The sequence below is a fragment of the Diadema setosum genome, chromosome 8 (assembly GCF_964275005.1).
Source record: "Diadema setosum chromosome 8, eeDiaSeto1, whole genome shotgun sequence".
NCBI classification, from domain to species: Eukaryota; Metazoa; Echinodermata; class Echinoidea; order Diadematoida; family Diadematidae; genus Diadema; species Diadema setosum.
The window spans coordinates 19,390,648-19,458,495 of NC_092692.1; the positions used below are offsets into that span (position 1 = coordinate 19,390,648).

At 39.0% G+C, this 67,848-nt stretch overlaps 2 protein-coding genes across 2 annotated transcripts in view; both read right to left on the reverse strand.

Annotated features, from left to right (window-relative positions):
• Positions 1–13,380, reverse strand: part of LOC140232032 (uncharacterized) — a 17,997-nt gene extending 4,617 nt beyond the window's left edge. Inside the window, exons 1-11 of the mRNA XM_072312183.1 lie at positions 13,127–13,380; positions 11,932–12,154; positions 11,072–11,161; positions 9,698–9,769; positions 9,172–9,230; positions 8,080–8,132; positions 6,980–7,122; positions 6,516–6,602; positions 5,702–5,773; positions 1,470–1,531; positions 707–830 (exon numbers count right to left, since the gene is read on the reverse strand). Coding sequence (XP_072168284.1) covers positions 707–830; positions 1,470–1,531; positions 5,702–5,773; positions 6,516–6,602; positions 6,980–7,122; positions 8,080–8,132; positions 9,172–9,230; positions 9,698–9,769; positions 11,072–11,161; positions 11,932–12,154; positions 13,127–13,380 — 1,239 coding nt within the window. The remainder of the gene's footprint in view (positions 1–706; positions 831–1,469; positions 1,532–5,701; positions 5,774–6,515; positions 6,603–6,979; positions 7,123–8,079; positions 8,133–9,171; positions 9,231–9,697; positions 9,770–11,071; positions 11,162–11,931; positions 12,155–13,126) is intronic.
• Positions 13,381–26,697: 13,317 nt separating this feature from the next.
• Positions 26,698–58,256, reverse strand: LOC140231487 (uncharacterized). The gene is made up of 5 exons (XM_072311618.1): positions 57,736–58,256; positions 30,761–33,551; positions 29,901–29,994; positions 28,610–28,659; positions 26,698–28,119 (listed from the first exon to the last, which is right to left on the reverse strand). Exons 2-5 carry the CDS (start codon positions 33,521–33,523, stop codon positions 28,087–28,089), a joined length of 2,940 nt encoding a protein of 979 aa, XP_072167719.1. The 5' UTR covers positions 33,524–33,551; positions 57,736–58,256; the 3' UTR covers positions 26,698–28,086.
• Positions 58,257–67,848: the final 9,592 nt, after the last annotated feature.

A 67,848-nucleotide genomic window follows, 5' to 3' on the forward strand; every position in this document is an offset into this window, starting at 1 on the left:
GTTAAATCAACACTTGGTAGAGTATGTAGATAATAATTGATTATTCATTCGGAGTATATCACGTCGTTTCATTAAACGAATTTTGGGAAAAAAGAATATAACAGAGGGGATTTGAATAAATTGATTTTTAAAATTAAATATTTTTGGTTATTATAATAACAGAAAAGCAGGAGACCGCGATCATAAGCAGCAGCTTGACATGGATCGAGGCCTCGGGGTAAAATTCGAGATTTAAAATCGATTTACATATCTGTATATCTTTCTCTTGTACAATCTAATTATCAGATGGAATAAATGTCTGCAAGTTTTGTCTGCTTATCTCACTTCATTTTCTTGTATTTCATTTAATTTATTTTATTCAGTTCTTCAGTTCTTCCTTTTCTATTTAGGAAATGGGATGAATACTGTACAAATCACATGCACTGGTTAAATATTAGAAACTTTTGCCTTGATCCTGGCAGGAAATCTGAATCATGCAAATGCAGATGACCTAAAGTTGGAATGAACAGTATTTTCTGGTGTTATCAGTTGCAAGTTTCCACTCATTCTTTCTCATCACAGCAAATTTCTGTGTGAGAGGTTCATCCACTACCACTGGAACCTACATATTGGTATTGATAGGGCCCACATTTCATTGGTACCAGAAAATTTACATGAATTTAACATTATCTCATCATTGTGACAATCTGTCCACTGATTTTCTCACCACTGTTCTCCACTTTGTGATCTTGTTGCCAGCTGCATTCAAGACTTCCAATTCTGGAAACTGGTCAGGGAAGGAACTCAGATCTGTGATCTTGTTGTGAGAGACATCGAGAGTCTGAAGCGATCTGCCAAAGAAATGATTACAAGTAATGATAGCATTAATGACAATGACAGTAACCAGCAGCAGAAGTAGTAGTAGTAGAAGTAGTAGTAGTAGTAGTAGTAGTAGTAGTAGTAGTAGTAGTAGTAGTAGAAGTTGTACTTAGCAGTAGTAGTAGTTGCAGTAGGAGTAGTAGTTGTAGTAGAAGTAGCAGTACAAGCGTGATGATAAAAACACATAATACAATATGAATTGCAATAATAGCAAAACCAGTTAGTGCAATCTCATTTAAACAATAATTATAACTCTAATTATTGATGTGGTTTTGGTTTTAAGTAGGGCTTTGTGAAGAACGTTACATCACATGTACAAGATTTCAAAAACTCAGCAAAATGTTGGATCATGGTATTCCATAAACAAATACAATATACCTTCAAGGCTGCATTGGTAATATAAACAATAGATGGGATATCCTAAATAAGATAGGTGCAACTAAACGCTTTAACTTATATAACAAACAAAGGCTCTTGGTTGTTATTTTTTTTTTTCTTTGTAAATTTTTCTACATTTCTTTTTAACCCACAGTAAAAAAACCCATGTTGAAAAGTACAAACAACTGTACAAAGTCAATGCAAAGACTTTAATAAAAACATCAAATACAGACCTTAATCTTTCCACTGCTTTCATTTGATCTGATGTCAGCTGGTTGTGTGATATCCTCAGAGCCTGAAATTAGTTATAAAGATAGGAACAGAAAATACACCTTGTATTAGAGTGCCACAAAAGACCCAAGTAATGGGATAGGTAAAATAATAATCACTTTTTTCTTTTCTTTTTTTTTTTTCAAATTGAAGTATAACATATCCTATAACATAGGGTGCATGTACATGATGATCAGTAAACACAACTGGTCAATGATCAAAGCAGGAAAACATTTTTTTTTTCTTTTTCTTTTTAAAGTGAGTGCCTAACTTCCCACTTTTAGAAGCTATGAATAGAGGTGGGCTATAGAGGGTCAATTTTTGGTCACATTTTCAGAACATGCTCATCACACCTTAGTTTGATGACTTTGTGCCTACTGACACCATTTTTGAAAAAAAGAACGAACAAAATGCGAAATCCAGGGTGCCCCGGCCAAAATCGTAAAAATCCAAGATGGCCGCCGTTTTGGCTTAAAAAAGATATTTTTTGCTATAACTCGGCTATTTTTTGGTCAATTGTGATGGTTTTGGTGTCTAACCCCATGTTTTAGGGGTCAAGGAAGTGGATTATATTAATAATTTTAGTGTAAAACCAGATCTTCCACATGATACTAACCTTTTTCCCATATTTAAGGTTAGATTTTCCTTGTCCTTTACCCCTACCCCAACCGCCATTTTTTGCACTTTTTTCTGTATTTTTTCAAGTCGTGTTGACTACCATACTCTTAATATCAAGTTCTAGCTATCAATCTGGTGTTTTCTACCAATAATACAGCAAGAAATATACAAATAACGTACGTTATACGTGTATGTGTCATGCAGGTACCGGTATGTGGCTGGTGCATTCAGGATGCATGGTCACTGTGAAGCCAGTGGCTAAACTTTATGGTATCTGCTTTATTAACATTTGGTCTTTAGACATGTAGTCATACACTGTATTGTACAGTTCTACTGTAACTTTCAGTCACAGAGAGTGAGATGATGACTCTACCATTATGATGCTATAGATGTGAGGAACATACATTGTACATAACATTTGTTTGTCATAGAACTGGTTGGATAATCACTCAAATGCTATCAAATTTCCCATGAAACGTGAGGACTCTTGCTTTATAAAAGTACAGCAATATACCATGCATGGTAGGGAAAAGCAGCCATGAGAAATAAGGGACCAAGTGGTGATGGAGAAACACAAAAACTAGGCTAAAAGATGAAAAAATGACTGAGTTATGGTAAAAAATGTGTTTTCTAGGCAAGACGGCAGATACAATGTACATCATCCAGTCAAGTACCTTTGTGCAGGACAATTGGCATATATATAGAAGGCTTATTCAAGTCATTTTACAAAATTGTACACCTACTGTAGAATTGTACACTTTGGCTATTGTTAAAGTCTAGTGACCAAATGTCAATGGGCACCATAAAGCAGATACAGTATTAGCACTGGCTGCACAGTTACCATGGATCCTGAATGTACCAGCCACATACCGGTATCTGCATGACACATACACATATAACGTAAGTTATTTGTATATTTCTTGTTTTATCGTTGGTAGAAAATACCAGATCGATAGCTAGAACTTGTTATTAAGAGTATGGTAGATAACATGACTTTAAAAAAATACAGAAAAAAGTGCAAAAATGGCGGGTGGGGTAGGGGTTAAAGGACAAGGAAAATTTAACCCTAAATATGGGAAAAAGCTTAGTATCATGTGGAAGATCTGGTTTTACACTAAAATCATCATTATATTCCATTTCCTTGACCCCTACAACATGGGGTTAGACACCAAAACTATCACAATTGACCAAAAAATAGCCGAGTTATAGTCAAAAATGTCTTTTTAAAGCCGAAACGGCGGCCATCTTGGATTTTTAACGATTTCGGCCGGGGCACCCTGGATTTCGCATTTTTTTCATTCTTTTTTTCAAAAATGGTGTCAGTAGGCACAAAGTCATCAAACTAAGGTGTGATGAGCATGTTCTGAAAATGTCACCCTCTATAGCCCACCTCTACTATGAAGTGTTTTGTTCTGTATTTCAAACATATAAAAGAAATAAGGTGTTCTCAGCAAGGCTGTACATTTTGAAATTTACATCTATACAGGAACTAGAAATGTCGCTATGGCGACTGATGCCTCCGCCATAATGCATGATTCTCCCAATAGGCGTATAGTACAATGTCTTCACAATGTGTGATCCATGACAGTTTCACATAACTGGCAAAATATTGAAATGACAGGTTTGTTAGAAATGTCTTGAACTGGGTTTGCTATAATTTTCTAAGAGTGCAGGTACACATATTTGGGGAATTTTGGGGAAGTTTATGCATTGAGTAATTTCCAAGGTACGAAGAAAGAGTGTGATGACGGTACAAAATAATTTTTTTTTTTTTTTTTTGGGGGGGGGGGGGGAGGGTGCATTGAAACCTGGCCTTTGACCCTTAACCTTTGACCTTTGCCCTTCTGGCTGGAAATTTCCCGGAGAATCTCCATTAGGTAATGCATGTATTAAGTTTTGAAACTAATAATGCAAGCATTGCATATACTAGTATATGAGGGAAATTTTGAGGAGTTGACCTTGACCTTTGACCCCTGACTATTGACCCATGACCCCTAAATTCCCTAGATAATCCCTGCCAGACAGTACATGCATATGTACCAAGTTCCACGAAGATACATTGAACCATTTGCGAGAAAAGTAATATTGCAACATTTTCACCTAACCTTTGACCTTTTGACCTTTGACCTTATGACATGAAACTTTACGCAGTAGTACATGTCCACACCAAGTTTCAAGAAAATACCTTCGGGCACTGCATAGATATGGGGGAAATTGCAACATTTGTAGCATTTGACCTTGACCTTTTGACCTCTGACCTCTTGCCAATGTCACTAAAATCTACTCAACTAATTGTCCCATCATACATCATCCTTGGACAAAGTTTGGTGAAAGCTGCTTCATCCAGTTTTGAGTTATCACATAAACAGATAAATTTTAGGATTTGACCTTGATCTTTGACCTTTGACCTCTGCCCGATTTCACTGAAACACTAAAAAAGTAATTGTCCCATCATACATCATCCTCCAACAAAGTTTGGTGAAATTTGCTCCATCCAGTCTTGAGTTATCGCGTAAACGGATACAATTTCATGATTTTACCTTGACCTTTGACCTGGCACGATTTCACCCAAAATCTAATCAAATAATTGCCCCATCATACTTCATACTTGTACCTAGTTTGGTAAAATTCCAGTAAATATTACTCAAGTTATCGCGTAAACAAAAGCGGACGGACGGACAACCCGAAAACATAATGCCTCCGGCACCACTTCGTGGCGAAGGCATAAAAATTGTGAATACAGGATAAAAAAATTGATACATGTAACAGCTTTACAGGATTTTTTAACACACCACCAAAAATCCTTCCAAATGATGAGAGGGTATTATCTTTCTTCAATCATTTTCTTTCTTGGTGTGAAAGTTCAGTGACTCGTTAAGTTCTGCAGGTTCTTGAATTGACAAGAAAAGTCTTTGACTTTGATTGTGTGATTGACACACACACACTGGAACACTTTGTTCAGCAACTGGCACAGATGACTGAAAACTAATTGTCAATGAAAGGAGATTACCCATAGGGTAATCTGACTAATCCCTGTTGTGACACCATGGCCTTTCTCTTTATTAAGACCACAGCACTGTGCTACACCTGAGTGAACTTCCTGAAACCTCAGGACGAGATCAAGTTTGGATGGATGACTGAATGCTGATGTAAAAGGTAGGTAAGTTAAGCTATAGACTGCCTCAGCATGTCAACCTGTGAATGTCCGTATCTGACAGGATTTCAAATTGACCAAAACTGTCACAAAAATAGTGATTCACACAATAGTGTCCCACTTTACATTCTACTCTGCAAGATGTATCTTTTCCACAATCAATCCCCCATCCAAAAAAAAAAAAAAAAAAAAAAGAAGAAGAAGAAGAAGAAGGAGAAGAAAAGTCAAACAACAGTATAAAGTTGGACATCTACAACAGCAACAACAACAACCAATAAGCATGTTCCAGCAAGAAATACAGTATGACAGTATGAAACCTACGTTCTGTAGAAACACTATGGGCCAGTCAAAGGTACAGTTATACAGAATACAAGCATCATGTGTCCTGTAAAACAGACAAGCTCTAGGCACAAGGCTACTTACTGTGAGGTTGTGAAGGCTTTTTAGTCCACTGATGTCAGTAATCTTGTTGTTTGACACGTCTAGCTCTTGTAACTACGTAAATGCAGAGAGGGATAAAAGGTACAACACATGCACTCATTTTATCTTACATGAGAATAGTCAAGTGTTCAACTACCTCCACCTTCGTGCCACAATGAAATATTTCCAAAAGCCTAATTTCAGAGTAGATATTATTATTAAACTCTTGACTTAACAATGGTGTTTCTATACTAAACTTGATATTAATCATGTTATTGTGTAGTGATTTCCATTATGAGAATTTATAACCAAGGCTGACATTTAACAGGGATTATAAACAAGAAAGATAAATAAATACCTGGCTTTTTATTTCAGTATCAGGGATAAGCATGATCATGGTCATGTTGCTTACAGGGAATGTCCTCTCTTACAGTTTATAACTTCCAAACCAGGGAATAAACAAATAGACAAATTATGTCAGAGATACTTTGTGCCAAAGCAAACAGTTCAAGGCAAAGTAGTGGCAAGAAGTCATTTTTCCCCCCATTATGAAATATCTACTTTATGTCATGATTAGAGACGCATCATCCATATATCTCCTGTCACCAACATGAGCCACACAGTGTGAAATCTACAGCATACCATACATTTTGATCTCGTCATTTATCAGAAGCATGATAAAGCTACTCAGTATATACTTAAAACATCTCAAAATGTTTCATGTATCGTATAGCAGTTCAAGGGAGGCTACGTGGTCACGAGACATTCACTGACAAAAGAAAAACAAAAATAAGCATGGCATGGAGCAGGGGCTCACCTTTCTACACCTTTTGAGATCACTGATGACTCTGAGACAGTTGTGGGTTGCATGAAGCTCTTCCAGTGAGGACAGGGCATTGAAAGCCTGAGCAACAATAACAACAAAATAATACAATCAATGAATTGAATCATAGACTATCCACTTCATCCAAAACAAAACAAAACAAAACAAAACAAAAAATGACTCATGAGCATTTGATTCAAACTTAGATGCTTATGCTGTTATCTAAATGAAATTAACTTTACTCTCTGAACACACATGATGTATTCTGCTGGCAAAAATTATTCATTATCACTCCAAATATGCCTTCTGTAACAACAAAACTCAAGAGAAAGGGGTAAGGAGGAAGGATCTGAGTGCTGAATCCAATCAATAACACGCAACATGGTTATTTCTTGATGAAGTCTTGACTGCAACTACAGCTCATAATGAAAAGGTATCCTGGACCCACGGCTACTCACAGACAGACTGTCCAGCCGGTTGCTGCTAACATCCAGGTAGGTAAGCTGAGAGCAGGCAGCCAGCTCCCTGGCCTCCACCTTCCCGAGACAGTTGCTGTCCAGCCGCAGCATCTTGAGCTTTCGTGAGAGGGCCAGACCTTTACCTGTCGCCATGGTAACAACAGGTCATTGGATATAAAGAGATGAAAAGATCGGAGTTGAGTCTTGAAAAGAAAACTGATAAAAAACAACTCGCCTCAATACACTTCTAAATTCAAATTTCTTTGTGTTCCGACAGTTGTTGATACCATATCCATACAAGTTAAAATGGTTGATATAGCACGAAGTTTCTCCAGTCCTAACATTATTTGTGCACTTAAGATTACCAGTGACAACACTAGGGGCTTAACAAAGACACACAAAATACACTATCTATTTGTCATATAAGATATTATGCAAATAACACCAGCAACTACATTAAAGGCATAATTTACCATTTGCAGATGAAATAAAAACCCAGCACTGGTGCTTTAAAATAGTTCCAAAATGTGAGTTTGGGATAGAAACAATCACTGTAAAAATTTGAATCCATATAATCAATGTTAAGTATTGTTAAATAGACAAAATGTGAGCAATAGTTATAATAAAAACGTTGCCAGACTAAACCGTCTACAGTTATGGTTTAATGAGAAAAATACTGATATCTTCTTATATTTTAGGCTTTATTGCGAAAATTTTATGTGGGAGGATGTTTTTTGATACAACAGACCAACACATATATTGCATCAAATGTGATATCATCTAATGTGATATCTCATATGACATCACGAGCCTTAGTAGTCTCCTCATCCAGCGGTTCCAACACAAAAATTTAAAAAATTCATAACTTTTGCATCGATTGTCCAATTTTCCTCAAACTTTCACTGATGTGTTCTACTAATATTGCTGCATTCTCTCAATCCTTATGTCTATGAAGGTGAACTTGTCCTTTAATCAGGAATGAGCATGTTTTGATGTATAGTTACTGAAGCAGTAAAAATGCATATCATCCTTTAAGAGAGAATATAACCAAGGCTTTTTTTTTATAGTATAGACACAAGTTGCAAGTAAGTCACCCATACCTATGGTTCGGATTTTGTTGTGCTGAAGTTGAAGCGAACACAGCTCTTGTAACCTGAAAAAGAAAAGCACATTTAAAGGTAGGGGATACCTTTTACAGACCTCCCAAAATGCAGCAAAACATTAAATATGAACCTCAGGGGACTTGTTTAGGCCACTACTGAGAAATTTGGAAGTCAACAGTTATCTACAATTTGAATAATGCACAAAACTCAACTACCCAGTAGTTCTGTGTGTCAGCCACACTTACGCCTTTTTGTTGCAGTCTTCTGTATTTTTTTTTATCTATAAACACAAATCTAAAAGTATAAGAGCTGATGTAATAGCATAATAGAGTGTGTGGCAAGAATGTATATAGAAATGTTTGTAAGTTTTGATGAACTTTCTTCACAAAATATACATGATTGACACACATGCAGTGCATGGGTCTGCAAAGGTAGCCTAGCAATGTGCTGGAATTTACGGTGAGCCCCGTAAAAAATTCAAATCAAAATCTAACGATCAATAAAAATATACTAAATGTTACCTTCCACTTTCAGTACTTTATGGGAGTTTCTAAAATGATACTCTCTTCAACATACCACTGTATTTATACAACTCTTCATTTAAGGCATGCAAATGGGATTCCCTACCTTTAAAGTAAAGATTGGTTTTGCCCATAATGTCACAAATAACTTTACAGCCCATGCAAGTTTATGATTTGAATCAAACAATATTTAGAGAGAAACCAAATCCCTTGAGCAATATTCTATCCACTCTGGAATCTGTAAAGGAATGAGAACTAAGTAACATAAAAAAAAAGTCACCTAACACAAACTTCAGCAGATCTTGTATGTTTAGATCCACTGCAAGAAGAATAAATGAGTGAATGAAAGTAGAAATTAAAAGTACACCAATCCTCACTAACAGCAGTATCCACTATTTTCCCCCAGATTTTATGGATGTGCATAAACATAGTGTCTTTCATATGTTTTGAGAGAATCTGTCTAGAAAATTAGAATATTAGAGCAAATATCAATGAGACTGAAAATCCAACTATTTCAATTTCTGTCTATTCAAACAAACAATCAATTACAAGCCATGAAAATATTCACCTCTCAAGGTTTGTGATAGCTGTAATTCGGTTATCATACAACTTCAGGTCACGGAGATCCTGCATTGTAAAAGAACAACAACAAATAAATACAGGTAAAATGACAATGAAAAATATTACAATCAGAATCATAAGATAAGGGCAACAAATCAATCATTAGATACACAGAGCTCTGTAAATGAATATGTAAGGAGAAGAAAGGTAAATGTGCTAGTAGAGAGGATTTATTCTTCAAAATCTCCAATAGTCTTTAATTGGCTGAATGTCTTAGAATTATTCAGGACAATTTCAATTTTAGCCCAATCTGAACTATAACTGATATGCAAGCAACACAATGTTTATAAGGGCAACATTATTCAAGCCCTGCTACACAACTTTCCTTTTATTCAAAAGTGAGTGCAGATGGCCCATGCAAGTGGACATGTCTGTACAACAAGCATTCTGTCGGGTTTTATGTAAGTGCATGCATACAATGTATGTGTATAAGATTTTGACTAATTAAAAACAACACTTGATCTGGTAGTTACTTTGTTGTTGGACAGATTCTCAATGTTCCTGATGCAATTGCAAGACAGGTCCAGCACCCTCAAATTGATGAACTGAACAAAAAGAAGACAAAATAACATTGCAATTATAATGTAAATACTTGTATAATTAGTACAATTATTACCACATCAGGGAGCATGACTTACACATGCACACACACACATGCACTATTCCCATTTACCAGGCTGCTCCCTGGGTGCAAGTGGGAACCACAGAAATTTTACCCTCATTGCTTAGCATTCCAGCTGTAAGGATTTTTGTTTTGTTTTAGCAAAGTAAATACATCTGTTGACTTATTCATGGCAATTAACATATGATGGCTGAGACCATGCAATCATGTCGACATAGGTGACTTGTTGACTTTATAGCTGTCAACTGAAGCAAAAAATTTTATGGACAATTTCATGTGATCGCATTGACCTATGGCTTATAAAAATAATATAAGTCAACTACCACAAGGATGACTTACAATTGTATGTGGAGTTACCGTACATGGATTTATCATAGCGACCAGATTAATGTATCAGTTACAAAAATTATTGTTATTACTGTTTACTTTAAAGAAACCCTATAATGTTTTGGCTTAAAAAAGCTCTTGTTTACATGACAACATTAAAGGGAAGGTAAACCCAAAGAGCAATGTGGATTGAGTGAAAGCAGTAATACTAGTAGAACACATCAGTGAAAGTTTGAGGAAAATCGGGCAATCGATGCAAAAGTTATGAATTTTTAAAGTTTTGGTGTTGCAACTGCTGGGTAAGGAGACTACTAGAGGTTATGACGTATGAGTGGACTACAATATAAAGAAAATGAAAAGGGAATTCAATAAAGATTCATTTTTCATGAAAATTACACATTCCATCAGCTTGATACTGACATATGTTAGGGATAGCACTTATTCCCCTGCTTTCTGAAAGCGGTTAGTCAAGAACTCTTTCATTTTGCTAGAAAAGTGAATTTTTGTGGAATTCCTTTTATATTTTCTTTATATTGTGGTCCTCTCATACGTCATAACCTCTAGTAGTCTCCTCATCCAGCGGTTCCAACACCAAAACTTTAAAAATTCATAACTTTTGCATCGATTGTCCGATTTTCCTCAAACTTTCACTGATGTGTTCTACTAATGTTACTGCTTTTACTCAATCCACATTGCTCTTTGGGTTTGTGTTCCCTTTAAGAATCAAATCAAAGTGACACTACACAGATTTTACTGTAAACCTTGCGGTACTTCAATAATGTATAAAATGCTGATGACCCTGCATCAATGGTGTCAAAACTGATTGAAGCACTGACTTTCAAAACACATTTCCTTTGCATAATATCTGAAGCAAGTAGTATGTCATGCCTATACTTACCACATCTAAATTGTTGATTGTTCCAATGCTGGCAGCATGGAGGTCGATCTCATACACCTTGGTAACATCGCTTTCATGGGATGCTTCAAGCTAAGATTGTAAATATCATACCAATGTATATACAAATGTATTACAAAACAAGACAGAAATGCACTATGGCATGTAATCAAACTGCCTTGATATCAGGACATCACTACCATCTAAAAGTACTACTAGAGAACTGCAAGAAAGAATGAAACCACAAATTTGTATACTATATGAAACTAGCAAATTAATATTCTCTTGATAAAACAGTTCTAAACAATTTTAGAAAATGTTTGCCACAAGCATACAAAAGTGTTTCTGTTGAATCAGCCACCTGCAATAAATAAACACTCTTAGTTGTGGCAGTGTTTACAACCATGATATTTGTACCACTGATTTGTGTGATAAGACAATGCTTCAAGGTATGCAGAGCCTACTATATTGAAGTTCTATGATACTTGCTTGATGACATTTTAAAGCCTTCACTACATTAAAATCTTACAGAAATCCTACAGGACTTTGACAAGTAATAACATTTCGAGACTTTTTCCAGAGACACAAATCTAGGAAAGCTTTAATTTTGAAAGTGAAGCTGTATTCTTCTATATCTTGTTCTTATCATGGGATTTGACATTCAAATCACCCAATTCAAAATTACATTGTATGTTTTTAACAAGAGCAATTGATATTCTATTTCTACACCACAGTAGAACATACAATTACCAGCTTAAGTTTAATTAATTCATTTTAGAAAATGGAATGCATGAATCAAATTTCCATTGCTTTCCTGTCAAAAAATTAAATGACCTGCTAGGTGCTACACCTCTCCAACTCACCAATTCACGAGCATTAATTCTGCCAGTTGCTTGGCGGTATCCCACATTATACTCCGCTTCTTTTCGTTCTCCTCTATCCTCTGTCTCAATATTAATGAAATTGATTTCATTGTCACTGGCTTGTGACTTTTGTCGTCTACTGTTTTGAGCAGACGTGACGTGCGATACTCCATTTGAGGGCGACCTTTTCTGCGGAGCCATGGGTGAAAGTCGGCGTGTGGCACTGTAATTTGATGAGAAGGAGGTAAACATCATACAGGTTATCTTTAAGCCATGGCATCCTGAGCAGTTACTGTATCACAGTATTCACTTATCCTTGCAGACATAATTATTTGAGAAATATTAAAGCAAGCCGCCCGTAATCTTACAATAACGGCTTCAAAATTCGACTGCTGGCTATATGTACAAGTGTAGAAACCTATGCCCCTGTGTACGCGTGCAGTTGAATTTAGGCACGGGAGGTCGAACCTTGGTGCAGGGTTTTTTTTTTTTTTTTTATCTAACTTCAGACCACCGTATTTCAATCCATCTTCCTCACTTCATCAGTGCAATGATATGATAGATTCTACATCATCAGCAGAAGAGATCATATGTTCAAACTCAGTATCTCCGAGAGTTCAATGAAAGATTTTTTTTCTGAACCTTTGGCGTTACCATAATTAAATCTAGGCTAGCCCTCACCCAGGAGCGCTCCTTGTAGTGTTGGGGCTGGTCGCAGTTAATCTAACCCTTGGCCTTGCCTTGCTGTGCACTGCCCCGGTCCAGCGCAAGTGGCCATCATCACCAAGTCGTTTACTCATCATCTGCTCATGAGTCATCTCATACATTGTCATTCTTGTTATACAGTTTACTCACATCAATAAACAGTCAACTAGTCTATAGTGCATACTGTGCATGCATAATTACGCAAAATGCATTGTTACATACAAACTCCGAGGTTTTAGACTAGAGATTCTAGTCAAGATTCTCGTAAATAGGACCTATAAATCTACACTACAGTTGGCATGGTTGGATCTATCAACAATATGAATATGTGGGACTAAAGGGAGCATACAAAACATAGTAATTGACGGGTCCAGCCAGGACATGAATTGGAAATACAAGCATAACCAAAAGCTGTCCAGAAAGAATACAGCAAAAACATATATATTTTAGACCAGCCCTAGTCTATACCAGATGTGATTAATCTACTAACCTGCTATTTTGGTTCACTTGGCGTCTCGTTTTAGGTGAGTTTTCGCTCTTTCTTCTTGCTTGGAAACCGTCAACAATCCCGTTTCTCACCATCTTCGCGCTGGATGCACTTGCTGATTGCAAAGAAGAATTTTCATGATCGCCTGTATTTTTTAGCCTCGTAGACGTAGAAAGCGCGGATGGAGAGTATTTCCTCCTCGACACACTTCCTGCTGTATTTCTCACGCTTGAATTCTGGCGAGAATATGCACTCATGGTGACAGAAAATGAGGTCGAACGTCGAAAAACAAATTCTCACAATCACAATACTTCCATGACATGACCACGCAGAGCCACGGTGCGGTAAATTTCTGCCGAGGTCTCACTTTTCTAAAATAAAATGCGACGGCTAAAGTGATTAACGCCCTCTCCGTCTAAAGATCGACATTAGCTCACAAGTGGGGTTTCAGCTCTCAGTCCCATTCGCTTACTTTCGAAGAGGTGATTTACGATGATTGCGAACCTCTCCATTAAAAAGTCTTCGGTTTGCAACTGACGCATTTTGTATGTACGCACTCTTGAGCCTCTTGAGGAGTCATTTATTATTGTGTTCCTTTTGATATGTGAGTATCCGTTTCCGATTTTTTGCTTGATTACACTACAAAAGTAGTAACATTTTTACCGGTGTTTCTGGTTTCTAACTAACAACACTGTAACAGTTAACGTTAGGTCTATCAATCATCGGCCGTACAGCATGGCATGGATGGCATGGCCCAGAGAGACCAAGGAAGACACACATGCACAAACAAAGTTTCTCAACCAAATTTCTTTAACTTGCGATAAATCATCATACATTGATTATAAGATGCATTTGGTTGAAAGATATGTCATTATTAGTCAAGTAGATGCCTATCATCAGTTTCAGATAGTGCAGGGCAGGCCAGGCCAGGCAGCATACTATCGTGAAGAGTGGGCCATTTTGAGCAACAGACTGAGACATGAAATTCAATATTGATTTGGTTCAAATTTGTGTGAGTGATTGGAAATTAGCATGATAAGTGCTGTTGGAGGGAGCAAGTAAGGGGGAGGGTGTGGGATTGTTTTAAGTGACTCCCATGGCAAGTATGGTAGGTGTTCAACCCACCGACCGGGTCCATAACGACCGACCGCGCATTATAATGGCATTGCGCGTACAGAAAGAAAATGTACGCATGGGACTACGCGCAACGGTGTTCGATTCTTCACTGGGCTACGCTACCGAGTAAAATGTGGCGAAAACAACTAAGTATTCCCTCTAAATTACCGAAATTTAGCAAAATCGAATAAATCGTGTAACTACATATAACTAGGCCTACCTTTGCTGACTCGTTGTTAGATGTAGAGTATCCTTCCATAATAAATTTGATGATTTTGACCGCAAAATTGTCACCGCCGCTTGTACGATCGTGCACAGACGTTACACATACACATGACATAAACATTTTTTCGCCCACTACGACCGTACGAGTTGATGCAGAAACGAGAAATGAATGTGAAAAAACAAACCGACTCATCTAATTTATTTCAATTACGATGAAAAGTTTCCTAATGAAAATCAAGTCAAATTCATCAAACAGTCCTTCAAAAGTAATATCGAAGGATTCAAAATATATTCAAATATTATTGGGGAAAAAATGACGGCTAGAAAAAAACAGCGGCCTGTCGAAAAAACGCATTTAAGTGCCCTTTATACGTATTGTCAGGGTGGTCGGTTGAAATGAGCAGGGCAACTGAGTGCGGAAAAAATGACACCTCACGCGTTCGAAGCCGCCATCTAATAACACGTACCTCGGATCGCATTTTCAGTGCGCGCTTGTGAATCCGGATTATTTTCTCCACACGTTAGTAAAATTTCAGGCAAATTGTGAGATTTTTCATGTTTCTATTGATAGCAAAACGTTAGGTGTCCGGTATTATGAACACCCAACCATACCGGTACAATCTGCACTGGGGACCGTTTCATCATGTTCATAAAACTTGTTATCAGTGACAACTGCCACATTTCGATGACAAATTTGCTCTCGGCCAATTGCAATCAGATGCAAGGATTTCAGTAGCTTGTCACATCTATGACAACTTGTCACTGATAAGAAGTTTTATGAAACGGGGCCCTGGTGCATGTGGAATATAAAATTTTTCTCTGGAAAAAAAAAAAAATTGTCCCAAAATGTGACAATTTTGATGGTAGGAAATCCATGATTTTTTTTTTCTTTTTTTAAGGTGTGAGAAAATGATTGTCGGGTACCGTATTTGAGCATGAGAAAGATACCTAAGACTTTGTATGCAAAGTCACTCGATATGTAAAACTGTAGGGCCCTACCAGTATAATTTATGGTACTACATTGTATTTTGATGATGAGGAATTCACTCAAAGGTCACTTGCTTGGGGACACACATTTAGGACTCGTGTACATAAGTTGTATGTTCTTCAAAAGAAAGTTGTCATAACAAATTTAAACTAAAGATCACCTAGTACTCCTTTGTTTTTGCATCTACATATTTTACCGTTTGATGAAATGGTTTCTCTTCAATGCTTAATATTTGTGTTTAAATGTCGATCTCTTCAATATTACATTTTTGTCTGATGTGTTTGTGGAAAATTCTTCCATCCATCGTTATAATACTCGCTAGAGTAACCTCAGCCATATCATGCAAGAACAAAAACTACCTTTAATTCATTCAGAATAGTGGAATAAATTGCCCCGTAACATAATTAATTCCACTACACTGTCTCGATTCAAAATTTTGTGTAAAAGACACCTTTTCGACAGATTGAAATTAGGTACATGAATGTAGAAAATGAGACGAGGTAGCCATGTGTGAAGTGTGCATGCATGTGTGTGTGTGTATGTGTGTGTTGTGTTGTGTATGGGGGAGATGGTATACATGTACTTGTCTGCATTTATTATGTTGTATAATTTGTACATATCGTCTGTTGAGAATGAGAAGGGCGTTAAGTTGTCTCGAACACTATGGCCCGAATTCACGAAGGTGGTACAAACGAAACCGTGGTTTAAACCATGGACAAAAACCATGGAGCGCCAAGTGTCGCACGGAATATTTCGTTACAAAATTGGTCATTTCGTCAACAAAATGACCGTTTCGTTAACAAAATTATCATTTCGTGGACGAAATGTTCATTTAGTTACAAAATGGTGTCATTTCGTTACAAAATAATCATTTCATCGACGAAATGACCAATTTCGTAACGAAATATTCCATGCGACACTTGGCGCTCCATGGTTTTTATGCCTCCGCCACGAAGTGGTGCCGGAGGCATTATGTTTTCGGGTTGTCCGTCCGTCCGTCTTTCCGTCCGTCCGTCCGTCCGTCCGTCCGTCCGTCCTTCCGTCCGTCCGTCCGTCTGTCCGTCCGTCCGTCCTTCCGTCCGTCTGTAATGAATTTTGTGGACAAGGTAACTATCAAAACCTGTTGAGGTATCCTAATGAAACTTGGCATGTATGTGTATTAGGGGATGAAGTTGTGCCTATCAACTTTTGGGTGCACATGCTCAAGGTCAAAGGTCAAAAGGTCAAGGTCAAATACATAAAATTTCACTATTTCCACCATATCTATTGAAAGCCTGAAGATATTTTCTTGAAACTTAGTGTATACATGTATTACCCAATTAAGATTCTCTGGTGAAAGTTTGGGTCATGAGGTCAAAGGTCAAAGGTCAAAAGGTCAGGGTCAAATACATAAAATTTCACTATTTCCACCATATCTATTGAATGCCTGAAGATATTTTCTTGAAACTTAGTGTATACATGTATTACCCAATTAAGATTCTCTGGTGAAAGTTTGGGTCATGAGGTCAAAGGTCAAAAGGTCAAGTAAAAATATTAAAACTTCTTTTTTTTCTCCATACCTTGGAAAATTGTTCAAGGTATCTTCATGGAACATAGTATATACATATACTGACTGGAAGTGATTATCTAGAGAATGTAGGGTTCATGGGGTCAAAGGTCAAGTGCAACACTTCAAAATTTTACTATTTCCCTCCTATCATGCAATGCCAGCAGGGTTATTTTTTTTTTTTTTTTTTTTTACACTTGGTGTATGCATACATGTGTAACCTAATCGAAATTCTCTGGAAAGTTTTTTTTTTTCTTCTTTTTTTGCCTCAAAGGTCAAAAGGTCAAAGATCAAGTGAAAGTGCTGAACTAACTTTTTCCTCCATATCTCGGAAGTGGCTCAAGTTATCTTGAAACTTAGTACATATTATGCATGTTCTACCTGAAAGTGATTATCTTATGAATTTTAAGGTCAAGGGCCAGATGAAAATGGTAACAATTTACTATTCAATTCAGAAATTGCACTTTTTCTCCACACCTGTACCTTGAAAATTACTCAATGCCTAAATGTATGAATGGGTCAAAGTCGAGTTGAAGTCCTTAAATCCCTAGATACATGCTCTCCTATTCATCCAATTAAACCTAGGTCAAGGAAGGTGAACATTCAACACATTTGTGACAAACTTGTCATTTCAATATTTTGCCAATTTTGTGAAAATATAATCACACATTGTCCACATGTACTATCTAGACCTATTGGGAAAATCATGCATTATGGCGGAGGCATACCAGTCGCCAAAGCGACATTTCTAGTTGTCCATGGTTTAAACCATGGTATCATTTGTACCACCTTCGTGAATTCGGGCCTATGGGTTTAGTGACAACTTAACGCCCTTCTTATTCTCACCGACGATATGTTATACTCCATGTAAATATGTTACACCTTGCCATATACTGTAGTGTATTGTGTAAAGGGGCCCCGACCACAAGCTGTGCTTCACTGGGGTCCCAAACCTATCATTCTGAATTTTTGCAGTTATGTCTTGTACTTTTGTTATGTTTGATTTGGTTTGAATAAACTGAACTGAACTGAACTTCTCATGATCTTATGTGTTGATATAATTTGTTGAAATGCCAAAGAGCAAGCATTTTACCAATGCTGCTTACATCCTCTCTCTCTCTCTCTTTCTCATTTATTATTCTCAGTCCATCCTCAAAAGCATGGATGACCAGCTATCATCTTCATCCGCATCATCTTCATCCTCATCGCTAAGTCTTGAGGAGCCAGGTTTACTCTACTATGGAATTCTAATCCCGCTGACCATTCCCGTTTTTGCGTTTTTTGTCCTCGTCAATTGGCTTGGCCTCAAATTCTTTCAGCACAACTAGAAGTATGGCACTGTATCAGCAGGACCGTCTAGTTTAACTGCAGCACACCGTCTACGCAGCCAAAATGTCGACAATGGGACTGGGGGAGGATCTACTGGCAGCCTCATATTATCCCTTTGGGCTAATATTCCTATGACAACAGACTGAAAGATCATCAGTTTGAAGCGATGACATTTGTTTGCAACTCCATTTTTTATGCCTCCGCCACGAAGTAGTGCCGGAGGCATTATGTTTTCGGGTTGTCCGTCCGTCCGTCCGTCCTTCCGTCCGTCCGTAATGAATTTTGTGGACAAGGTAACTATCAAAACCTGTTGAGGTATCCTAATGAAACTTGGCATGTATGTGTATTAGGGGGTGAAGTTGTGCCTATCAACTTTCGGGTGCACATGCTCAAGGTCAAAGGGTCAAGGTCAAATACATAAAATTTCACTTTTTCCACCATATCTATTGAATGCCTGAAGATATTTTCTTGAAACTTAGTGTATACATGTATTACCCAATTAAGATTCTCTGGTGAAAGTTTGCGTCATGAGGTCAAAGGTCAAAGGTCAAAAGGTCAGGGTCAAATACATGAAATTTCACTATTTTCACCATATCTATTGAATGCCTGAAGATATTTTCTTGAAACTTAGCGTATACATGTATTACCCAATTAAGATTCTCTGGTGAAAGTTTGGGTCATGAGGTCAAAGGTCAAAGGTCAAAAGGTCAAGTAGAAATATCAAAACTTCTTTTTTTTCTCCGTGCCTTGGAAAATTGTTCAAGGTATCTTCATGGAACATAGTATATACATGTACTGACTGGAAGTGATTATCTAGAGAATGTAGGGTTCATGGGTCAAAGGTCAAGTGCAACACTTCAAAATTTTACTATTTCCCTCATATTTATGCAATGCCAGCAGAGTTATTATTTTTTTACACTTGGTGTATGCATGTGTAACCTAATAGAAATTCTCTGGAAAGTTTTTTTTTCTTCTTCTTTTTTTGCCTCAAAGGTCAAAAGGTCAAAGATCAAGTGAAAGTGCTGAACTAACTTTTTCCTCCAGATCTCGAAGTGGCTCAAGTTATCTTGAAACTTAGTACATATTATGCATGTTTTACCTGAAAGTGATTATCTTATGAATTTTAGGGTCAAGGGCCAGATGAAAATGGTAACAATTTACTATTCAATTCAGAAATTGCACTTTTTCTCCACACCTGTACCTTGAAAATTACTCAATGCCTAAATGTATGAATGGGTCAAAGTCAAGTTAAAGTCCTTAAATCCCTAGATACATGCTCTCCTATTCATCCAATTAAACCTAGGTCAAGGAAGGTGAACATTCAACACATTTGTGACAAACTTGTCATTTCAATATTTTGCCAATTTTGTGAAAATGTAATCACACATTGTCCACATGTACTATCTAGACCTATTGGGAAAATCATGCATTATGGCGGAGGCATACCAGTCGCCAAAGCGACATTTCTAGTTTTCTTTTATTCTGTTAGTGATTTGCCAGAAAAGAAGGAGAAAATGGAATAAGTGTTTTGCTGACAAAAGCGATGGTGGTGGTTGATCTGCCAAGCTTTACATCTTAAACGTGTAGCAAGGAACTGTATGCACTGTGTAAACAGAAACTGACTTTGAAATGTAATTTATGTAGCTTATCTCGAGGCATGCCATTGCAGCTGATTATACCGCAGTCCCGACTGGTGGAGTATGAACCCTGAATGGATATTTTTGAACTTGGTAACATGAAGCAGTTCTTTAACTTGGATCCAGGCTTAAGCTTATTCCCTTTGTATTTTTCACACTACAGACAAGGGATCCAAAGAACCTTCAAAGAAATTCAGCATTCTTATGTCTAAAAATTGAATCGTTTAAAGGGGTTATTATATGCTGTTGAGCCCTAAGCATGTACAGTCAACCTCACCCAAGTCTAATCTATTTGGACTGAAGAAAAAATCTTTGACTTAGAGAGAAAATTTGATGTATGGGGAATTAAAATCAATAAAATATACATGTGTATATAAAGAAGAGGACTTAAAGGAGACCTCCGGATGATTTTCAGATTTTTACATTTGAATAACTATAAATTAGTTATACTGAGGACAGAGTTTCAGAATTTGTGATGATTGGGATGAAGAATAAGAATATTTTCAAAATTTAGAACAAATTGCAATGAACAAGGATGATGACATGGCAGAGTCACCAAAAGAATGCATGAGTTGGGGCTCAAGGAAGCGGAACAAAAGAAGAAGGCATGCATAGATTATACACAGGTGAACTCGCAAGCAAGCGGTATTGTAATGGAATTACACTGCTACATTTCTGAAATATGTGAACCTCCTATGTCATCATCCTTGTTCAGTGTAATTTGTTTGAGGTTTTTCAAAGTACTGTTTCTCTGCTCAAGAACCAAAATGAATTCCAGAGATTTATGCATGGAGTTGTCGATTTTTGTACTACATGATGTGAAATTATGAAAATCGTCTGGAATGTCCCTTTAAAAGGACTTTCGACTTGTGTGGGGTCAACTTGAGCAAGGTTGACTGTACATAGCTCAGTGGTAACACATGCAGATTTTTGCCTGTTATGACCATCACTGAGAGTACATTGAAGAAATTTGTTTTGAAAGAAAAAAAAATGGCATAAGTAGAAACTGCCAGTTAGGAAAATGTCTTCTAGACAAAAGAACCCTGATACAAATTACAGCAGTATGTGTGCATGGTAGCAGTCATTTACTGTGTTATTGTACTTTGAAATAAAACCTACATGCTTGTGGACGTAGAGTACCAACCTTCACACTGCTAGGCGGAGGTCTATTGAAACATTTCTTCGATCTCATTAACTTTTAATTCTTCTGCTTTGTTTCATTTCAGTGTGGTCTACATTCAAAACAATTCACTTTGTGACAGCTTCAATATTTTGTGGCTAGACCTTATTCACAACTACAATGTAGATCATTGTGGTTGTATTTATTGTGGCGAAACTTTACGAAGCCAGCATTCATCATCAAAATATATTGTGTTGATTTTGAAAATGTAAAATGATTTTATGAAGACAAGCTGTGTACCTGCACCTATCTGCTGGCAGATAGATCAAACAATATAAAAGAAGGAAATTAGGTGTTAACATTCGATCGCAAAATCAAAGACAATTGTGAAGTTGACGTAAATCATGTGTAAAGCTAGATATCCATTGCAAAGTAATGTCCAGTTACATGAAAACAGTGCTTGTGTAAAACCTTAACTGAACCTGCTGGACTGCTCCATACAATGCTGGAGCTGAGGTGTGGGATATTTTGTGAGTACACTTGTTGTAATATGTAAATAGAGTGTACATACATAGTTTTTACGTGACATGACAGAATAAAAATCAAGCGCCTTCAAAGATTCTTGGAATTTTACAATGCTTTTTCGTCTCTTTTAATCACCAGGCATTGATATTTGTTTCGATGATTTTTAACAAAAGTACAACACAAGAAACGAATGACACATGAATTATGATTCAGACTAATCTTCTTGTATCGCATCTGGTAACAAGCTATCGGCATGACAAAAGCTAATAGAAAAATGAAACAAGACATGAACATGACACATAAATTACATGAAGACAAAGAAAAGCGACTTTACATACAGTTAATTCTCTGTACATATTTACAACCACAGAATTCACTCCCTCTGTCAAAATGGCTGCTTGGTTAAAACAATTTTGCAGCAAGGGATGCCAGTGGACAAAGTTTCAGGAAAACAAAATGAATATTACTGATGCATGGGTGTTTCTATTTACATGTACCATTCTGGTTTGCAGTTGACAAAAGCAACAAAACAACCACTTGATTGTTGGCCACTTGATACAGATGTGCAGTGACTGGCATACATATACGGTTTAGATGGAAGCAAATTATTTGTGCTTGCTATATGTGCATGTGTATGAATGCCATGTTTGCCTGACAATTTAGTACACATTGCTGAGTTTTACCAAACATCTGGAAGTTTGATCCATACACAAACATTTAATTTAAAAAAAAAAAAAAAAAGGCATGAAAAGACCAATCACATAGAATATTCATATGTATTAAATCATTGGACATCATATCGGATGGGATGCCTGAAAGTGCCAAAAATCTTCACAATTTGTTGTATGTACGGGGAACATCATTACATCGAGCTACTTGAGACCATTGACATGCTCTTGTTATTTTGGGTATTTTGTTATATAAAGGATAAAAAACAAATGCATATCATAGGAATGGAACCTGCAAAATTACCTGGTTATACAGTGCACTCCCATTATAAAGAACATGGTTATCATGAAATTGCGCTCACAATGAAGTAAAAATTTGGGCCCCAACATCATCAGTTCTATATTATTTTATTGTTTATTTGTTCAGTTATGACAAAATTTCCATTTAATGACAGAAAACAGCCAGTCCTGAGGACTGCGTTATAATGGGAGTCAACTGTATCAGGTATCCCTTAAGATATCTGACCTCAATATGATCAGGTTCTACTGTATTCAAATAATGCCAGTTGCGGAAAGTCAGAATCATCAGGTTTGTTAGGTAGCACTTACAAATTCAATCTCTCCTTTAATAAACCGCAGTGTATATTGATATTGAAGACTGCTATTTCGGTTTCACAGCACAGACAATGAGATCAACTGCAATCACATTACAAAACAAAGAAGTATTATAACCATCGTCAATCAACAGCGAGACAGCATTCCAGGAATGGTTACTTTCTGTGTGTGGGCCACTTTACTGCAATGTCGGGGGGGGGGGGGGGGGGGGGGAACACAGACTCCATTTTCTGCTAAAAGAAAGAATGAATAATTACACTATGAGGTGGAGGCATAAGACAAGAGATCCTTAAAAATTTTAATTTGAGAGGAAGCATTGTAAACATCACCATGTGAGATCTTCCTATTGTGATCCCTGAACAATTGCAGGGCACAGTGATTGGTTTTATTGTTTGAAATGCTCCATTATGCGCAGGCTGTTTGCACTGCTATAAAATGCAACTTGCGAAACCTTGCTGCACACTGAATAATTTTGGACAATCAACCTGTAAGAACCAAAAATTTTCACAAATTTTGCAAGGAGCCAAGATTCGCGAAATTAAAATGCACACAAAAGTTTATTTCATGTATTGCCAGAGGCAATTCGCAAATATTTCATGCCGCGAAAAAGGGTGTTGACTCCAGTTTGCGAAAATTTCTTGCCTCAAATATTTCTGGTTTTACAGTATAGTGTCATACTGCATAAGACTTTCAAGTCTGCATCATCAAAATTATGCTTTGTGCACTTTATCTGTCTATGTCTCACCTTCTTAAAAGCCATTTAATATTTTATAGGTCAGTTTTTGCATACAAATAATACTAAAGTCACACTCAGCTAGGCAGATTACTACCTGCTCATTACTAAAACTCTGCAACACCAAAGCCACTATGATATCTCTTACATACAGAAGAAAATAGCCTCGGAATATCTTTAAAGATTATATTAACTGTACCAGGTGTAGATGACTTTATTAAGTACAGAGATTATACAATGTGCATGGGATCTATAACCTGTCCATGTGCTCCTCTGAAATTTGGACACAGCACAGAACAATTTAGCCTACCATTCAAGCCATTATACATGTGTGGAAGAAGCATGTTATTTATTACACAGTAAGCTCACTCAATGCAACTGCAGTCAAGTTTCATACAACTGTAATCCTTCGCATAATTGATATCTAATACTTGAATCTCCTAATTTGCATATCTTTTCAACCTACTAGAATATTGGCGCACGGCCAGATCTACTGGAGTGATGCACAGACAGCAGATACGTAGCACATACGCTGCATAACTTTGTAAATACATTGTAGTGGCATGGGTTATTTACGACTTTCGATGAAAGTGACAGTCAAGAACAAGTGTGGGGCAAAGTTCATCACAACAAAAGTTGTATTGGCTGGAAATTGCATCCGAATGCTGTCAGCTGAATCCCAGACAAAAACTATACTGTGCAGGACCACTTATGGGATATTTAGAGTACAGTTAAAGGGATCGTATAGTTTTGGTTAAGACCTAATTTCAGGTTTCTAACATTTTTTTTTTTTTTTGTGAGATAATGAGAAACCTAATAAAATGAAATATGAAAGAGCATGTAATTCTTCAAGGAATTCAACATTTATTTGATGAAAATTTGGTTTTGAAATGGCTGAGATATCTAAAAAAGAGCGATTCTAATAAAGTGTAGTTTGCAGGCACAAACCCTTGTTGGTCGCATAGGAGTCTGCATGCGCCAAGACTAATACACGCACCACTACACTGCAGCCTCCCTTTGTTGGGAGAAGCTTCAACACAGGGCCTATGGGACAGTGCCAAAGTGGTGCAAGTAGTAGTCTTGGCGCAGACTCCTTTACGACCAACAAGGGTTTGTGCCTGCAAACTAAATAAAGTGTGGGACTCACACTTTATTACGACAGCTTTGTTTTACTTTGTTTGAGAATGCTTCAGTCATTCCAAACCCGATTTTCATCAAATAAACTTTGAATTCCTCTTAAAATAGTATGCTCTGTACTATATCATGTGTTTTCTTGGTATCTAGAAATAAGTTAAAAGCCCAATTCTCATCTCCACCAATACTGTACCATCCCTTTAATCACCACATTGCTGTCAAATAACTGTAGACACCATGCTTCATTCTATCTTTCTTTCTTTTTTCTTCCACATAGGTTTCATATCTACATGCGTTCTGCTCGTGATATAGTAATGGCAGTTTTGATAAAACTTTTGAGAGGAGAATAAATGAGTTGTCAAGGTGAGAAGAGTTCAAAACTTCCCCATGGACCAGCAGGGTGCAAGTCAGGGGGAAAAAAAAAAAATATCATTTGATGAACCCTGTGAATCCATCATGCAAAAGTTCACATGGACAAACTACCCTAACAAAGCACTTTTCTGGAAGAGTTTGATTGTGGTTTCAGAGCAAATTGCCCAACCTGCTGCCCAAGAGGATTATTCCAGTTATGAGGGCCCGATTCACACTACATTTTAAATCTTCTTCCCATATCTTATATCCCTACAAGAGCACACATTTTCTTTCTTTCTTTCTTTTTTTTTTTTTTAAATGAATACAACTCATAACCTTGTTGGTAAATTAACAATGTCACGAACCCAACTTGTGATTTGAATACCTTGTGTTGCTCCAATAATACCTGTTGGCAGTTTAGCATATCCTTTATATGGGAGAAGCGGGTACAATCTGTATAATGGGTGCTCCAACACAATATCACATGATCGATTCACTGTACACAGGCTTGACAATTTTAGATAGATACCAGATGGGGAGGACTCTGGGACATCAAGGGTCTGAAATGACAGCACGAAAATGAAACAAAATTTGCGCCGACCTTACGTACCGGTAAGCAAGAAAGGTGACGTGCCTTTGTCTCTCTCTTCCTACACTTGGCATGGTAAGCCATGTCAACAAGGTAGGTCTACACTTCTCAAGGAAATGTATGCCATATGTGCCATATATCTCATGAGTATGATATTTCCCAAATTGGGACTTGTACGACCATTTCTCAAGGTTGACTTCACCAACGAGAAGCAAAGTGAAGGAATAAGAAACAAAGTGATATCCCTTTCAAGAGGAAGATTTAGTGATTCCCTACCTTGGGGACTAAATACAAGGCATTCACGTTATGGGTTGCAGAATTTTAGCAGGTTGTTCATTTCACCATTATCGGTCCACTTCCGAAATTTGCGATAAATAAAAACAAAGTGATGTCAATATACCACGTATACAGTATGGGGACATTAACAACATAAACATGGTCGAAATCTCTGTGAAGTATTGCAGAAGGTTAAACATATGGCAGTATTCCAAATACCCTTTGAAGACAGAAGACCTTTTGTTCCTTACATATCTAATCCTCAAAACAGAGAACAGAGTGCTAGTAATGTTCAGCACTGAGTATGAGGTGCGAAACTCGACTCCAAATGCCACCAGGCATGGCTCACGTTTTATCCTTTTCCCCCCATAAACTCACATTGAAAATTTCTTTTATGTACTGTAACGTGATACAACAAATCATATCGGATTAACTGGAACGGGCATGATTGTGGCAGACAAGGAAGAAAAAAGGCATAGCACTGTCTGTGATATCGCTTAATGCATTCACTATGTTGATGATTAGAGACATGATATATATGCAACTCATGTGTCAAAACTGTGGATCCTCCTCATCCTCCCCCCCCCCCCAGTATTTTGGTAAAGTATCTTGAAAGCAAGAAATAGACAAGATGCTGCAATCAATTAGCTGGCAGGTGTTTGCTGACACAGGTAGCAAAGTAATGACCTCAGAGCATTTGTTTTCATCTGCATCATTACCAAGCCGCCCTTGTAATGGAATGCATACAGGCACAACAACAACAACAAAGTTGTGTTATCCATCCATTGCATTAATGTATAATCTGTCTGAAACAAAAACAAAAAAAAAAACAAACAAACAAAAATCAAATTTGGTTCTCTTCTGTAACATGGTCATTTTCAATTTCTCATATGTCTTTACATGAACACACAGAATATTACATCTCCAAGAAACGAAATGCACAGTAGCACTTCATCCTCTTATGACCTTATCATGGTCATCTTTCTCTCTGATGGTCCACATTCTACAACTCCGTAGACATGAAACATATGCACTTGAATCACTTTCAACAACATCATACACAATACAAAACAGAAATGATTCTCTCAGTACTGAATTACTTCTTATATCTGTCATTCATCTCTCGGCAGATTGGGGGATGTGTTAAAAGTTTAGTGTTAAAAGCATCTTGTGAGAAGGGACCATGCCATACACACCAAGCATGTTCTTTGGAACACGGTGTACACAGGTGTTGAGATTGATTAAACACCTGTAGGCTCATAGCAACCACCTGCCTGCCTACATAGCAAAGCTTTACACTCTCTTCTACACTGCTATCACATTTGCTTGACACTTGCTTGGTTATGTGGGTGGCTTGTAACAATCAGAAATGTGGATTTCTTCACTGGAATTTCCACAAGGGGAAGGGTAAGTGTGAAAAGCTGGCTGGGGACTTAACCAGGTCATCAGAGACTGCTTTGGAACCCACTGTAGCTTCTGTATTCAAAACCAAGATTTGTTGCAGTTAATTGCCAGTAAACTGGTACTGGGCTGTAAATATATAAGATATTGAAATCTTCTTCAGGGCGTACACATGCACACATTTGGGATATCAAAACCCAGTCCCAAAGAACAGTGGCATGGGGGTGGGGCATGCTGATCATGACTGAATAAATATAATGTAGGATGGCACTCCACATGAATGGGCACAAACTCCTCAGACTGTACAAAGTCTGTAGTCAAACCCACCCAAGAGTACAGTGCATGGAAAGGGGACAAAAAACGAAAATCAATTCAGATAACAACGAAGCAATGATTTTGCAAGATGAAACATTTTTCTACCTTTTTTCAATTTGACATACAAAATGCCCTTTAACGCACTCAAATTCAAACACTGTACCATGTAAAAACAAACAATAAACAAAACGATGGTAACACAATCAATACAGCTTTCCACAATTACTTGCATCGTCAAGAAAGCAGTGATCACTATCATATCCCTTCCTCAGTCACATGAAAAAAAAAACAATATGCAAAGAAATACAAACGAGAGGATCAAATACAAGATGCTTCGATAATAGGCTGTAGTGTCCAAGAAATGTTTTCTCCTGCCTCCCGGGAGCCCGGAGAGATTAGGTTTCGCCTCTCATCTTGACTTTCTTGTCCTGCACACAGAGAAGAAATAGATGGAGAACCACACGGATAAGGGCATTACATTATTTCATTACAGGACCTATGCAATGAAAATGCATGTTGACTTGTACTGATTCAAATACACTGATCATCACTTCTGTGACCAAAGGAATATCTAAATATGTGCCATCTATTTCATAATAATCTTTCTGTGAGTGCGGTTTTCAGATTACTTGGATACACCTTTCCCTCTCCCCCCCCCCCCCAAAAAAAAAAAAATAATAATAATAATGATTAAAAAAACCCAAACAAACCAAGATTCTGTCAATGGTACATCTATCAATCACTGGTAAAACACTAATTAACAAAAGATACTGGAATGCACTTTACCCTACACTGAGCATGCATGTATGTTTTCCTGCAATCTCTTTTAATTTTAATTAGTAATACAGAAACATGGAGATCTGGCAAAAGTGGCAACTAATAAACTGATGTCGCACACACCTTCTGGAGTATGCTTACCTTGTGTTTAGGACAGGTCATGGAGAAGTTATCCAGATGCATTTGGCATTCTATGTGGTAGAGAGAAGGAATGAAGGGAAAACAAGACATACGTAGTGAGTACTTGTATACTACAAATTTATGATGCCACTGACATAACAGTGCTTACAAAGTGCTACAAATAAAGAGCTGAATATGGGGCCTTTTACTCATCTTCTCCGCAACACAGAGAAGAAAAAACAGTGCAGTACCTTTGTTGACAACTGACAGAAGTGGGTTTTTGATTTGACTAAACTTATGTGATGCTGATTTCATCATCTTTAGAAGCACAATGAAGACAAGATTCCTCAAAATAATGGACAAGAAAATGGATAGGCATTATCAAAACTATAAAGTGCAAACTGTATGGCCAATAAAAATGCATGGTAGTCTTTAGTAATTGTAACATTTGAATTAGCGCTTCTAAAGTAACCAATAACTGAAACACGATCTACCATATTCAGGCCCTCAAGCAGTATAACATCACAATCTCACAGTAAATTCCACTGTGGTTTTAAACAAAAAAATTCTTGTCCACACAAATGAATAAAAAAAACAGAAGGAAATGATTGCAACTCTGCACTTTGTCTGGATAATCCATCAAATGTTGATGTCAAATCAAGATGCTAATGTCACAATTACACTAATCTTACCAAAATTTTATCCTAGAAAACTAAATGGGCACTGCACTTCGACTAACACCAACAGAATTTTCATAAATGGATATTGTGGTAATGTGTTGGCTCAAGCATTGGACATGGACATTTGGTCAAAGGGTCAAGGCTTCATGCTAACACTTGACCACAAGTCATTCATTAAGCTATTATTTTTCAAATGCATTTTATTATTATTTTTATTTAATTGTATTAGATTATAAGAGAAAACTGAATGGTTTTCCATCATTCTTTAATTCTGTGAAATTGGCATTCAGTAATCTCAAAATCATATTCTAACAAACTTTATCTACAGTGCCCTCTGATTTACAACACACAAAATTATAATGAAATTTCAAATACCAGTAAGAATCAGGTCCCAAAATTCTTATGTATACTGGAAATCTGTATAAATCTTATCTGTTCAGCTATGATGAAATTTTGATATGATGAAAGAAAGCTGCTGATCCCGAGGACTTTGTTATAACGGGGGTTGCTTGTACCAACCAATAACTGCTTGGATGAGGCTCCATATTGTGACAGGGAAAGGGGCCAGCAAGATTGAAAACTAAACGAATCAGAGCAAATATTCGACAAGACTGCATCACACACACACTGACCTGATTCCATAGCACACAGGTAATGGTAGACTTGCTTGCATCCTTTGCTCAGGCAGCCGATGGATGCCCCAGGGTCCCGACACAGATTGCATTTCTACAAGGGGGAATTGGAAATGAGATTGATATGGAATACCTTGAAAGTAGTAAGAAAAATTTTGTGTGAGAAAAGACAACACAATATCAAAGAGAAATCTCTCGAAGATGATTTACTTAATCATCACGTGCCCGGCAGAAGGGCCCTAGCACGGTAACTTGAATATTACGCTAAGGCGCTTCTGCCGGGCACACTATGTTATATTCAATATTCATCATTACAGCACCTGTAACTAAACTAGACTACTGTTTCTACAGAATTATACTGCTGCAAATTTGCCTGTGTGATTACAGGAGAGCTATGTTTTATTCATCACTGAATACAGATCAGCCTTCTCAACATTTTTTTTTTTTTTAGTTCAAAGAGAAAAAAAAAAGGAAATCAAAGAATACTTTGTGCATACACCTAGTACCTCTATACAGTCAAACAATTTATCAACAACATCACAAATCTTATTGCCAAAAACCTGGAATATTACATAGTCCACATAATGTTCGGAAATGTGTGGTCATTTTCAACCTAGATATAGGCTAATTCAGTATCTTATTAAGATGGGGTACACATTGAAGTAACAAAGAAACTTCAATGCAAAAGAAAAGTATCTTATTTTGTTAGGTGTATGTGATAAAAGTAGGTTAACCACTGTCTTTGACTTCTACAAGTACAGTGACATAGGCTGCTGCCACGATACATCAGCTAACACACACGTCTGAGCCTCTGTATGATGTCTCCAGCTAACGATAAACACCAGCTAAGTCTCCTTTACCTTAGTTGCTGCTGCCTTAACAGCCTCATGGATGCCGTAGAGCGTCCCATGTAGGAAGAAGACTCCCTGTGCCCAGACTGCGCACTCTTCGTGCACCCACAACTCTGGCACCTCATCCTCGCTGTCACTCTGACTCCACTGCGACAGCCGCCTCTTGCCCCTGGATAGGGACATCTCCTCCATGTAAGTGTTGATTTGCCGCCACTTGCGAATCTTTGCAGGATTGGCTTGCTTTGCCAGGAGGGACTTTCCCCGCTGGCTCCGCCCTTTTAGTGAATGACTCTTGTCTGAAGTTGATGCACCAGCACCGACTCCCCTAGAACCAAGGTGTGACTTTCGAGGATCGCTTCCTCTGCCTCTCTCGTGTCGCATACCACTTTCTTTTTGTGAGCAGGAGGCAGTGCTCCCCGGAGGATGGTAGGGTCCATACAAGTCCCCAAGAACACCGAAGTTGGCAGGGTTGCCACAGAGCGAACACACCCACAGTCCGGTGGGACTGCGTGGCTCTGAAGCCAGAACAGCCGCCTGGCCAGCAGGGCCTTCCGCTAGCACACTTTGACGCTTTACCTGCTTTACCTTCTTTTTGCTTCCTTTTGCTTGCTCTTCCTCAGTGCCTGGTGAATTCACCACCTGACTGGAAATGATAGAGTCAATGCTAGTTCCCTGCACCCTCACAATGGGCCCGCGAGCGACAGCAGGGGTTACTTCAGCCTTGCCTTTCACCATCGGTTTGCTTTGCTTAGACTTAGTCGCTTCCTCCTCTGCATTGTTTTCTGCGGCACTTTTCTTTTTCTTAGTGTACTTTCGCTTAGGCTTGGCCTCCTCGCCATCTTTCTTAGGCTTGTTCTTTGTGCCCGGTGGTCTGCCCCGCCTCTTTTTCAGAGGAAGAGAGTCATCTCCAGTGCTGCTCTCACCCTCTTCTGGTTGCTTTCGCTTTGAGGTTGGGGTAGTGGTTGGAGTTTCATTCGCTGGAGTAGGTGGTGACACTGTTTTCTCACTGAGCTCACTGTGTGTCGAGGGCGGGGTCTCTGGCTTGGCTGGCTGACTTTCTGAGGAATGCTTTGGGTCTGTACTTTCCTTTTGGCACTTGGTTTCAGGTGGAGCACAAGGTTCTCCTAGTTTTTTGTGTGGTTCTCCTGTGTTTTTGTGTCCTTCCTGGACATTTTGTGTGTCTTTGGTTTGATCAGTGTTTTTGGTTTTTGTCTGCCTTGCCTTTGGTGGCTTAAAGGGCACACTACTCTCACTGTTTGTGCCATTTGTGGAGCCAACATCGTTCTCCTGTGATGTGTCCGTCCTCCCATTTGGGTTGGTACTGACCTTTCCACAATTTGCTTTTGTCACTCTTTTCACTGAACTGTCCTTTTCACTGGAGTTTTCTGCTGGCCCATTGACAGTACTATCTTTTCTCTCTGGCATTTCATCTTTTTCTCCAACTCCATTAGCTAGTCTTCCCTCCACTTTGTCTGTACTGTTAACTTTTTCACAAATAACTTGAGTCCTTTTCTCATTAGAAGCATGTGAGGGGTTAAGACTAGTGGCAACTGTTCTATTGACCTCCAAAGATCCATTGGTTTGACTATCATGAAGCATTGAGCTGTTATCTGACACTATTTGATCTAACGACTCTTTGGCATTTGATTCGCCAAGCACAGCAACCATTTCTTCCAAACGAGGCAAATGTCCTGGGTCAGACACTTTCGTGTGCCCGCTGTTATTTCTGGATCGTTCAGTGCCTTGCCTGGATTTCTGGTTCCACTGGTCCCCTGATGGTTTGGAGTGTACAAGCTCTACATACTGCCCTCTGCCGTCTGTCTGGTCAACTGGTCTAACTTTAGGAGATGGCAGTGGATACAGCTGTTGCGGCTGCTGTCCTGGTGGTTGTGGGTATGGACGGTGAACACCAGCAGAGCCAGGAGACTTGGACCGTGAATGGGGCATCGCCGGCACATGGTCAATGGAATTGCCTGGAAGTGTCGGTACGCTCTGGGCGCGGGAAGATGTGGGAGACATCTGGGAGGCAAAGGGCACAGGGGAACTGGCTGGGAGACTTTTGGGGCTGTGGAGATTTCCCCCTGGCCGCATACTGCTTGGGGAAGCCAGTGGCGGAGAAGCATGGTTCATGTGATTGTGCGGTGAGGTCGGTGAGGTAGGAAAGCCAAATGGGGTGGTGGATCGATTTGCTGGTGAGCTTTGGCTGTGCGGATACATCCCTGGCCCATGCATCATAATCGGGGAGGGTATCGTTGGCCCGGCACTTGCTGATCTTGGGTAGCTATGTCCGTGCCCATTGGAACTTCCCATTGAGCTAGAATTGGACATCTGACGCTGGTAAGGGCTGCCCATGCCCCCAGAGTAATTGGCACCAGGTGGGGAGAAACCGCTGTTGAGCGGTGAACTTGGATGTCCATGTCCAAAGTAACTTTGAGAGCTTGGCCCCGAAGAATACTGGCTGGCATACCCTGAAAGAGTCTGTGAGGCAGGACCAAAGTTATTGGCAAGACGCTGTTGTTGTTGCTGCTGCTGTTGATGCTGTTGCTGCTGCTGCTGGTGGTCACCACTGCCTGGCATACTGGACATGCCCTGCTGAGGATAGCCGCTCGAGTTCTGGCCCAGCACATCAAAATCCTCTGTCAGGGCTCGCATCATGGGGCCCATCTTGGAATGGTCCAAGTCGTTGACAGGGAATGACGGGTCCTGTTGCATAGACGGCCCTTGGCTGCGGCCGTAGAAGTATTGGTTCTGGGGATCCATGGCTGCACACATGTAGATCACATCAGGATTGCCCTTGGATCTGTGGAGTCAAGTAAAAAGAGGACAGCGAGTAAAGAGATTAATTGCTTTGACTGACTTGCACTGATGACATGTATTCGATAATCAAGTTCTGGCATTCCATAATCAGGGGGAAAAATACTACCCTGCATGTTACCTTTTAAATGCAAACAACTGAAACTCTATGAATTATTAATTGCCCATTGTCAAAATGAAAGATGAACAGCTCTCAATAATGCATGCACTAATAAGTTGCAAGAGGATATAACCACGGGGCTAAGTGATGTTACTAAATAAAGAACTGTGCGCATCTGACAAGCTATAGTTATGTACCTCAACAACACATATCAAGTGCTTGAGAGGCATAATGAAAGCATGACTCTCTCTATTACTAATTACAGAAAAAAAAGTGCATCCACATATTACTGTGCACATATGTGTGCAAGACAGAGTGCAAATATGTACAGCGCCTGAATATGGCAGACCCCATATAAGGTTCAGGCTCTAGTTCCGATGATTTTGACAAGTTCAACTTGGTAATTATAAGCAGTAGTACCAGCAACATACGTCTCAAGGTCATGTTCACTTAATGAGCTAACCTGTACACTGGACAAGCTATCCCCTGGATAAAATCTGTAAAGTTATTGACAGTTATGATGTGGTAGTCTGCCCTTCAGACCAACATTATCAGCCGTTGTTTAAAGCGACATTCTCGTAAACATGTACTGTGCACATTGCACACGGTATGATAGTTACCAAAAATAACCAGTGATTTGTCAATAGTGGTACAGTGTATATTCTAATGCTATACAATTTCTCTGATAAAACACTCAAATATTTCATGAACATTAAGTTCGTGACCATCATTTACTAGTAGTCATGAAGGACTTAGTTTACACTGAAGGGCCTTGAACATGTACATTGGAAAATGATAATCATGACACTTTACATGAAATTATAGTAGAGTTTGAATAGTCATAAGGTGTAATTGTGGCCAATCAACTATGTAGTTTCATAACTTCGAATGTAAAATCACAAGCTACTACCAGTACTTTGGTGGCAAATTCTTTTCTGTCAAGATATCAAGACACACAAAATGTATTAAACATACCTATTTTGTGTAATTAAGACATTAAAATTCCCTCAATTTTCCCTATCTCAGTCTCATCTACAGACAGCTACCTCCATTTACATTGACAGTGATGGCAAGGGGAAGGTCTGAAGAGCACTTGTCTCATAGCCTTGTGATATCAGAAATTTAATAGGATTTGAATTGAATTGAACTGAAACAGCCCTGGGCTTATGAGAGTCACTAGCTGGCAGATCCCGATTGTAAATTTTGAATTGATTACGATTCATTTTTCAATGTTCATCAACCTGCCTATCTCCCACTGAGCAGGCATGGTGGTCTTACCAGTACACAGCTTTCTGTGCTCAACCTGATATCACGATGGCTGAATAAATGCAATATTTGTTAATCACATCCATCAAACAATGTAGAGATATCTACATATTTATCAAACAGACTGGGTATAAGACTATTAGTGGGATAGAGGTGTTTAGTCTGGATGATGGTAGCTAATATGACTCTACTCTGTTTCATATCAACTGGCCTGTCACTTTATCTTGTCCTCTGATACCCAAGGAAGCAATCACTGATCTAGTCATGTTGCCTGGATATGTGTACAACACGTACATGTTTGAATTGACATTGAGATACCAAATATTACAAATTACTGAATAAACAGGCCTTGAAAATGTGTGCATATGGCATGGGTAGGACTAAGACAATACTCCTAGACATAACATTTTTGTTGCCAGCTGATCGATGTAATAACATTGTGTGTAATCAAAACAGAATTCAGTTATAGCTGTACTCCTTTGTCCTACATATATACATTCAATAACATCCATTCTACTGTGAAAAACAAAGAGTTAGTTCCTGCCCCCATACACTACAGAAGGATAAGTGAGTGGACACTGACTTCCGAAATGAATGAATAAACAAACTGTAAAAGTGGATATTTTTGCGCAACTTATTTTTCACGCTCAGCCGGGTAAGACGAGTTTCGCGTGTTTTTAATTCTGCGGAATGAAGACATAAACTACTAGAACATATGGCAGGCAAAAATATTCCCATGCTTTTATTTTCACGCTAGTTTCTGGCTGCACGAAAAGCCAGAAAATTGCAACAACGCAAAAAAAAAAGACTTTTACAGATTTAATCAATTAATTGATATAAAGACAGACAAAAAGGAAGACATCATCCTCTGGCTCATGGGGCATGAAATGGTCAGCAAGCCATCAGCAGCTCGATTGGAGATCAAAATTAAGAAACAACCAAACACACAAGAATGGAATCCATTCACATGAAGCAAAAAGCTTATTTACGTTTATTTATTTAAGATATATTGCAATGGGCATATTCTATTTGTCTCACTTGCAGAAACATAGACAGATCCCTTAATACTTAGATGAAAATCTGAATAGTTAGCGTGATTATCTTGTCTTTTTGTGTCAGAGTCTACTTGATATGCCTGGGTATGAAAGCGAAAATACTGTCTCAATTACATTTTGCTGTTGCTGTTGTTGCATTTGGTCAGAAGTGCGTGCACGCCCCCCCCCCCCCTTCCCCCCAAAAAGAAATCATACTATTTCAGCTATTAACAGTACATAAGCATGTACGTACATATATGCTACAATGTGTGTGTGTGTGTGCGCATGAGTACAGTCTGCACAAAGTATCTAGCAGGCATACTTGTGCAATAACAAGTACCCCATAATGTCCAGGTGCATGATTAGATTCTTGATGAATATTTGATGACCACTGCAGATCAAACAGATGAAATATGAGTTTGCCGGTGAAATTAACTTTCCTGAGCAAAATCCCTTTGCTGCCTGCTTGAAGCAGAATATCAGCAGGCCAGCTTTCAGTCTCAATCCCAGGTCTATGTGTATACATCACAAACCATATGGACAAACAGAATAATAGTTGGTGATCTTCCTTGCTTACAATTCCCTGCACAACATACTGTACAGTATGACTGCTTGACCTTTTGTTAGTTGGAACAACGATTTAATTGCTAAAACATATGAAGAGCTCATAAAAAAACATGATGTGATGCACATTTCCACAACTTGTTGTTCAAGATCACTTTTGATAGTATGATACAACAGCCATCAGTCAGATGAATATAAAATTACTTTGTGTACAATATTTTCATCAACTACCACACAGCTCATTTGATACGAGAATTACTCATATCTGCTCAAACAGGTTGCAAAGGCATTGTAATCCAATACTGTAAAGAGCTGTTATTTTCACATACAGATATTTTCAGGAATGCAGTCACAGTAATTCACCCTTGCTATTAAAAATAACAGGTTTTCAGTGACTTTTGCACAATATAATATTGTATAGTTTTCTTGTATTGTTCTAAGCTGGTGACATCATACACTGTAGTAGTCTTCTCATCCAGCAGTGATTGCACAGAAACTTTAAAAATTCGTAATTTTTTAACAAATTGTCCAATTTTCCTTCACTGAATGTGTTCTGGTGAAATTGCTGCATTCACTCAATTGACATGTAAAATAAGATGAACTTGGCAAATAATCTGCTCACCCAAGGTTTCCAGAGGACTGACCAACAAACCAATTGACTACACAGTCCTCTAACTCTATAACTATCAAATTTGACAATTACTTCCATATCAGAGCCTTCCTCTGCTCTTTACCCATTGAGGATGGTTTGATTTTGCTTCAACACGCACTTCCCATAGACACCTGCCCGAGTATACTTGGGACTCGTCCTCAACAGGTTAATGTAACAAAGCATACATTGCTCCCTCTTCATAAATACAGCTGCACTTTGTCAATCAATCAATTTCTGTCTATACGCATTGTTTGGCATCAGAAAACCTGTTGCTAAGATTCATGATTTGGGCAGGACTTTTGGTTTTGTTGTGAGAAATATATATAAAATTTATATTTGGGGAACCCCCATGGATGTTATCTCTCTCCTGAATGACCCAGATGTTTTGAAGTAGCCTGCACATGTACTTGATGAAGAGGGTTTAATTGAAAGAGCAGCTGTGTCACCATAGACCTGACTCCATGACATGATGGACATTCATCACATAATCCATCATTGCATGCCGCAATGACATCATCACAGTCATGAAAGGTTACAGTGCTTACATTACTGTATATGCAAATACAGCAACTGTAAGGCCCATTCACATACAGGTCATTGGTTTATGGATCATGTTTAGCACAAACATTTATATTCACATTCATGAAATTCTTCCATCGAGATGTTTTGATTGCAAATGGTTGACAACCAGTTGCAGTGAAAATCAATGTTGTATCTTACACTTGCATTTTAATACAGTAGTCAGTACCACTGTTCACACGTGTCCAAAGAAGATCATTCTGCTGCATGCATAGCACTTTTAATTCCAAAATATCATGCCTAAAGAATGACTGAGGTATAACCCTGGGCATCCTTCTGCCAGGACCTGGTGTGGTATGGTGAATCATGGGATTCAATTTTTTCCCCACGCTTGTCACACAATCCACCCAAGGCATATTTTGAGGACTTTCAAGCAAATCTGGATAAATTTTTACATTTCAAAAAAAGAGCAATATTTGAAAACCATTCATTTTGAGTATGTGAAAACAGGGCTGTAATGTATGTAATGGTAAAAAATTTGTAAAAAGTTGAAAGAGTCAAGATTGCTCATCTAAACTATTCAGGGAATGTACATACAGTTAAACTCGCATAAGTCGATCTTCTCGGGACTGAGCAAAACACATCGACTTGTGCGTAAGTCGAAAAAATCGACTTAACAACAGTTACACCATACAATGTACATGTATGTTGTCTACTACCAGGGCCGAGAGCTGGAGAGGTGGTGTGCCGCAGCACGGGTTGCCCAGCAGGGCCGCGGCTAACTTTGCATGGACAGTGCATTAGTATTGGCACAGGTCCGATTACTTTACACCCTTGTTAAACCTTGGGGAAGTGAATATGAACGATATTTGAGCAGTGATCAGTGGCTGATTCCAGTTTACCATACCGTGGCTTGAAATGCGTGTAGAGGTGTAATTCTGATTTACCCGTGCCGGTAACTTTCCCCCTACTTTCCGCTTTGAAAACTCAGCAGCTTCAGCGCGACAGGGCTGGACCAGCGGACCTCCAAACACGAAGAGAGTTCAACAATTGCATGCTATCGCTTTGAATTTTGATACTTTAGATCATTTTTTTGTCACCTGTCTGGTCGGGCTAGTTCTTATGTAAACAAAAACTGGCGTCTCGTGATTCTGACAGTGATTTATTGCACAATAAAATCTTATTCGACTTAGGCACAGTGAATTTAATGGTTTTTCCGTGAAAGTGTTCTTGGAATTTCATCGACTTAAGTGAGTATTCGACTTACAAAATTCGACTTGTGAGTGAATTAATACACGTAAGTCAATGGGGAAAAATCGGGACTTTTTAAAATCATCGACTTGCGCGATTATTCGACATATGCGATGTCGACTTAGGCGAGTTTAACTGTATATGTACAACTTGGAAAATGTCAGGGAACATTCATGAAATGATCACCTGTCAGTTTCATACACTCTAAACACCACCAATACCACCAGCATTCCAATGTTGTATTTCAACACCATCTCGCTCAGCAGCCAGCGCCAGGAATGTCAGTCTCACAGATACGGTGCAACATGAAGGCACACTCTGCTACCGACAGCAAATTACGAATGCGATGCCTGTTATTCTAGACTTTCTCACAGTGATGAAGTAGCAATGGTTCAGCACAATTATTCATTCAGTCAATACATATTGTGCAGAAATGTTGACACATGTAGAGGATGGGTATAAGAAGTTTGAAATAGATCATATTTAGCGGTGCTGGTTGAATGATGAAGATAATTTATTTGTCTCACCCATACAAGTGAGACACTCCTCGATGAAAGCAGCAACACTACCAGTAAATGACAATTAGGGCACATATGGCTGTATCATGCCAGAGCCAGGGTCGAGAAAGTCATAGGATGAATAAGAAATGATGTATTGTCTTTGTCAAATTTGTCTGGGTCTCAGGCGACTCGTGATATATAGAGCTGCAGAGCCCATACCAAGCTCACTGGCACACAGGCCAGTTCATTTCTAACATCTCGCGTAATTCAAACAATCTGAAATTGGAATGCAAAGCGACCAAAAATGAGAGATATGGAAGTAGGAATGGGGCAGGCTAATGGCTCCAGAGGAAAAAAAGACAGGGAGGGGGGATGAGGAGAGGGAAAATGGAAGGGGGAGGGAGAAGGGAAGGGGAGGATAAATGGAAGGGGGAAGGGGATGGGGAATGAGAGGGAAAATGGAAGGGGAAGAGGAGGGAGGGGGAGGTGAGGGAAAATGGAAGGGGAGGGAGAGGAGGGTAAATGGAAGGGGAGGGAGGGGAAGGTGAGGGAAAATGGAAGGGGAGGGGAAGGGGAGGGGAAGGGGAGGGGCGAGAAAATGGAAGGGGAGGGGGAATGAGAGGGAAAATGGAAGGGGAAGGGGAGGGAGGGGGAGGTGAGGGAAAATGGAATGGGAGGGAGGGGGAGGGGAGGGTAAATGGAAGGGGAGGGAGGGGAAGGTGAGGGAAAATGGAAGGGAAGGGGAAGGGGAGGGGCGAGAAAATGGAAGGGGAGGGGGAGGGGGAATGAGAGGGAAAATGGAAGGGGAAGGGGAGGGAGGGGGAGGTGAGGGAAAATGGAAGGGGAGGGAGGGGGAGGAGAGGGTAAATGGAAGGGGAGGGAGGGGAAGGTGAGGGAAAATGGAAGGGAAGGGGAAGGGGAGGGGCGAGAAAATGGAAGGGGAGGGGGAGGGGGAATGAGAGGGAAAATGGAAGGGGAAGGGGAGGGAGGGGAGGTGAGGGAAAATGGAAGGGGAGGGAGGGGGAGGGGAGGGTAAATGGAAGGGGAGGGAGGGGGAGGTGAGGGAAAATGGAAGGGGAGGGAGGGGGAGGGGAGGGTAAATGGAAGGGGAGGGAGGGGGAGGGGAGGGTAAATGGAAGGGGAAGGGGAGGGAGGGGGAGGTGAGGGAAAATGGGAGGGGAGAAGGGGAAGGGAAGGTGGCAGTGGAAAAGAAGGAGAGGGAGGGAGGGAGATATAGAATCAACATACCATTACAATGCATTAGTCTAATAGGAATCTTGCACATGGCACAGCATGGGCAGCGTGCCTCTAATGAGATCTCGGCGAGAGATGAGCGAGTGTTGAGGAATGTGTGGACTCAACCTGCGGGACAAAAATTGATCGCACTGCCAGCCAGCAGTCCTGTCTGTATTTCTGTGCACACTTGACCACAATCCCAGTCTTACATAAATGGAGCTACCATGGTACAATGCAGGCCTACAATGTAGGCCTATCTGGTCTTGAGATTGTGGTCTGCATGGAGAAATAATGTAGCAATAAAATACTATACTAGTAATGAAGCTTGAGATATGTGCGATGCAAATATGCGGCACACCAAAAACCATGTTCTGCAGTACATCACAGCTGCAAACATTGTCAATCCAGTAATAAATTGTGAAAAAAAAAATACAGGATCTACATTTCTACTTCAGGAAGAAATTACGTACTTCGAATGTACTTTTAATAGTCACAAGCAGCAAAGCAATGAAAATACAATATATTGCAAAATATGTTCAGTGTTGATCTAGATCATCTGAATCTTGGGAAGTTGTCTATAAACATAGCATTCACTGAGCATATCAAATGAGTCATCTCCTAGTCATCTATTAAACATAACTGATGTGTTTATGTTTTGTGCAATTACTAAAACAGCAAATACTTGAATGGCATTAAGATAAATAAAAATGACATAATTTCTTGCTACATCTTCTCCTGACGTCGACCTTTTGTACACCATGCTGTTAACCTCCGAAATGCATGAGATAAATAGCACATTCATTTATGAGTAAAATTTATCTATATAGGAATCATTTCACCTTTATCAAGATTACAATACACTACTCTCTGTGCTTTCTAAACCTCCATGACAAGCTAAACATCACCATCTATTCTATTTGCTCAAAGACTGATTGCCAACCAATGCTCAGTATCTCATACTCTCTGCACAAGAGAATGGGGGGGGGGGGGGAGACAGTCTCCTACTCAAGAGCCCTTCTAGCTTTTTGTCAAGGCCCTCTCGCTGTATGGTGACTGGAGTCCAACCGAGTAGGGTTGCGCACAAGGGCCTTTTGAGATCTGCTTTTACATCCTTTTTTAGTCCTTTGGATTACAATTGTACCAACTTTTGCTCCCAAATCTGTGTGTCTGTCTGCTCGAGCCCAATTTGCATATATGGCGAATGTGTACATGCCACAGACCTCCACTGGTGGTCAGTGATGAATGCAAACAGGCCGGACAACGCCAAGACGAAGGATGTGGGGAGCGAACCATTGCATTGGTCTACCGGAACTCGTTAATATGACTATTCAGTAGGGTTCATGTGTCATGAATATTCAAAATGTGTGAAGCAGATCTCAAAAGGCCCTCACGCTGTCGTGCTCAGCTGGGCTCGCTTCGCTTGCCTGTCATAGCCATCATACAGTGAGAGGGACTTGACAAAAGGCTAGAGCCCTCCTCGAATGCAGAGCTTATACTGCTATGAAATCCACAGTGCAGCAATCATTGGGCACACCACTGGAAGCCACAATACTGCTGCAGTTTTAGACTACTGTTGTATACACATGTACACCACCCTCCCCGCTCCACTACAGGCATGACTCATCAAGCTCCCTGACGACCAGTGAGAGAGGGAGGCAAAGCAAGTTGTCTGCCTGCCTGCCCACTACCCTTCTCCCCTGCTGAGCTCTTGAAAGGCGAAGGGGATGCAGGGGGCAAACATCATAATACAGGATTCCTGCAATGGAGCCTATAATGAAGCCTTCGAGTCTTAATTTACTGCCGCTAGTGCCAGCAATATAAATACAAATTCTTTCTATGTGCAGCATTGCTCGTATCAACCACCCCTACTCCCTCCCCTCCCCCAACAAAAAAAGAAAGAAAAATAATGATCCCCATTTCCTTGTGTTGCTATACCTACTTATATACGGTGCACTTCTATATAAAACCCTTTTGGAAGACTAATGGATTGAATTCATGCAGACACAGGCACACATAAGGACTTTGTGCACATACAAAGTACTCCTCAGAGGGTAATCACCTGCATACATTTAACAGTATTGTAAACCCCAAACCTCAAATAACTCACCAACAATAATTTGAGGTATTTTTTTTTTCTTCTTGACCACTTGTTTGACTTATACATCAATTATTCACAATTATGCTGGAGATTTCAGGCCACTGACCAGTTTATTCCTTGTCTTCGCAATCTCACGTGCAAAGGCTTGAGACCAGAGTCGAAACGGAATATGAATGAGAAGCAAGGGGGGATGGATATGCTAAGTTGAGCCCCGACACTGAGTCCTCACAGCAACTACACACAGTGCTCAGCAACACTTGGCACATCTATGACTATGGCACATCTAGTCTTAAAGGAGCAGACTCTGTTCGATCGCTAAATGTTCTGTTCTTCCGTTGCCACAGCTTGTTTCTTAATACTTGTCTTGCTTCTGTTTTTTCTTTAACAGTGGGTAGTGTGCAAAGTAGCTTTTGCAAAACAAAAAGTTTGTATCTGATAAAAAGCATGTCCTGTGCAGTCTATATCTCAGCTTGTTTAGGCCATGAAATTAATGGGCCTTGGGAATGTTTCTATGATCTTGCCCTGTTTAATGTTCCCATTTATCTGAGTCTTGATTAAAGGACAAGTTCACTTTCATAGACTATGGATATGTGGATTGAGTGAATACAGCAATATTAGTAGAACACATCAGTGAGAGTTAATGAGGAAAAGTGGACAATCTGTTCAAAAGTTATGAATCTTTGAAGTTTCTGCTCAGTCACTGCTGGATGAGAAGACTACTACAGCTTGTAATGTCACATGTGTACAACTATATAAGGTAAACATAAAGAAAATTCAACATATTTTCCCTTTTCTTGCACAATAAAAAAACACTCGACCTCCCTCTATCAGAAGGTAGGGGGAATAATATTACCCTTAACATAAGTCAGTGACAAGTCGAGGAAATGTGCACTTTTTTCAAAAAGTAACATTTTGTGAAATTCTCTTTATTTTTTTATTCATATCGTTCTACGCATGTGACATCAAACATTGTAGTAGTCTTCTCATCCAGCCGTGACTGTGGAGATAAAAGAAAACATAACTTTTGAACGGATTGTCCGATTTCCCCCAAACTTTCACTGATGTGTTCTACTAATATTGCTGCATTCACTCAATCCATACGAATGTGGACTTGTCCTTTAAATGGTGGTGACTGTACTTCAGGGTCAAGGAGGAGCAGACCAGCCTACATGTCTGATGAGGCAAGAAGACTGGATAAATGTTTCAACATAAAGTACAGTATGTACTTGCCTGAATGGGCACAAAAGTACACTGATAAAATGTCAGTGTACTTCCTGGAGGTTTTCTTATCAAACTGTGATGATGTGTGATTAAGATTGGAATTTAAAGGTCCTGTTTACCTTTGGGAGTAGTGATTTAAAAAATGTTCACAATATCACATTTGATACATATGTGTAGGTCTGTTGTGTCACAAAACATCGTACCATATAACATTTTTGCAATAAAGCCTAAAATATATACTATATATCAGTGTTTTTCTCAATAAACTGTAACTGTAGACGGTTTAGTCTGGAAAATTTTTTATTATAAATATTGTTCAAATTTTTGTATGTTTAACAATACTTAACATCAATTATACTGGTTCAAATTTTTGACATTGGTTGTTTCTATCCCTAACTCACATTTTAGAACTATTTTAAAGCACTAATGCTGGGTTTTCGCTTCATCTGCAAATGGTAAATTATGCCTTTAAATTGTTTCTCATCATGGGGCAATTTTAATGTGAATGTTAAGGAAACAGAAGGGAAGGAATGCAGAGAATGTTTTTTCCTCTCATGCACCAATGTGGAGAAAATTGTATTTCAACAGTGTACAATGTAGAAAATATACTGGGATCAATGCAGTGGTATCTAAAGCCTAGCACTTTGTTATCTCAAACATATCGTAATGGGTAGGCTCTTAATATTATATCCTCATGGAGCCCTTACTCATACTGGAAGAGTTTGCAAAACAGAGATGACAACAGATAGATAGATAGATAGATAGATAGATAGATAGATAGATAGATAGATAGATAGATAGATAGATAGATAGATAGATAGATAGATAGATAGATAGATAGATAGATACGTGTAGATAGATAGATAGAAATAGATAGACAGACAGACAGACAGATAGATAGATAGATAGATAGATAGACAGACAGATAGATACATAGATAGATAGATAGATGGGTAGATATATAAATAGATGGGAAAATCATTTTAAAGTCGAGTAAAGATATTTGAAATCAGTGCTCGCTTACTGCAGCTACACTCATGTACATGTACCAGTAATATGTGGACAGTAATTTTCATGCTATGAAATCAGCAAATATACAGCAGATGAAATACAGATCAGCAGTTGCGATCTGAACAAATCTCATTTGTAGAGGGCTACAAATTGAAGAAACTCACACCTGAATTTTCTTCTTTTTTTTTTTCAAAGGCATACAAAGTGTAAGTTTGAGCATCAGCTACGGTAGGATGGGCAATCAGTTACAACCCATGTTCTCTGTACCACAGTCAACTATGGATCTGAACTTGCATTGTATTTAGTTGTGGAACACAACAGAGAAAAGCAAGCACATAATGAAAGCAAATTGGCCTGCAGAACGATTTATGAGGGCACTGGATTTGAAATTTGATTTTGTCGGCTGAAAGACAACATTCCTTCTTTGCATTACCAGTTCATATTGTAGTTTGTGAGTGTTAAAAAAAAAAGAGAGATTGCCTACCATAAAAACAGACTCACTTTCTGTGTATAGGAGACAGGCTTATCACCTGTCACTTTGTTTTAACATGATGGTTTGCTTTTCTCTAAAGATGACGGTGGTTGGGGAAAAAACAGGGACAGCCCATCTTGCCTGACATTTTGATAGGAAAGAGTAATGAGGAAATGGAGGATAGTCGTGCTGTTTATCAGTAAACCACATACAGCACATCCACTGTGTCTGACCATAAAACTTCATCATCTGCTCAGCTCACAGGAACGCATTAAATGTTCAGTTGTACTGGCATTTCATTTTATATATTTTCTTTTCTTTCCTGTGTTAGTTATGGACTTAAAAGGCTATTAAGTTGATAGTGCATGAAAGGGCATAAACCGGTATGAGCTGTACTGAATGACCTTTGTCATTGTTTTTGTTAAATTATTCTTATTCTTACGGTATTTTCAATGTATAGTTGATTTCCAAACCAGGGATGCTGACATTTGAGAGGAATTTTCTAATATCTGAGGCTCAGACTCCATTGTGATGTTAAAGGGGAAGGCTAGTAACTGATCAGTGGGAATCAGTGGAAATGCTGGGAGATGATTGTTCCAATCCTTATGGGATTCATTCAAGAGTTAATTGTATATCTATTGTTGTGTGAAAATGATTTGCTTCAGAACGGTCTCATATTCAAGTAATGTGCAGATTAATGCTCCGTCACTGACCAGGGACGCTAACCTGGAAGCATTAAACTGCACATTACTTGAATATGAGACCATTCTGAAGCAAATCATTTTCACACAACAATAGATATACAATGAACTCTTGAATGAATCCCATAAGGATTGGAACAATCATCTCCCATGCAGCATTTCCACTGATTCCCACTGATCAGTTACTAGCCTTCCCCTTTAAAGGAGACCTCCGGATGATTTTCAGATTTTTACATTTGAACAAATATAAATTAGTTATACTGAGGACAGAGTTTCAGAATTTATAATAATTGGGATGAAGAATAAGAATAGTTTCAAAATTTATAACAAATTGCAATGAACAAGGATGATGACATGGCAGAGTCACCATAAGAATGCATGAGATGGGGCTCAAGGAAGCAGAACAAAAGAAGAAGGCATGCATAGATTATACACAGGTGAACTCGCAAGCAAGCGGTATTGTAATGGAATTACATTGCTACATTTCTGAAATATGTGAACCTCCTATGTCATCATCCTTGTTCAGTGTAATTTGTTTAAGGTTTTACAAAGTATTGTTTCTCTACTCAAGAACCACCATAAATTCCACAAATCTATACATGGAGTTGTCAGTTTATGTATTACATGATGTGAAATTATGAAAATCATCTGGAATGTCCCTTTAAGTATCGAGTAGAGTTCATGCACGCCATATGGTGTACGTATCGTAAATATGCGACTCTTAAGTGAAGACTGCATGTATTGCTGAGATGTGCCATTGCCGACAAATTTTGGGTATGTTTGCTACTGGCTAGGCTCCCCTCATTTGGACTGCCGCAGACTTAATCTTTTTCTCATTTTTAGTGTAGGCTACTGACAAACAGAAAATATTAGTTGCTATTCACCAACAACAAAAATCAATCAATTTTAGCCCACCTGAGCCTATGATTTAAGTGAGCCCATGCGATTTTAGCACAGAAGAAAATCAGGCAAAAGTCTGACACTGAGGCTGGCAAAATTGCAGAAAACATAGAGGATCGCATCGCGCATCTGGCAAATTTAAACAGCGTTGCGGCAGCGAGACAATCTCTGATCCCCTTCTCTGGCTGTGCACTCTTGAGCCATGAGTCATGGCGAGCATAATGTGACATGGAAGGTAAACATACCTGCAGGTCAGGTTCTGCGCTTCACAGCGCCAGGATAAAAAAAAAAAAAAAAATCTTTAAAGGTCTAGCACCTGTAAATATTTATCCATACAGTTGTACATACACACTTGTGGAAATTAACTTTTTTTCCCCTTTAGAAAGAAGTGCTATTGATACATAGAAGACTCATTGCATTCTGGATTTGGCACGTGTGTAAACTCAAATCGTTTGGCTTTGATCGAGAAATTTTCTGGGAGGGTGGGGGGGGGGGTCCTACGAGGCACATTGCAATTTTTATCAAACAAAATCAGTCTGTATTTCGTTTATCTCTGGTGAAACAAGTATTATTCCTCCAATTTTTTTTAAAGTAAAAACTGAGTGTTGCATTATTGTCTATCCATGTTCTGTTCATTACACACCAAGTCTACAAGTGCTATAAATCAAAATGTTTAGTAGTATTTAGAGCTGTTATCATTTTTTCTAATCAATATTAGGCCATTCACTTGAAAAAACAAAGTTTCAATGAGCATCCATTATTTGACCTTCATATGTTAGTACAGAGATGTCTGTTCATCATTGCATACATTATCTCAATACTTTTCATTTTGACAAAAATTCAAATATTTTTTAGACTGCTTCTTTGAAGCAATTTTAGGGCAAAGTTAACTCTCATTAAAGTGTTCTAAAAGATGGTACTGTAGTGAGGGAAATGCACATTGGAAACAGAAAATAAAGTGATGTCCCTGAAATGTAGGTACCCTTTTACAGTGGAAATGGCTTCAGAGAGGGCCAGAGAAGGGGGAAAGGGAATTATGTGTATCACATAGTAACTTCAGTAGGAAAGTTAAACAGATGGCTCATTAGCCTACTGCTGGCTGACAACCATCACACTTGAGATATGCATCGACACATGTTTCTGCCAGAACACAATATCAAATTGGATTATTCCTCAGTCTCCCTCTTTTCCCACACTGTCGCCTGCACATGGCCCAAATTTCTACGGCCAGACAGGGACCTCTCCTGTGGCGAGATATGAGTCAATAGCATAATTCCATAACCTGGAAACTGAGAACATCATCCCATTCACAGAGGAAACTTCAAATGTTGTGCTCAACATCAAACACAGACTCGAGGCTCTCCGATATCAGTCCTCAAAAAGCTCGTCTAGACTGTAAATTTCATTTTCGGGGTGCTGTCCACTGCACAGAGATCCACAATTTGATTTATGAGGTGCTGTCCACTGCACAGAGATCCACAATTTGATTTATGACTGATATCATCTGACACACAATGTCTAACCATGTACGGAGTAGATTTATCGTCAACTGCAACATTTACACAGGGCCACCAGTTGGGCTATGAAAATATTCACAAAACTCTCCTCTATTCAAAACCATCTTTCTGTCACTCTGAAATTACAAGGTCATACACATAGTATAACATCATCACAAGTATGAAACAGCAAACTGCGCTGTTTACTCTGTGTTCTGGAAAGATGTTGTTGTTGTTGTTGGTTTTTTTTTTTTTCCAAACAGCAAACTGTGAAATCTTTTAGGTAGCAGGACCACAAACCAACAGCCATGTTCTGCAGACAAAGGTGACTAAAATCCAACTGTCACCACAGTCAATTTCAGTGTATGCTGTACTCTGTACAATGAACTTTAGTGTACAAGGTACATTGTAGTGTACAATGAATTCTACATCTCTGCTTCAACCTCATATGAAAAAATATTATCAAACATCTTCAAAGTTGCAAGGCATACACGTACAGCAAAATAATGGTCCATTATCCTGCAAATAGTATACTGACGACCTAAACTTTACCTAATTTAAAAACTATTAGTGGAAAAGTGAGCAAAGAAAATGGGATTCCATCGGGAGTCGAACCCGAGACCTCCGGATTGCTAGACCGGTGCTCTACCGACTGAGCTATAGAAAGCCCTAGTACAGTGTTCGTCCCAGAAACCTGTAATTACCAGTGATGATGCAGACATCAATCATTAATGTTGATAACATCAATCATTAATGTTGATAACAACAATAAGAATAGTGACAATACTATGATAACAATCCTACTTTTGTTAATTTCAATAATGATATCAGTGATCAATAATAGAGCCTCCTATTACAGTAGTTGTAACCCTCAATCATTTCACAATGTGACTTGTGTATGACTAATTCTCATGAGATGTTACAATGTATGTCCACGGTTCATCACAGCATACACTGTACACAGTCACAAGGAAAACTTCGACAATAATAACAGTGACAGTAAAAAAGCTAATAACGATAATAACTCTAATGCTAATATTGCCTTTGTCTAGACTCGTTTAATACACTCAAAAGCTAAATTCCCACACAGAGGGCAGCACACATTGTACATCATTACAATGCAGTTGAATTCATCCACCATTAATTGTTACAAATTTAAATTAATGGATTATCAGATCCATGCAAAATCACATATTTTCAGATATCACTTGATTAAAACATGGCTTTTTATATATAATTGCAAAGTAGAACAAGTGCTTAGAACTACCAATAATAATACAAGATCATTTTAACTGAAAAGGTGTTTTCAGCTGCAAAAAAAAAAAAATAAAAAAATAAGAAGAAAAAGGAATGTGTCTGGAGGAGAAACCAAGCTTACTCCTCAGCAATTCTTTCCATATCAACATTCACGTTTACATTACTGATTCGAAATTCTTTTCTCAGCAGACGTTGCTCGGAGGGATATACGATGTACGCATAGAATTGCACGCTGGGACCCTCAGCCATACACCTCTACGTTCATATGATAGGCTTATCACGAAGTGCAGTTTTGAATGACACTGCAAACATGACCTAGTTGAATGAGGCTCACAACTGTACAACACACAACGTGGGACTTCCCAGCTCCCATGCAGTAACACTGTAGTATGCTATATAGTGGTCTACACAAAGATGATTTGTAATTTAACATCATAAGCTTTACACAGGTCTGTAAAGTCCCTGAATATTATCAATTATCCCCTGCTTGTTCATGGAATTTATGGCACCAGTACATACTTTGTGAGAACAAGCAGGGGATATTACAATTTTGGGTCTTTTTAGTGATAACGTCATGACTGAATATAGGAAAAACGTATTGAGGGGTGGATTTAGCACATGCGCACAATTATCATCAACAATGAAAAACTTAGAAACAAAAACTGTTAGGCATTTATGACCTCATTCATGAAAGACAAAAAATATTCAGTGCATGACAGACCAATGAGATGACAGAACTCATAATGATCAATTACAGATAGTACTGTAAAGCACAATATTTTTGCTGCATGAAATTTTCCCGAATCGGAGTCGACGACCGTTATCACTTCAAGAAATTTTTGCAAATTAACAATTAACACTGGCATTCAACGCACATAGTGTACATAAATAAGAACTTCCACATGCATTTTAATTTCTCTAATCTTGGCTCTCAAGAAATTCACAAAATTAAAATGCACATGAATATTCCTTGTTTTACAGTACATACCATTCATCGTCCTATTCTACTTTTGCATTGTACAGTCTACAATTCAGACACAGGTTTTCATTTTCCTTTCTACAATATTATCTTCTTCTTTTTTTTTCAGGAAGAATGCAATGAAACACAGTAGAATTGGCCTGGTGTTTCTCCACACAGCTTCTGCTACACAAGATTCTGTCAGCTGAAGACAAACATACTCCTGACTAATAGTGACTGATCACCAACTAATATGAAATCATCAATGATAGTCAATCCTGTCCTACTCACGTACTATAGGGATTTGCTGAGTAAGCTTCGTTTACTCATAATACGTATTATAGCAAATCTATGAGGGGCTTTCAGGTACATGTACAGTACCGGTACAAATGACAGATGGGTCTTTAATTATTGTTTCTGAAGCACCATTTTAAATACATTCACACTTCTGGAATATATTCAGATGCTGAAATGAGTCTGCGTTTATCTAAAAAATTTTTGAGGCAGACTCACAATCCTTAACGCGTTTCAGCCATTTTCAAGGGTTAGTAAATGCAACCGTGTTTTCAAACGCGTTTAGAAATGTCATTTTGAAACGCCTTTTAAAGGGCGTTTTGCATCTGAGACCACAATCGCCGTTCTGTGAGAAGATAAACGCAATGCCGTTTTGAAACATATTTATATCTCAAGGTCAAATCCCAGCTGTTTCCAGTTGTGCTCTCTGCATATTACTTGTGTGTGACTGATGAGGCATGTCTGATGGTACGCAACCGACTTTTACTTCCCGGGTCGAACGGTGCAAAGCAGCTGCGCAGTGACTAACACTCCAATCGCGATTGTATGATGATTAGATAAACCCGGCACCCGGAGAATCGCGTTTCAAACCACGTTCGCAAATACATGTGTACCATTCCAAACGCGTTTTGAAACGTGATTCTCTCTCTCCAGCTAGATTAATGCAGCCTTAAAGGCCCTGTAGAGTTGGAATAGCATAGAATGGGAAGGCTGGCCCAGATCGGATATTCAAGAATCCCGTAATGAATTGTGTACAGCCCTACAGCCTGTATGTACAGTGTATGTCAGTACACGCACAGCTGAGGAATTTCGACTGGAATTGACCATTACCAATAAGCATGTTGGACACTTCAATGCACTATTTGCTGATAGGTACTGTTCGTGGTTTTGTTCCCTTGTGAGCAGTGAATGAAGACCTACGGGTATTCAATTGAGCCATTTCCCCATGCATGCAATTGGGTCTTTAAATGCCAGCTGCAAATAATGTTCCCTACAACAACTGTGACACACTCTAGTAACCTAGGGCCTGGTAATCAAGGGCACTGTGTAATCTTCCATGTGTCTACATGCACAAGACTTAAACAACTGTATGTCTACACATGAACATGTATTCACCATGATGACAGCCACTACCAGCTTTAAAGCTTGGATAATATCTACCATTTTAATGGTCATGTTGTACACATCTCACAATTCCAAATATCAATTCACAACAAGAATCAAGCAACTTGAACTAAAGAGTTTGTTTGTTTGTTTGTTTGATTTGATTCATTTTCCATCTGAGAAGATGGCTGGATAGCCCATATTCAGCTACGTTAAGCTGGTCTTCCATGGGGTCCAGTTGGGTGTGAGGTGGGACCACTCCACCGGGTTAAACACCCTGCTCTTTGCGATGAATGAATGAAGCGGGATCTTTTACGTGCATGAGTTGTTACTCTCTCTTACACGGGACCTCCATTTTACGTCCTATCCGAGGGACAGAGTGTTTTGCCTCTTGCTAGAGGGGACGGTATGCTTACACACAACATTGCTCAGTCCAGACTCGGGTTCGAACCCGGGCCGCGTGATCGTGAGGCAGACGCGCTACCGACTGAGCCAACTCACCGCCCTTTCATACTTAGCCCCTGAATATGGCACAAGCTCGGCACAGGTTTCCAATGTCCATCGCAACCCATTCGGCAAAGGTTCCCATGGTAACTTCCACACCTTTTTTTCAAAGCAAGCAACATGCCAAGCATAGGTGATTCATGATCAAAATACTGCACACATGGATGTATGCGACTGTACTGGCCTTTCTCGCTTGCGATGGACAGTCAGTAACTTGTACAAAGTGACTGGCGGTTTACCAGGTTAATGTTCATTGCATTTCAGCTATTTCTTCAATCAATGCAGATGAGGAATGCAACACCCAACTTCTTGCGGAGGACTTTCTGTGTTCACGCTAAACAGTCTAGCACAAATTTCGTGCTGTGTTCATTCACTGTTCATGTTGCATTCACCCGAAGAATTAACCCCTCCCCCCTCTTTACCTTTCACACTGACAGCACTTGGTCTGGGGTTTGCACAGCATGCTCACCAGAGGACGTTCCGTGCATTCAGGCAAATATGAAAGGGGTATTAGCTACCCTAAAGTAACCTCCATTCATTTGTATTCCGTCATTTCATTTCAGACACAGCGTATTATCATTGATGGTTACTGATGGCTTTCCTAATGGATTTTATGGCCAACTTCCATTTGCTGTGGGCTTGATGTCCTAGATGATTAAGTAGCCCAATAGAGAGATTATATTTTTCTTTGAACTTGATCAATCATTTCTTTAATAAACAGAGGTAAATGAAAAATAGAGATAATTGTGGGATATCACTCTCGAAGTTTTATTTTCAAAAGAGGGGACCTGTTTCTCAGCTTCGTCACATCAAGTAGTACCGGTAATGCTAAATGTTTACTTGTTATGTTTGCAACATATGTCCTCTCTCAGCACGCAGAGAGCTGTACAACTTCAACAAGCTTGCTTCTGCTTTTCTCGACAGATAATACCACATTCTGACCAGCAGACTTTAAATGTATACCAGAAACAGCTTATAATCTGATTATTAAAGAGCAATTAAAGCCCAGATTAATTCATCTAGGTGTGATACTTGATATTCACTCTCATTATTTATAGAATGTGGGAGGTGAAAATGTAAAACTCACTGTGTATAATGGTCATCGTAAAAGCAGTCAATTAATGTATGCAATAGTAACTGTACCATAGGCCTTTTGAGTGTGATGATTAAAGTATAAAATGAATGTCACGTACACTCGGTATAACAGAGCAAGGCAACCTTTCAAATGTGCAACACTTGCCAACATCATGTAGTAACTAAAAGAGGCACTATGACTATACAGTGGTAATACTGCATCGTTCTACATTGTGAAACAGAAGTTCCTTTCAAGACACAATGAACCAGTATGCAGAACCTCCACTTTGTGCATGAGCAGAAGAAAGGTCATTCAGACCAACAGACATGTTGGTTTTTAAATTCACTGGGATAAGCAACTGTGATGTTAAATGTAATGATTATTCACGTTATGTAGGCCCTAAGCCTTATAAATGCTGCTTGCCAGCACATTCACCTGACAGCAAAAGTGGTATTTGGCAATATCAACAGAAAGAGGTTGTTAATACATTCAATGCAAGATAATGAAATGGATGCTTCCCCAAGTGTTAATTGATGGATCATTCTGATCATCTGGTCTATGCAAGTTTATTCTTTAATTAGAGCAGGATTGATGAATGCCATTTAAATCATTACGCAAAGCTTTATGCATTATGTCACTCTGAAAGCGAGTGAAGTGCCCCTAACTGACTGAGAAAAAAGGAAAGGTCATTCAGACCAATGTGCCCATGAGCTACAATTCCGATTGTACACTGTAGCTCCCAACTGGCTTATTCAACAGTTTGCTGACTACAAAATGTTGTTAAGATGTACACAAATCTATATTAAGTGTACATCTCACCGCCAAATATCCATAGTACAGAAACCTATTTCGCATCTATTTTCTACAGCATTGCCATGTGAGCTAAATACAAATTAGGATATCTACAACCTTGATACAAATATCAGCAAGGACATCTTATTTACATCCCCGCTGCCCATGGCAAACTCCTCAGGCAAATCAGAAACTACACAAGATGTATCAGCTCGATAAATAGAAAATGCATGCTAACAAGAGTGGCCTGTTCCTTGGCTTCATTTTGCAAACCTCGGAGGCAAGAAGCTACGAACTGAACTTCCCGAAGTGATGATAATTTATTTGCCAGGCCAATATGAGGGCTGCAGCAGCGGGATCTGATGTGCATGGCTTTGTTGCCAGGCAACGGTCCTCTTCTCACCATCTGATTCCAGCGAATTGCCTTTGGCTGGCACAACTGTACTGGAGCACACACATTTGGAGTGAGACAACAGCAGGTCTGATGAAACACAGAAAATTGCCCTCTCAGCCATGGCCACTTCCATGCAAATGTTACATCACAAAGCACTCTGTCATCACCGTCAGTGAATAATAAACACAAGTGTCCAGGCACTGAAGTATAAAATGCAATCATGAACGCACAGGTTCAGCATACAGTACACCTGTGGACACGCCCTGTACATCGCCACCACCACATACCAATTTCTGCTCACTCTTTTCGCTTTTGCATCCCCCCCCCCCCACATGCCATCCTCAGGTTGACATCAATTATGCCAGCTCCTAAAGTCAATTTTCAAAGGCCGAGTGCTGTCCAATTATCGCGAAATTGGCAGGAGAACACACATTCTGCATTATGCAAATTTGACAGAAAACTCATCGTGCTTTGTGTGACAGGCCTCTTGCCATCAACCTGCATCAACGGCTCTTGATGTGTCACTCTCATGTTGTTTCTCCACCACTGCAGCAGCGTCACTTTAATATACAACCTGTATACATCGTGGGACCTTTCCCTAAAAGCCAATACAAGAATTAAATACAGAAATGAAGGCTTGCTGTGCTTTCTCAACTTATTCATCATCTTTCCACGGCTCTTGGAGGAGAAAAATCAATTCGTGCCGGTCTGCTCACAGACCATCTATAATCAAGGTCAGGCAAAACAGTGGCTTTTATCATCATCCATCAAAGGGCAATATTCAGCCATTTCCCACTGGAAAACATGTCAACTCTGATTTCACATGAGAAATAAAAAATCAATTTTCAAACCAAATCAATTTTGCCCTCTGGGAGTTTTGAATGTTGAGGATCCACTGATAGTGATTGATGTGCATCTAGCCACTCAATAGCAGACTGAGGTAGCCGCTGTAATATGTTCAGTAGTCGTATGTGCAAAATGTACAGGGTATACCCTTTCTTTACATCGTATCGACCCAGCAATGATCAAAATTCCAGTGTCGATTTGACCTCATTTAGACATAAAATGCAGAATTTTATTTTTCTCCCTTTTGTACATTATTTCTCGTGCAGGGATTAAGTTTGGCAGTGACCGCCCAGTCCTTTCCCAAGATGGCTAAAAGTGATGACAGAGTGGTCAAAATTTGGGCTGACCATGGGATGGATGCCTTGGGCAACCAGAATGTGCTGTCCTTTGTACATGTACAGGGTAACTTTCACTGCTATTACACTGGTATAAATTAAAATTAAAAAAAAATATTGATCTTATCCTTGCTTGATAAGGCTCTTGGTCATGGACACACAACTGCCCTTTAATATTACTTGGAGTGGTGAGTTTGATTTCTCCTACAGTGTATTTTAAACAAGAAGAAGCATCCTGTATCAGAAAAAAAAAGTGTACTCCTCCACAAAAAAAAAATAAAATGATGTCACCTGGATGATAAGATGACACACTAATAAGAGAATAGGCCGCGCAGGCAGCATGAGATGTATTGTAAACAAGACATTTAATGATCAGAGCAGGGAGGTGGAAGAGACTCTCTTCCACCTCCCTGATCACAGCATGTTACTTGAGGTTATTCTGAGCTTTGCTTCACAACATGACTATGACCTTGGGGTCACCAATACACCTCTGTACTAATGCAGTCCCTACAGCCTACAGCTGACCAGGCTGATTTTTTTTTTTTTCAACCACCTGCAATCATTATTAAAAGTGCAATTTCATGTTACAGGGCAATTGCACCACATCTTTACATCGATTCTACATTGAAATATGGTTAGAATGAGATATTAAAACAGACTGATATCTCTTTAATCAACATCAGACATACACTGTAAGATAAGAAAATTACTAAATTCTTAACTTTCTCAGATTTTCACAAAATATCGAAAATTGTTTATAACCACATGCAAATCAGTCAGGATGATGCTGTAAAAAACAGAAGAAAATTTTAGAAAAGATCTGTTTGCTGTATTTAGGTCAACTGAGAAATAAGAGGCCATTATGGCACAAACATACTCAATCTGTGCGTTACTACCAGTATTATTGCTTTGTGAAAAATATGCAAACCTTTTGAAATTCCAAGACTTTTCTACTTTTATTCTTGGAAAGTTTTTTTTTTTTTTTTTTATACTTGTAAAAGCCAAAGTGATCATGGCAGGGAACTGCAATCGTAGGCATATAAATGCTCAAACTGTCCATCTGCCTATTGAAGGACAGTGCTTTAAGAATGATCCATGTCATATTCTGCATTACTACTATACTACTAATAGTATTTGACATTTGCTGGTTGATTATGATGTATCATCCTTGAAGGCACATTGGGATAATCTACATTACATTCCACTATGACTCCAATATGTAACAGTAGACACTAAGTACAAGTGTATACATAAATATTGTCTACTCATATTAGTATGTAGACCGTACATGTATACAATGTATTGTCAGAATAAATAACAATCTACATGCATAGAATGAGAATCATGGCGACAAAATATAAAATAGACCTTTTATTCTCCTTTGTATCCCTCATTCATTATTGCCATAGATATTCCATATTGAGGGCATCAATCATTTGCAAGGTGTAATGCCAATCTGTGGTCCCTTCACCGTGAGCCTCACACCTTGTAATAGTCCACATTGTCCTTCCTTTTACACTGCAACAATAACAACAAAAGCCTCTCCTCCAAGCCATCTATAGACAAAATAATAAATCCGGAATATCTTACCACATGAAATTCAGTATACCAGAAGATGTTGATGCATAGTGCTTCTGCTGCTTGTCCGCGATTCCCCCGCAATCAATCATGTAAACTCCATTATTCCATGGCAAGCAGAGAAGAGAGATGCCAGATTTTTTCAGCGTTATTTTCTTCCTTTTTTTTTTCTTTCCCCCTCAATGGCTGTTCAGAGGCAATTCTGATTCCAAGTGAAATTGCACGATGACCGGGACGCAGAATTCTTGCTGATATATGTGCAGGTCTCCAGAGCAAAGATAAGGGTAACCGGGGAAGCACAAAACTGCTTCTCATTAATCACAGCATACTTCGTAGTAAGGTCCAGGTAGAGAGAGAGAGTCATCAGCCAGTTGATTGACACCGAAATAACTCTGCCGGAGTCTCGTGTGCCCAGACGTTGCAGGTCTGACGCAGGATTCTCCTCTGCCGTTCTCGTTCAGAGCCTTTTCACGATCCCATCATCGGTCAGGTGTTCTGATGACACGAAACGACAGAGTCTTGGGCAGCAAGCAGAAACCTAATCGTGATTGAACAGAATAAACGCACACACACACACACATTTAAAAAAATGGTTTGTTAGCACTTCAAATCATGATGTAACATTTACAGAATATAGGGTCCATGTTTTGACTTCATATGGGTGTAGTACAACCCAAAGAATGAGATTCAACCATACTTGATATTGACAAAAATTAAGTTGCCACGGCAACAGCATTATTTTCAACAGTTAATCACAAGTATGATGGATGTACATACACAATGTTAACAATCTAATTTCAAAATTACAAAAGACATTGCTTTACTACATGTAATTTTTGAAAAGTGTATTCTTTCTTGAAATAGAGCCTCGAGCAAACAACCCATAATGCCATTTGGAAAGCAGCTGGTTTTCAGGAAAATGGGATTTGGAGACAAGATCCTTGTCACACAGTATGCATGAAAGCATCTTCATGGAAATGCTAAAACTTTAAACTTGCCCGATTTATACTGTGCATTTACAATGTACATTTATCACGGTAATAAATATGCAAGCATGCGACAGGCCACATTATTTTCCAAATTTCCAGGAATTCTTCCTGGTGGGGCACACCATGAGGTGTAACTCAGTGCCACTGGAACTGAATGTCGCCTTCCTAACCTCCTATGACTGTCATACACAGATTAATGTCGCAAACTATTCTTCTCTGGGTAGTAAACGGTTAAATCAAATATCTGTTCCCATCACATTTGTGCAACAGCCCTGCCAATATCCAGTGTAAACAGTCTGGAGGGAAAATCCCTGAAAAGTACGTATTGCACGGATTCAATTTAATTTCCCTTCTATCTTAGGAGGCCATAACAGAACACAATACAAACACTTTTCACTTGCAGGAACTGATTTGAAGGCATACAATTTTCTAATTCCGTACTACAATCGAATAATTCTGAACTATAAAATCAATCATATGAAATCTATTATGGAGGAATTGTTTTTAATGCATTTTCATAGCCACGCAATCACACTGGAAAGGCACGATGGTGAATTACTGAATGCATTGTCAGTGTCAACAACCTGGTGATGAAATACATACAATTGCATGCATCCATGCTATCCCAAGTTCTAGAACATTCCTGACTGTGGTTTCCTTGTGGCTAATTTCAATGTAGTAAAGATGACCACTAGACATCACAGTACTGAACTTCTCTTCTTTAATTGATCATAACTTTTTACGGCTTTTATGATCTTGCAAAAAATGTTCAAGTAAGCCACTATTCTTGTTTCATTGCCTTCATTACAGATTTATTAACCCATCGAGGAAGGACTGATTTTGATACAACACGCATTTCCCATCTAGACACATGCCTGAGTATACTCGGGACTCGTCTTCAATGGGTTACAGTCTGCTACAGGTTGGCATTCACACACAAAGGCAAATTATCACACGAGTTAAAAAAAACAAACAAACAAAAAAACAGCGAGACTAATTTTTGCATCAATATGTTATACAGCAAGAATGACCAATTTCACTGTATACACACACATGAATCAAAGGTTTCTCATCGCGGCGCAAGGATTGATTTTAACAAACCGCTAATTTAGGATGCATGTGAATGCAGACTCTGGTCATCTCACACAATGGCTTTGCGAGGCTGCACTCTCTATACACAGGTGGCTGAAACTATCTCCAACATCTCTAGCAAAAACAAACAAAACATACAGACAGAACAACAAAACAAAATGAAGAGAGACTGCGTTTCTCGACCAGTACGCCTATCCATAAAAAGGGGCCATCCTTCATGCAATGCTCCCGCATCTCTTGCAAGATTGATGCGACGAAAGCCCCAGCACTGAAGGGGGAAAATTATTCTGTGGCTGGTTGTTTATTGCTCAAAGGTTTCTTCTTCCCTGTAATATGCAGCCTCTCTGATTCATACAGAGATTGACAAGCCCTTTGCAGGAGTGGTGCATTAACTTGGATGCCGAATGCCCGAACATACAGCAGTACGCCTCACTCTTATAATATCAATACACCTGCACAACCCAATATCTCAAAGTGTAGTTGAGCCTCTATCGACTTCTATATTTTTTTTTTCCCCAAGGCATTATCAAGGAACTCCACTGAATTTACGGGAAATATAATGGTCAAATGCTAATCAATTTATGTTTGATGTAAAATATCAATGTATGGTTGATGAGGGTGAATTCCTGCGCAAAATGAGTCCCACATGGATGATAAAAGGAACGGTTTTCCCTCGAACTTTAATAATGGGACAATTTCTGTGTTGGTGTTGTGAAGAAACAAAAGACATCAACATAATTTGTGCACTCCAGCAACAAAAAAAAGAAAAAAGAAAAGGAAAAAAAAAAGAGTCAAATTTTAAAGGGATAGTACAGTATTGGTGAAGATGAGAATTGGGCATTTAACTTTTTGCGAGATACCAAGAAAACACTTATGAAATAGTACAGAGCATACCATTTTAAGAGGAATTCAAAGTTTATTTGATGAAAATCGGGTTTGGAATGACTGAAACATCCAAAAACAAAGTAAAACAAAGCAATTGTAATAAAGTGTGGGTCCCACACTTATAAGAATCGCTCTGTTTTGGATATCTCAGCCATTTCAAAACCAATTTTCATCAAATAAACGTTGAATTCCCCATGGAATTACATGCTCTTTCATATTTTATAAGAGGTTTCTCATTATCTCACCAAAAAAAAAGTTAGAAACCTGAAATTGGGTCTCAACTAAAACTATACGATCCCTTTAACAGCACCTAGAAAGAGTTTGACCTGGGGGGTGTTTCATCAACAAGTTCGTCGGAGGTTTTCACCGACAAATTTGCTATCAGCCAATCAGACGCAAGGATTTCAGTAGCTTTTAACAGTTGTCAGTGTAAATCACTGACAAAAAGTTTCATGAAACGGTCCCCTGATCAACTCCCTTTGATACACACTTACAAATGAAGGAAAAATACTGCTGCCTCTAAAGACACCTGGAATCCAGGAATGTGGATGTGCTGCTATTTTTATTTTAATTTTTAGAAAAATACAAGCATTCACGAAAGAATTTGAAACAGTTTTAAAGTTACAAGACCAGTTTCCTACACTAATATAAATTTGGTTAGAGACAGAATAGGATAACAAACAGAACTCAAAACCTCTACCTGCTTGAAAAAAAAAAATACTTAAAGATCTGTCAATTCCACAATTTTATCACATTGGCTGACCATAAATTGTTTTCCTTTTGAATTAGAGGCCACTGTGTAGTGCTGTATGATTATATATTTTTTTTTTCAGTCAACAAAACAATGTGGTCTCTAAGTCTCCAAATGAGATATACTTTTTTACATCATAAAAATGATTGTTACTCGGACACACTATTCTTCAAACCAGCAAATCACTGCTAAGTCACAGTGGCAATGACAGATTTGTCTTTTGAATTTGACCACTGGCTCACAGAGATGATGTTGGATGGGACAAAGGGCCCGAGGCAAGAATCCCTACTCCTAGATCACCATAAAGGAAAGTACTTGATGGTCAATGCAGCATGAATGTGTTGCACACAATAGATGTCTGGAACAAATTCCCCTTACAGACACAACACCACAACGACTCGTAGCTTGTATCCACACCCTATCACGCATCATGCATTGCTCTGAGAATAGCGACAGTGTTGCTCAAATGTTATGGAGTATTGCTAGATGCACACAAAGAATGAAATATCAAAGAGCTGACATCCACTTGCAACCAAATGCCTTTTTGGCATTTTCCATTTGAGGTCCTTTGCGCAGTTCTAGTTTCCTTTTATGTGAATTATGGTCTATCCCTACAGACATACGATGACCAAAGGGTAAAACGCAACATACCAGTTTATCATTGATTCATGAACACTATAAATTATATGTCGACAATGTATGTGTACTGTGTACTTCTACAACTGTACTGCGTATGTCAAAGGTTCATGTTTGAATACATGCTGTATCATACAAAACGTATGATGTACACATTCACACACACAATATTACACCGATAATCGAATATACAAGTGTACATTCATAGAGACACGTTATACAAGAGGGCAATATGCCTTCCAAAAGGTATCTGATTGCTTCCAAATGTAAACAATCTAAACTTCTCTTCCCCTGGAAAACATTTTGTCCCCTCCACCAAAAACAAACCAACCAATAGGCCCTAAGCAAATAATGAATTTGACAACCGACTTTTACGTTGATTTCACTGTTGGTGGCCCCATAAACTGATGGCAACTTTTCACAGCCTGCAGCCTATGCTCCAGCTCTAGTACAGTTTGGGCAGAGCTTCTGTCTGTTACCATGTCACATTTATGATGTTCTCAGCTACAACATTAATTACTATTCTCGTCTACTATATCACACAACATTCACACAGAATGTGACCAAAAGGGGTTCAATAACAGCACAATCCATACAAACCCTCTGTGGCAAAAAGCACAACTATAACCTGTCTAGCCATGTCCAACGTGCACGTAGTATTAACAGTACGAACAAAGTCATATCCTGTTACTACAGACGAAACAAATGCACTTACACTTGACAGATATCCATCCACGTAAGGAACAAGACTACGCTCAGGTAACCATGAATTCTTCTGTGAAAGCCACCTTGAGAGTATTCCACTCACTGAGCTTCCAGTTCCTGATGAAGTGAGCCCATTACAGCCCTGCTTTGTGGTTGTGGCTCATTCAAATGAAATAGGCATGGTAGTTCAAAGAGTATTACTACAGAGCATGAGAGGGAGAGAGCTGAGCTGAGGGAGGGTGGGAAAACGTGGGAAGCTGCAGAGATCTACCTTATCTTACAAACATTCTCTCTCTCTAACTCCCCCTCTGCTAAGCCTGCCACTCAACAAAGTCAGTCAACCCCTGTGTTACACTACAGCATGGACACAGGTCCAGACGAAGGTATAATACAGTGAGTGTATACCATTCTTGTGCCATAAATAAACCACTTTTACACCCTGCCACAGTCCCCCCACTGTTCAGACAGTGTGCTGCTCTGACTGGCTTCTATTTCCAATTTTCAGCCCTGTACACGACTTCAGGAACATATCCTTCGACTGAAATTCTACCTTCACAGGAGGACTACAGTAGCTGCCACTGACTGACCGACCAGAGATTGCCTATATTATGTTTGCTTTCATTGCTCAGTGGCATTTCACCTGATGTCAGCCACCATGCCAGGGCAGAATGTAAACAAATAGAGTTATTGTTCTCCCACGAACATCCATCAAATTGGCAATAATGTCCTGGGCAAAGCAAGAAAGGCCATTTCCCATTGGTTCTGCATTCAGAGGGATTGCTGTCTTTGAAGTGGTAAAAAACAAAGAAAAGAATGAATACGCGTCTGAAGTCATAACACCTTTCATGACTGCTTATATAGCCTGTGAGCATAGCATTTGTGCATGTGTTCGTGCATATCACTGCTGTCAAGTGGGGGTGTGAGTATGTGCTGGTTCCCTTAACAACCCCCTTTTCTTCAGAATATTATGTGTACATGGTACAAGGACTGGCTTGGACAGACACATGCTGTGTGCTTAGCGCACTTGTCTATGCATGCGATCCATTATGCAGGGCAATAACGCTCCTGCGGTGCAGGGGATAGGAAGCGCACAAAAGCAGGCAGTGTCCCATAGATGCCAAATTGTATGGAAAACACAAGGTAGGGCAGATAGTGGGGGGGGGGGTGGTGAGAGAGAGCTCACAGACAGCGAGAGGGAGAGAGAGGAAGAGAGAGAGTGGGAGAGAGACCACAAGAGCCAGGCAAGAATGCAAAGTGCCAAGTTAGTATAGATTCCAGACCCAAAGCATTTCATATTTCCAATGAGGCTGCCTACTAGTATTCAACACCATGAAAAGCACTGTGCTCACAACAAATCAAAACCAGCCCATCCTGATAGGCTCAGTTGGGGCAAAAATCCTTGTCGGCATCAAGTCTAGTGCTATCTGAGTGTTACCAAGCCAATAAGAAGGGTAAAATGTCAAAACTCTCAACCATTAAAGTATACACACATAAAAAAAAAAACCTGACCAAAACTGAGACTGAGACTGAGAAAAAGGTATGAGAGGGGGAGAGTGAGAAAAAGAAAGGAACAGAAATAGAGGAAAGGAAAGGGGGTGGGGGATAAGGGGAAAGAAATCAACAGAGGGAGGTATATTTATCCCTTCTAGTTCTGCTGGCTGGCAGTGTGTAGAGTGATCAACAAGGGGAATGATAACAAGACCAGGAGGGGCTCACTGATATTTCAAGCTCCTTGAATAAACTTGGTTGATGGATGAAAATGCAGTCTCCCACACACATTAGAATACTTCAGCACTGACAAGCAGAAGAAAATACCTGTTGCCCATTCTTTTCACATACTTTCTCCCATTTTTTTTTTTTTTTTTGCAAAATCCTTCCTACGGAGATGGCATACGCATGTGCAAGTCACGCTGTTTAGTATTAATGTCAATTTTGATAGCAGGGGAAAAAAAACCCAAAATATATTCTGTATTTCATTTTCATGGAAGAAAAAAAGCAAACTCTGGTCCCACAGACTTTATACGCTTCCAAATAAATGTAAGTTAGATAAATTGAAATGTTAGCATACATTTGTCTACCAAGAACCATCTAAAGAAAGGCTGTTGGATCAGTCCAATTTTCAGCAAGTGTTACTCATTTAAAGGGGAAGTTTCCTTGAATATTCTATACTGCAGTGATGTCACCAAATGTTGTAGTCTTCTCATCCAGCAATGGCGGAACCAAAACTTTAGAAATTTGTAACTTTTGAAAGGATTGTCTGATTTTCCTCTTTCACCGATGTGTTCGACTGATATGGCTACATTCACTCAATCCACGTTTGTATTTGTGCAAACTTCCCCTTTAATGAATTATCTGTACACACTTTAAAGCTTTAACATCGCCCTATTAAACTTTGCAAGTTTTCAAGCCCAATGAGAACGGTCGTAATATCAAGTGCACCTTCTTTGCTTGGTCGGGCCATGTACGATTGTTGGCATCTTCTATAATACATGTAACATCCCACTAAAGGTCAAGTTCTTGGGCCTATCATCAACCATACATCCATCGAAAAGCGACTAAACCTGCATTTGAAACTGACGACAGAAAATCGAGCACTGGTGTACAATCGGTTATGAATCCTACCATAGAAGGAAGGGGCTTTTTCAGGGTGGTGGGTTATCGTGCACTTTCCACCGAGCACATCGATGGCCACTTACACACAATCTACGGCAGCTTGCCGATGTCTGTGCTTGAAAGCATGATAATAAGAGAGCATCTCAGAGCCATAGCAAAAATGAGAAAATGTATGGCCGGATGTATTACTGATTGAGTGACATGCAGAGCACTCTCTCCTGGTGTGCTTTTTCATCAGCTGGTAGTACCGCTTTGCTCAATATAATGCACAGCTAAAACACAACAACAACAACACAAGAATTTCTTCATTATTCCACTGTGAACTGATTAATCACACTCTGCCGCTGGGGATGTAATAGGACAGAGAGAGAGGCCCCTGGCTCACTCTATGTACATGTATGCTGGTACAGCTTTGTTGTAAAATAATGTCTCTTTCCCTGGATGAAATACAATACATTTGTGCAAGTCCACATGGATTCTGATTGCAACAAAATGGATGGTTCAGTGGTCTGTTTAGTCAATGGAAATTTGATATTCACCATCACATTCACACAGTGTCTCATACAGTGTATAGCTACAGTAAGAATTCTACACCTCTTGTCTGTCTTGTCTTTCTTTCTTTCTTTTTTAAATCTATGCAACTATGTTAAAGATATTTGATTGAATTCTCAACCAGAATTTCTTTTGAGCAATTCTAAGTGTAATCTACTCAGTATCCTAGCTTACTACATGTATCCTGATTTGACCCATAACCCAAGGAAACTATATGGCCAATCATTAGGATTTACATTTCGTTATATTACTTGATCAATAAAATGCTTTGTACATTATTTCTCGTTTGAAGATATTTCTTTACAAACAAAACCATCAGTGTAGGTCATATTCTCCATACCATATCTAAGTGCATCAATTTGAACAAACAAATCTTCAATTATTCCATCTTAAATCTAAATCTAAATCTGAGACATTAATCAAACTATTCAACACCAATAAAAACTAATCAAATAGTTACCAAAACTGGTGTGATTTGTACATTTTAAAGAACAGTTTTAATAGAGGGTGCAGACCTCCACCAAGCAGCTTATTTCCCACCCATAGTATAATTTCTAGTAAGTACGTATTCATATTATCTGCATTGGTAGATTCCTTAACTGTCACTAACTCCCCCCATACTTTCTGGCCAACAGTGCGATGGCTCGGAGGGCCGCAAGAGCAAGTGCATCACCTAGCATTCTTGATGGACCCTACCAACGATATAGAATCCTTAACTTATAGTTAAGGATTCTTAACTATAAGTTAAGAATTAATAAAAATAGTTATTGTTATAGTTAAAAATAGTTATTGTAATAATTCCCGGATGTAGATGGTGACACAGATCACTAACAAAATTTAATCATCCATTATGTTCTTCCTGTCATTTTCAACATTTCCATAAAATTTCATTGAAATCCATTGATAACTTTTTGAATTATTTTGCATACAGACAGACTGACAAACAGAAAAACCAATGCTCGCACAAAAACATAACTTACTTGGCGGTAGTAATTAATCAAAGTCCACTCTGAATTCCGCTGCATTAGCTCTGTTGACATTCAAAGTAACACAAACACAAACATACTATTGATAGACTTCAGCAAAAACAGATACTTGAAATATTCAGAGAGTTATGTTTCACTATGGAAACTAATACTCAAATGGGGGGGGGGGGGGGGGAAGGGGCATTATACATGACATTATACTCGGTTCGTACAGTAAGTGGTCAAGAGCACATCAAACACAAGAACAAAGCAAGTCGAAACCAGGATTGGGCATTAGGTTGGCAGACTGCCAAGAGGTCAAACGCTTGCACAGAATGTCACTGGGTCACTGAGGTCTCCCCTCAATGCCTGGCAGAAATCATACAGAGATACCCTCGGCTAGCGTGTTTTCCTATTGCATGATCAGCATGGGTATGTACTACTATGTATTATGATGCAATAATCTCCAAGGCTCTGTAAAATCCCCTTGAAAGTTCAAGTGCATGGGTGTAGCGCCTGGGTAATAATTCAATTCAAGCAGTCCTGGCACACTACAAGCTGCAATGACCGAATGTTAATTGATGTTCATTCACATTCCTTTCTCATCATGGAGGCTGGCAAAACTGAAACAAGATCATACAACATAATGGAGACAATGTGGGCTTTCGCATACATTGTACAATTACTGTAGCTGCAAAAACATGGCAGCGTGGACCATGTGCTACATTACTGTCCCGAATTCTACTATCAAATTTTGATCTGCTATAATTGAAACCTAATTAATGTAATTCATATTTCATCTAAGTTATTTTTCATATCATTGTGAAAAGGTAGGGTAATTCTAAATCTGATGCCCTTGATTGCACACTACGGTCATTTTGTGAATATGATATATGACTGAGGTAATTTGCCAAGATAACTATAGTTTGAAAGGCTG

Bases quoted from the DNA above. Each gene is read 5' to 3' on its own strand.
- LOC140231487 (XM_072311618.1), bottom strand. From the start codon at position 33,523: ATGTGTGCAGCCATGGATCCCCAGAACCAATACTTCTACGGCCGCAGC. The intron at 28,660-29,900 runs GTCAGTGTGTGT...TCTACCACATAG, and splicing joins CCTGTGTGCTATGGAATCAG to AATGCCAAATGCATCTGGAT. The intron at 28,120-28,609 runs GTAAGCATACTC...CTCTGTGTGCAG, and splicing joins TGACCTGTCCTAAACACAAG to GACAAGAAAGTCAAGATGAG.